This window comes from Silene latifolia, unplaced genomic scaffold (assembly GCF_048544455.1).
Source record: "Silene latifolia isolate original U9 population unplaced genomic scaffold, ASM4854445v1 scaffold_57, whole genome shotgun sequence".
NCBI classification, from domain to species: domain Eukaryota; kingdom Viridiplantae; phylum Streptophyta; class Magnoliopsida; order Caryophyllales; family Caryophyllaceae; genus Silene; species Silene latifolia.
Window position 1 is genome coordinate 6,546,621 of NW_027413480.1, and position 72,089 is coordinate 6,618,709.

Consider the following 72,089-nt stretch of genomic DNA (forward strand, 5'->3'; position numbering starts at 1 on the left):
CGGAGGACACATATTCCAACAATCTCCCACTTGTCCTCGACAAGTGTGCGTCACCAATTCTCTTGTCCTATTACTATCTCCCACTCAATGCAAGGTGTCTTTCAGGTCATACTTGTAAGTGATCATATCGAGAGTGGTTTCCTCGATCTGGAGAATAACTGATTGACCGGATTTATCTACCATAGATATCTTCCGAGCGTGGCCCATATTTCCAGTTCATTACTCCTCGAGTGGCCTTGAGATATTGTTATAACCCTGACTAGGGGTGGACATTTCCTATCGCACTCATTCCCTTCGACTAGCCACAGCCATCATAACCCAAAATATGCCCATTTGACCCCATTTACGAAAGTCGTAGTAACATAAAATCAAAGTTAATCTGAAACTGTGCCATCTTAGGCGAATAGTCTTTAGTCAAAATAATCGACTCATTAGAATACTATAGTAGCTCTCGCCACGACCAGGCTATATAAATTTGCCAGAACTCTATAAGCGGTGATAAGGCCCGACAAAGTGTTCCTAACAGTCTGCCTATGTGATCGACTAGTCATTCTCATATGACTCCATGGCACTTGAACTTGCCATCAATCGCATCACATTCTAGTCACTTCGAGACGTCACCTCATGTAAGTAAATGTGGGCTAATACAATGCTAATCCGTGTTCACTTTAACGGGGTTCAATTGTCTCTACAACCTGTTTGGATGTAACAAAGTATAAGGTGAGTTAATAATAACTCAAACAACAAATGTCAACATCACATTGGGTAGTCAATACCGTATTACAACCTTGTGATGCATATCGTAAGTGTGTAAACACTAGTCGATTGCAATAGAAGTTTAACATACCATGTGTCCATGTGTTCAAACTTCTTTTATCGCATTTTCCTTTACATTCATGTTATCTCTCATAGCATGAACCTCACCAAGTACACATATAGGTTCCCAACCTCGGTTTGGGTTCTTTATCTTGAAAGAACTTTCTGGTTGTTTATCATACAACCAACGAATTTGTGGTGGATGATATAACTTGCACTGGTCAAGTGTTCTACCAACTCGCAATGCACTAGGTATATGTTATGTAGAGTCTTGCAACCATTGTCAAGATGATTAGCCTATCACTTCTCACAAGTCCTAGCATATTAGAAAATATTAGTTTTGAGTAACTTCTTACTTCAACTAAGTATCTTTCCTAACTTCTTATTTCTCTTTTTAGCTTGAAAAACTTAGGATTTTCATAAATCCTTACGCGTGTTCGAACTTTAATATGTGCAACCTCTTGACACATAACAGAGTGTTCTGTCCAACACTGAAATTGCTCATCGGATTCTCCTCGAGAATTCATGACGATTCTTCTATGGCTTGTCAATGATTCATCATGCTCTTATGCATATGATTCATTATTGGACATGTGCATGATTATTCTAATGGCGGAAACATTAGTAACTAATAATCATGTGATCAACCATTCTTAGGTTCAATGAACGACATGATCATTTGCTAATGGCAATTCCATTTTCATTGACATGAATAACCTACGTTTCTCGTTGATTCGATGTGTATATCTCAATACCTATCCAACATCTCATGATGTGATTGGATTCATCATAGTCCATTTTCATCCAGAATTGAAAACTCAAATACTTCTTTGTGAAAGAAAGTATTAGCTCGTCATTCTCAATGAGTAATGAGTTATAAACTTTTACAAGATGATTCCTCCCACTAAATTCCATGTCTTCACATGATAATTTCCAACTCCCACTAAATTCCACATGTTTCGCAATTGACTACTCAATCGAAATATTTCAAGAATTGAAATATATTTTGCTTTGCTAAGTTATTAAGATAAAACCATATATGTTCCCATCATATCCTTTCAAAATACCTATTTTAAAGAGGTTTCATCTTAACCTTATGGAAAGAGATTTTAATCTTTAACTCATTCATTTTATAATGATGCGTAGCAATGTCATTAGATTAAATGTGAATTATTTCTAATACACGTCCTTCTCAAAATACCCTTTTCGGAAGGAGGTTTAACCATTTCATTTTCATAATGAGGTTAAGTAATGACATTAGCGTGGTTAACAATTAATTTAGCTTTTGTAGATATCGGCATACCATTCTTTGCAACTTTTAGTAATAAATCTCATTTATTTTCTAGGATGCAACTTTGATTCATTTAGGCTCTTAACTAAATATCAATATTTGAAACTATTTGTCAAATTTTATCATAAACTAGTCAAATCTCTTGTTAAGACATTACATTAGTCATTCTTCTTCCAAAACTTTCTTTTGGTCTCCTCGTGTAGTTATCTTGAGAACATATTCTTTTGATTACTTCACTTGGTCTCTTTTGTCATGTAGATTTCATCTATTCGAGACCATAGATCTCATCTATTCGTGTATACCATCTATATAGGTATACAAATCATTCTTTCTTGCGTAGATCTCATTTACACAAGTACACAAATTTTGCTTGGTGTTCTTTGTGTCTTCATTTTCTCCTACTCTATCTTTAGAATGAATACACTAGAGATTCAAAGATAGCATATGAGACACAAATAATGATTTTTGAAGTATAAGGAGGACTATCTCATAGGTTGACTAATTGTTTTAGATTTGATAAGTGTACTTGGTGATTGACATTCCCTTAAGAGAGTTCTTCAACTCAATATCACTTTATGAATGATCATACACAAGCCTTAAGCTTGTGGACATATAATGAATCTCATCATTATAGTTGTCCATTAGATCACTTTAAGTGAATGATCATATGTTTCTATGAGCAAGCATATAAAGACGAATTTTAGAACAAGGATAAAATACGATAAAACGGGTGACTTGGGTTGAAAACCAAGCCACCATTATCCAAAATACAACAATTGTTAAGAAAGGATAAAACATTTCCATGTCGAACACGGAAATCAAAAGGTTCTAAAATCCGAAACATAATTAAAATAAGACAATAAAAAGCCAAGCTTCATAGAAGCTACTCCTAGCTTCTTGATGGTTTCTCAAGCTTGCTTTTCTTTTCCCTTGTCCTTGCTTGGTGGAGGCCCTATTTACAATAAAAAGGGGGATACATTATCACAACTTTGTATCACAATACCTTAGTTGAATTAGAAACATAAAATAAAGGATAGTCATTTACCTACTGGAGTGATCTTTCCAGCTTTAATGTCACCAAGATATTTGGAACAATTTCTTTTCCAATGTCCAACACCATTACAATAATGGCATTTATCAAGAGGACCCTTCTTGATCTTGGAAGTGCTAGCTTCATAAGTCTTAGCTTTGGTGAAAGTGGGAGCTTGCTGCTTACCCTTCTTCCCATTCTTCTTGAACTTCCCCTTGCTTTTGGTGCTTATGTTAAGCACATCCTTAGGTGGGTTAACATTTAACCCCATGTCTCTTTCGGCTTGCACATGTAACTTGTGCAACTCTTCAAGAGACACGTCCTTGTCTTGCATGTTAAAATTCACCCGGAATTGAACATATGCCTTGACTTTGGATAAGGAGTGTAGAATCCTATCTACAATGAGTTATTTGGGGATTTCAACCTTTTGAATTTTCAAGGTCTCGACGAGCTCCATTAACTTGAGCACGTGAGGTCTAACCTTTTGGCCCTCTTTGAAGTCGAGATCAAAGAATGCCGCGGCCGCCTCATATTGGACGATCCGCGGAGTTTGTGAAAACATTGTCACAAGCTTGGAATAGATTTCATTAGCGGTGCCCATCTTAAAGGCTCTCCTTTGGAGATCCGCCTCCATCGCAAAGATCAACACATTTTTTATTGCGGCGGACTCTTTGTGGCAAGCCTCATATGCTTCCCTAGTAGCGGCACTCGACCTAGCATTAGGTTCGGGTGGAGAGGCCTCGGTGAGGTAACGAAGCTTGTCGTCACCTTGGGCGGCTAGTTTGAGTTGGGCATCCCAATCGGAGAAATTTGAGCCATTCTTTTCAAGTTTACATCGACCCATGAAGGATCGGAGCCATGAAGTATTAGTGAGAGGTGTGGCGTTGGTGTTTGGAGTGGCCATTTGTTATGAGAAATAGAAGCGGTCTACAAAACAAAATATAGAAGGAATAAAACATATGTCGTTTTCAAAATAATAATACTCGTAAAAATTTAATCTAAACAAGTTTTATTACATTTATCTAGTGACCTCTACCCAACTTAGATAAATGATTCCAAGACCCAAATTCATATTAACTTGGGCACGGTGTGGCCGATGAAACCCTTATCAATATAACTCCGTGGATTAACACTTTAATCGATTCTACTTTTAGAACTCTTGGTCGATAAAATTACATTAATATTTATCTTTAGCCCAAAACACATCCGACAAGGGCACGGTGTGGCTGATGAAACCCTTATCAAAAACTTTTGTTGAGTTCAATCCAAATTTCGAATAAATGTGTCCATGATCCAAACCCACATTAACTTGGGCACGGTGTGGCCGATGAAACCCTCATCAACATGAATTCGGTGGATAGACATTTATCACCCACTTCCCCTACGTAACAAGGTTTGTACCCCGGTGTGGCCGAGTGCACTCCCTCACGAAATAGGTTTTCATGGTTTCTACTTTTTGGTAAGGCTATGTCTCAATTGATTATTTTAGCGAGAGGTCATGTCAATTTATTATCTATCACGTTTTAAGTGAACTAAAGCGGTGAACTACGATAATTCTAATTGACACGGTCGATAAACTCGATTAAAATGACAATGCATGTTTTAGTTATGGCGATTTAGCGATGCATGCAACATATAAATAAAATGCAAAACATAAATTAAATCCTAGTATGGCCTTCCTAAAATAGAAAATCTAATTAACTATTACATATTCGGAAACCAACTCCATTGGTCCCTTGAACTTCGGTTTAGGCACGCATCTCGAGGTAACACCGTCTTTATGTATCGCCTTCTTGAGTGACACCGTCTTCAAGGAACTCCGAAATAAATAAATTACATAATTTCCTATTATACATTTGTAATTAAAATAAAATAAATCTATTAAATTACAAAACGGTGACACGAGATCACAATAAATTACAACCGAATCGATATTCCCATACATTTCGGGTAATACCAATTAAAAACTAAGGCCATACTAAGTAAAATTACATCATTCAAAAATTACTTAAAATAAAATTATGACAATCATAAATAAAATGCAGCATTATAATATGTATGAACATGCCCAATTTTATGCTAAATCGCCTTTAAGGAGCCAATATCGTATATTAAACGGTTTTTACGGATTTGCGTGATTCAACCTTTTAAAATCACAATAAATTACATAAAATCATATTTATGCATAAGTTAATTACCCTAACCAACTTAGGACTTAAAATTAGTCTCCACTAACATATTGACTATAATTAACTTATATTTCTTAAATTTGTTCATTAATGGACTCAAAATTACAATAAAATGCTATAAACTCCAAATAAATCATAAAAATTTCAAATAAATTCAAAATTTGAAATTTAAACTCATGACCATTCTGGAAAAATACCATGACACTCATAATATTCAAAAACTTAGGTTAAAATTTCGAAAATTTATCGGAAAAACAATGTTGCGGTTTATCGGATTTATCAAATATTATCATAAAAATATGAGAAAAATTATATTTATTAACTTTTCAATTTTCGATCTGAAATAGGTAATAAAATGCAATATGTGACGTTTTTCCAAAGTCATGAAGTATGTTTTAGCAATTATTCACTAATTAAAGTCACTATTTATGCTATTTTTCATCAAAAATTCATAAATCATGCATAAAGACTTTAATATAGCCTATTATTTTACACACATCTTGTAAAACTGCATGTAACAACATACTAAATTTTTATGACCAGATTCGAAATTTATCTCATATTAACCTATTTTTCATTTAAATTCGATTTTTATCATGAAAAATCCATATTTCGAGCATAAAAACTCCAAAAATTCTGAAACTTTACAGGTCATCTAAAACTAATATATGTGAAAACATATCCAAAAACCACCGGAAAATTCGAAGTTTAGCTAATTTTAGTCCGAAAATGACATTTTTATCATAAAATCACATTTTAATGCCATTATTATATAAAATGAACAATAAAAATCCATAAATTAACCAAAAAATCCTAAATACATTTTAGGACCAGAAACTTTAACATGCATAATTTATTTCGTGATATATCATAATAACACAAATTTATAAGTTCTATATGTTAATCGTATAACTCGGAAAACTTATAACCGATTTGCATGCAAACAACCTAAGGCTCTGATACCACTTGTAGGAAATCTATATCTCATTACATAACATATTCATATATGTGATGATTTAATTTAGTCATAAAATTAAATGTTGATCTTATGCATGCAAACAATAATAAGAATAAGGAAGAAATCATCAACCCTTACATTGATATTTCGGATTATTGGGCACAAGTGAGTTCTCCTACTCACTTGTTCTTGAGCTCTCCAAATATTGGATGAACAAGGATTCAAGTGTAGAATCCCTCCCAAGGATTAATACCCAAGGTAACCTCTAAATAAAATTAATATTATTGATACTAGAACAATATTAATTTGAATAAAATTGACCAAAATATTAATTTGTTCTCTTAATATTTCGGCTAAGAGAAGGGAGAAAGAGGAAGAATTTTTATCTCTCTAAAACTCTTATTTTAGGTGGATGAATAGAATGAATAATACACTCATCTTTTATGTAGTGTATAAGGTAAAATTTAGAGGAAAAACCATAGTCTTTTCCTTTCACAAAACCGGGTAGAGGGAGGGGTTCAAAGGGCCAATGCATGAGCAAGGTGCTCTTCACAAGAGGCATTAGGTTTGCATGGCTAGGTTTAGGCAAAAATGATTATGTTTACCACTTAGCTTAACATAATATTTTCCTAATACTCCCCACTAATTTCGGTCCATATTAAGATAAAATGGATTCCATTTTAACTTTGTCAATTTGTCAATTTGTCACATGGCACATGTCATGTAAAATTGTTATGTATTTTTAACATATTAAAAATCAACGCATTAATAAAAATACGTCATATACAAAATTGACTTAGTAATTCATAATTACTTGTATTAAAATATTTTACCAATTATAAATCACAACATCTTGTATTTATAATTATTTATTCATTCAAATGTAATTCTTTCCTTAAACAATAATTTCATCTAAGTAATAAAACAATTCGATCACTTAGACCGTATCTTATTTAATCAAATTATAATGAGATGCGCAAATATTACTTCCAAAATCGTCCGTCAATTTTAAGTAATTTAATTAACCCGTATCGTCATACGATCAATTAAATAATCAATTAAGAGTGTTACCCTTTAGGTATGACCTAAGGGGATCAACTGATCACCACCGTCGCACGACAGTAATGTCAAACTCTAGTCAGCCAATCATTACCGATATGTGTGGACCAGTTGACAGTAAAATATTACTTTCCAATTGTATTCTTAAAATGAGACTTAAACATGTGATCATTATGATCGACAGTTGTGATCGCATTATTGTCGGAGGACACATATTCCAACACATTATTTGCGCACATTTAGTCCCCTAATTGAGCCTATTTTGCATACTTTTATAACATTTCATGACCATTTTATCCGTCAAATGCTTTCTATTTTGCTTTCCTGGAGCATTTTACATGTTTTGTAGGAAAGGAGATAATAAGGCGGAAATTCCCGTCTTTCGTGCATATTTGGAAGCTTGTTGACGATATTTGATGGACTAAGTATGAAGAGGAGGCAAGAATGATGACCAAGGAAGTAGAAATAAAGAGTATATAGAGGCATCTTAGGCTAAAAAGCAAGGATGACGAGAAGGAAGACATTGCAAGAAGAAATTTCTCAAAAACAAAACCAAGGGTTGCTCCTTTGGCTCTGAAAGTATGCTAGATGAAACGGCGTCGAAAAATCAAGTGATCTAGGCTTTTGAATCACTCCAATAGGAGTCCGGATGAGGAAATGACGTCCGTTTTACAATCCGAGTTCAAGTAAGGCATGATACAGCTCAACCCGCTCCGGTCAATTTCAACCCGCTCGGGTTGAGGCCCAGGGCGCTCATATTTCGCTCGGGACGAGCATATTGTTGGACAGAAAGTCTTCCCTTGCTACGTGAACAATGATCCGCGCATATTTTTCAAAGACCGGCGAAAAGGAGACCGGAGTCTCTCTTGAGACCGGCGATTCCCTACCCAACAATTAGCATTGTTAAATTACTATTTTACCCTTGCTTAACCTAATGATGCTCTATTATATATACCCCATTTGTAATAATCAAACTATCAAGTTTTCATTAGGTTAAATCAATCCTTCCTTAGATTAGATTAGGAGTAGATTAGAATAGATTATCATTTAATCTTTCCACAAATTACACATTAATCTTTCCTTAATTATTCTTCAAGTTTATTATTGAGTAATTCAAGTTTATTATTGGGTAATTAGAAGATTAGTGGGTTTATTGGGAAATTGACAACCTTCCATCAATCATCAAGTTCTTCTATTATTCTTTGCATTATTATTTTGGAATCTCCATAGGTATAATTCTTTTAATCCTTGTTTTAATTATTGTTTATCTTTCTTACTTGTTCATCATGTTTGGCTTTGTTAGTGATACGTGCATAATATATAGTCTTTTTAGCCTATTTCAGCACGTATTTCTATACATTTTTATACTGTTTTATGGTATTTTGCCCCGAATTGACTACTTTGGTTCGTTTTGTCCGTTTTGTAGAAATGAACGCGGAAGTAGTGGAATCGTTCTCTTTTTCATCCTTTTTGCATGCATTTAGAGGAGACGGGATTTTCCAGAGTGAGATACTGCGTTGGGAAGCGTCAAGGCACGGTTTACGAGGCATTCGGACACGGACTTGAGCTGATTTGAAGACAAAGTACTCAATCGAGCAGTTTTACCATTCGATCGAGTGGTTTTTACGTCCCAAGATGGTCGATCGAGTATTTTTCTACTCGATCCTTAAGTTGCTGGAAGATGGGTTACTCGATCGAGTAACTATCTACTCGATCGAGTAGATGTTGCTGAGGTTTTACTCGATCGAGTGGTTTTATTCCACTCGATCGAGTGGTTTCGCTGTTATGGGCTTTAATTAGCCCGTGTTATGTTTTATTTCGCAAAGACTTACTTATTTTCTTATTTAAGCACGCTTTACTAGGTCATTAGGATCTATCTTGGAATTATCTAAGTTTCCTACTGTCAAAACTTTACTGCGCTGCTTTTCCCTTTCACTGTAACCTCGTTCTCGGATTTACTTTGCTCGGATTTTGTGTTCTTTACGCCGGATTCGCTTGATTGTAATTCCTTTCTCTTCTCTTATTTATAATTAATCTTTTGTTGCTTTAATTCTTCGTTTCGTTACATTTAATTTTTGCCCTAATTTCTCTTTTATGCATTTTGTTTGTTATTTCATAATGTTTATTGCTGGGAATTTATCTGTTGTTAGTTTAATTAGCGACATGAGTAGCTAAACCCCTTTCATGTTGGGATTAGGGGATCTGCGGTAGGAATGTGACGATGTAGTAAATGAAATAGACGAATTAATTATGAGACTCTGTCACCATAGCAATTTAATTGTATTTATCGACTTAGTTGAGTGCACGCTTCTGAGTTAACCTTTAATCTGGCTAAAATTAATCCTAGATCGAAAGATTGGACTAAATAGGTCTACTATGAACAGTAGACTACCCTGACGAGAATGAAAGTTAAGTTAGTGGTATTTTAGGATAGAAAGTGGACCGAAAGGACCTTTCAACATCCGTCTTACATTAATTCGTCTGAGTCATTTACAGCTGAGTCACTGGACTGCCGTAGTGAACCGAAATCTTGACATGTCCTTCTCTATCTGATAGTTTAAACTTATTTCTTGCTTTTACAGCTCTTGCTCTTTATTTCTCTTTCCCTTTTTCTTCGTAGTTTCGAAAATAATTCAAAAAACCCCCCATTTGTGACCAAATAGACGGACTTCTACAGATATCTTACCTCCCTGTGGAGATCGACTTGACTTTCCTAGCTATATAGTTAGTTTAGTTAGTTTATTTTTGACAGGTACACGACAGACGTGTCAAATTTTGGCGCCGTTGCCGGGGAGGCAATTGCCCTATTTGTTTTCGTTCCGTTTATTTTATCCGTCTCAGGGAATTTTTATTCCTTGAGGCAGTTCTTACTCATTTTCTTTCAGTGTTGTTTATGCCCGTGTCGACGGTGTGAGTTAGTTTGGTGATTTGAACGCAGAGAGACTACTCAGGCATAGACTCCGTCTGCAGAGAAAATCACGAAAGGAAGACTTGAGTACTTTCGAGCCAGAGCTAAATCACTCTCTTTTCGAACACAGTCCGATTTCTGCGGTAAAGATGCCGAAACTTTCTAGTCATTCAGTGCCTAAAGCATCCTCTATTCCGAAGGGTTTCAATCTCCAGACTAAGGATGGGAATACATTCGACATCCGTCCTTCTTATATCAATCTGGTGGAGAGAAACATCTATAGAGGTGTGGCTGGTGAAGACCCGAGGAAGCATATGGAGGTCTTTACTGGACTCATTGTTCTACTATCCCCGCCACTAAGGGGTAACTCAAGACAAGATTAAGGAGGTTTTATTTCCTTTCTCTTTAGCCGATTCACCAGGGAGTGGTCGATCGACTTGGACCGCACACAGTGCAGGGGGTTCTGATTGGGAGTCTCTTGCTCTTGCCTTTTAAAAGAGATATTTCCCTCCACAGCGCACCAATCTGCTGAGGGCCAAGATTACCAGTTTCAGACAGGCTCCCGATGAAAGTTTTTATGAAGCATGGTCACGGTTCAAGAAGTTGGTGAGGTCTATTCCTCACCATGGTTTTGACCCATGGTTTCTAGCTAATCAGTTCTACAATGGACTGTATGACGACCACAGAGCCATACTTGATGCAGCATCTAGTGGGAGATTCCAGGAGAATACTGATGATGATAAGGGATGGTCCCTTATTGAAGAGATAGCGAATCATAGTGCTGAGTATGGTAACCCGAGGGATGGGATAAGAACAGTTCATGCAGTTGACAAGCAGGTTGTGGCTCAGCTGGAAGCCATGAATGCTAGATTTGACAAGTTGGAATTACAAGCTGCTGGGGAGCCTCAGACGGTCTATGTTCTTACCAGAGGAGAGACCATTTCATGTGAGAGATGTGGAGGTAATGATGGCCACACTACTGTTGGCTGTCTTGTGGAGAAGGAACAAGTCCTTGCCTTTCAGCAATATAGGCAAGGAGGGGGTTCCTACTACAACAATCAAGGGGCAGTCCATCCCAATTTGAGGTGGACTAGTCAAAATGTGCTCAATCCTACACCTCCTCCGCACCAGCAGCAGCCGTATGTTCCTCCACATAAGAATCAACAAGGCTTTCAGAAGCCTCCTTCCTTTACTCCTCCTAACCACGGTGCATCATCTTCCGGTGGGGTGAGTGAAATTGGTGAGCTTAAGTCTATGTTGCAAGCTTTTACGAAGCAGTGGCAGCTGAGTGATCAACAGAAAGATGCGTCCATTAAGGCACTTGAAACTCAAGTTGCCCAACTAGCCACGAATCAATCTTCAAGGAAGCAGGGTCAATTACCGACTCAAAATGAGAAGAATCCACATGAGACGGTAAACTTGATAAATTTGAGAAGCGGTCGTTCATATGAGGGACCGGAAATGCAAAAATCAGACCCAAGGAAGGCTATAACTGATGGTGAACAATGTTCTGGCGAAGAAAATGAGCTCACAGCAAAGAAAGTGCTCGATCGACTGGTTTCTGGTGGTCGATCGAGCAGATTTGGTGAAGAAAGTGGTCGATCGAGTAGTTTTTCTACTCGATCGAGTGAACAGCAAAATGAAGTTGTTCGATCGAGTGAGATTTTCACTCGATCGAGTGATGTTGATGAAGATTCTACTCGATCAAATGGGTATTTTGGTCGATCGAGTAGTTTTGATGACGGGAAGCTTATTCGAGAGCCTGATAGTGCTCGATTAAGCGATAAATCACCGGAAAGACCTCGTTCGAGAGGTAAGAAGCGTCCAAAGGATACAGAACTTGCTCCGGGTGATACTTTGGAAGAGAGAAACAAGGGACTCGAGATACCTATCACGGTTCCCTTCCCGAGGCGTCTGCAGAATACTAAAGCCAATCAACAATTCGGCAAATTTGTCGAACTTCTGAAAAGCTTGGAAGTCACTGTGCCATTCACCGAGTTGCTGACAAAGGTACCCTCTTACCTTAAGTTTATGAAAGAAATTTTATCGCGTAAGAGGAATATTAGTGATAGTGAGACCGTAGCTTTGACTGAGGTAAGGTCAGCCCTATTTCAAAATAAGTTACCTCCTAAACAATCAGACCCGGGTAGTTTTTCAATTCCGTGTCATATCGGTACCCATTTGATTCATAACGCGCTATGCGATCTAGGCGCTAGCGTGAGTGTCTTACCGTTGTCTCTAGCTAAGAGACTTGGTTTGACAAAGCTGAGTTGCACCAACATGACAGTCCAGATGGCCGACCGTAGTGTATCACGGCCACTAGGTGTAGTAGAAGACGTACCTGTTCAAATCGGGAGGTTCTTTATTCCCGTCGATTTCGTTGTCTTAGACATCCCCGAAGATGCACACACCCCTATTATTTTAGGGAGACCATTTTTGTCTACTGCCCGTGCAGTTATAGACGTCCGGGGGAAGACTTTGACCTTTCAGGTAGGGGACGAGGAACTGATTTTTCATCAGTCTAAGTTCCGGAGGGCTCCCATGCAAGCTCAGCCTTGCAATGCTCTCTCTTCTATTGACCCTATTATTGACACTCCAGATGAAAATTTGGAGTATTGTGCTGCAATTGTTACCCCTCCGCCTCAGATTGAGAGCAAAAAGGAAGAAAGTTCGTCTGTTTTCCTTGCTGCAGGTACAGATGAAGGCAATGAAGGAGCTGTCAAGGGACATGGTGCAATTACTGTCAATCAAATTAGAGATGATGACGCTACAGTTGGTGATAGAGGAGCAAGGACAAGGAAAGTTCGCGCTTATATGGATGTGAACTACTCCCCTCCTACTGTTTTAAATGATTCAAATTCAAGCTCATGGAAGTTGAAGAGGACAATCAACGTTGCTGAGATGACGTCCTCCAGTCAGGAGCCCTCCAAGGGGCTACTGAATTGCCTTGGGAATTGAGCGGGGAAATGCCCCGTGTAACACCTTGTAAAAACAGTTTTTAAATTTTCCGTTGAACTTGTTTTAATGCTTTTAATTAGGACAATTAGTTTATAGACTATTTTTAGCGTAGATTTAAGACTATAGACTGTTCCTGTGCGTATTCGGTATTTTGGATATTTTTGCATGTGTTTTTATGCAGGTTTGGGGAAGTTTTACGCAAATATAGAGGAAGACAGACGAAATTCAAGAGCTTACGCGAGAAAAGAGCTCGATCGAGTACTTTTTGTACTCGATCGAGTGAAAAATGGTCGATCGAGCGCTTCTTTTCAGTCGATCGAGTAACGCATAAAATGGGACTTCTCGATCGAGTAGAATTCTACTCGATCGAGTAACTGGATCATCAAAAGTCCTCGATCGAGTAGTTTAAAACCACTCGATCGAGTGGATTCGCAAAAGACGCAGGGAGTTGTCCCTTAAACTCTATTCTTTTGTTTCTAATTTCATTTTATCCCTAATTTTCGTCTAACACCTCCCTAATTGCGACCAAAACTCCCCCAAATCCCCATTTTTCTTGCTCAAAAATCAAATCCGCCTCCTACAAATTGTTGCTTGCTACTTAATCCTTCAAAGCCCCCTAATTTACCCTTAATTTGTGCTCATTTTCACGGTTTTAAAGAGGGTCTAGGGTTTGCGGTTTTTCGATCGAAAAATCGTCTTTTCTTGCTTGTTCTTTGAAGATTATTTGCAACTTGTAGGTTATTCTCATCAAGTAAGTGATTTCTACTTCCTCATTGCATTTTAATTTCGATTATTTTGAATTTTATGAGGAAAAATTGGAATTAGGGTTCGAAATTTTGGTTTAGTCGAATTTTTCGACTTTAATTGTCTTTATTGGCCCTTACTTGTCTTGCTTGATGATCAATCCCCATTCCTCGCTGTTGTTGCATGTTTAAATTCGAATTCTACGCAAAATTTCGCGATTAGGGCTGTTTCAGTTGAATTTTTCGACTGTCAAACGGTTTATATGCTTTCATGACTTAATTAACCTCAGTTGTTGTTAATTACTGCTGTCAATACCTGCTATCCCGTCCCCTATCGTTGTTTCCACGCTGTTTTTCGAATTTTTGAGGATTGTTGGGACCTTTGTGCTGTAAGTCGAAATTTTCGACTGGTAGGGGATTCACATGCTGTCATATGCTGGTTTTTCGTGCTGTTTTAGCCACTATTAGCAGCTGTTACCTTATCATACCCCCTACCCTTGTTACAGGATGGAGTCTAGCTCGTTACCTTCCACCAGCTCCACTTCTAGCCCATCCTTAAGTGAGACTGTGTCCCCTGCTGTTGCCACCGTCTCCACGTCAGTCACTACTGCAGCCCCAGTGTTCCTAGTTTCATTTGCAGTGCGTTTTTGCTCCGGCTAGCTCTGCTTGCTAGCTCGATTCAGCCGCCACTTCCTCTACGGTCACCACCACTGCTAGCACTACTGCTAGTCTCTCTTCAGTGGTGGCCACAGCAGCCACTACTCCTACACCAGCCGCTACTTTTACGCCTGTGGTGGACTCGCCAGCAGCCGCAGCTGCCTTCAGAGCATCCCTGGTTCCTCACACCGTTACTGCACGGGCTTCTACTTTGAGTTCCAGAGGACGGGGCCGGTTTCGTGGACACACTAGAGCCACACCAGCTCCTGTTACCTCCACCTCTTCCGCTCCTAGCACTTCTACAGCTGCCGCTCCTTCTACTTCTGGCACGGTCACAGTTCGAGGGGACACTTCCCTCGACCCTCACCCAGACTACCCGCAGGTACATTTTGTTAACGCTTTACATCGTAAGAAGTTTTATAACCTGTTGCGCTGTGTGTTTGTACCTTCCCGATTTCTAGAGAAATCGGCACTTGTGAGACTCGGCATCTACGAGTCGGTTTGTGACTTACTACGGGGCACGGGGATGGCCGGACTCATCACTATGAGCGGTCGTACCTTTTTAGAGCTGAGCCTTGAGTTTTCAGCTCCTTTACCTTCTCCTCCGGGGCACACGCTGCTGACCCCGCTAGTTCTTCAGTTTCCTTCTGGTTGTTTAACCGGACCTTCCCGATGACTTTAGAGGAGTTCGGTAAGAGACTTGGCCTCTCTTCTATGAGGGAGATTACACCTCCTAGGAGGGTCTTCCGTCAGCTTTGGAGGACCCTGGCCCGGACCACTTTTGCGGAGCGAAAGCTCCAACAGGTCCACCTTCCCCCTGTCCGTTGTTTCCTTAGACTAATAGGGAGCACTATTTTCGGCCGAAATGAGCCGAACAACATCACAAACACCGAGCTCTCCATCCTGGGCGGTTACTTGAACGTTGATTGCGAGGGTCCTTTTACCTTCAACATAGCTTACTTGACCGCCCAGTACCTTCAGAGCCAGGGGCTGAAGGAGACGGGGACCATTGCCTGCGGTGGCATAGCCACCATTCTTGCCCGTTCCCTCATCGCCGTTTGGCCTCGTGACTTGCAGTACCTCGAGGGAGAGAGGCTACTGAGTCTGGATGCCATGCTTTCTCAGCATTGGCTGACCCCAGACTACCAGACTTGGAAGATAGACGGCTTCTTGTCTGTTGACTTACCTTGTGAGACTCTCCCCCGTCTAGAGCCCTTGCCCACTGTTGCTAGGGGTACCTGTCTGCCACCACTGCCTGACCTTCACCTTCCACTCCGACCTACTCCTGCTGCACCCGCCGCCAAGAAGCGGCGTCTTGAGACCGGAGAGGGGTCCACACCTTCAGGGAGTACCCAGCCTTCCACGGCTACTCCTATCCCGACCCCTACTCCTACTACTACTACCACTCCTACTCCCAATCCCACTGACCAGACACAGACTTAGCCGGTCCTACCGGCTACTTTCGTACCACCTCCTCCCTTTGTGGCGCCCGCGGTCATGGACCAAGGGGGCGCCGTTTACGGTTTGTTGCTTGAGATCACAGCGCGTCAGGCTCGTATGGAGAGGGATTTAGCTCTTGCTTTACACCCTTTGTACGAGTACCACTTGCGGCGACACCGTCCGATTCCAGAGGGTTGGCCACACCCTTCCTTCTACAGGTACCCACCTGAGGGGTACCCGGAGTCTGCTGACGAGGAGGAGGACGAGGACCCAGAGGTGGCAGTGAAGAGAGCTCGCGCTGAGGAGCGGAGGAGGAGAGAGACCCGGAGTACACGGTGGTGGACGACGACGACGACGACGACGCTGATGGGTAGCTACTGGTCTACTCACTTCCCCAGTTTTCTGGCTGGTTTGGGGAAGTTCGCGTTTTGTATGTATTTCTTACTCTTTTATTTTGTCTCCTTTTTACTTATTGTTTTTATTTATTATTGGTTTTATATTCCCGTTCCCCCGTATATATCTGCTGGTGTATGCTGGAGGACAACGAGGGCGTTGTCCGTTTTGGTTTGGGGAGGGTATTGCATCCTTTTGAGTCTGCATTTGAATTTGTTTTGCATTCACGTTTATTTTTCAGCTTGCATTGTTGTTTATTTTCATAAAAATCAAAAATCCAAAAAAAATTAGAAAATTTCAAAAAATCAAAAAAAATTCACGTTTATTTTTGCATATAGGTTGAGTCGGAACGGTAGATTTCCATGATGATAATGCACTGTAACTTGTCATTTTACTTGAGCCTTGCACTTTATTGATAGTTATTAGCTTTGTCATACGCATAGTCTACGAGTTTCTGTTCAAATATAGCTGACTGTTTAGACTTGACCTGATAAATTGGCAAACTACTTGATAAATTCTGAGTTTTAGAGCCATAACTGGTGACATTCATGACCAGTTCATGTAGGAATTGAGAGTAGTACTCCTTGCATAGCATGTTCATCTTTTTTGCACTTTTATGACATTCAATTTCTCGTCAAATGCACACATTCGGGTTTGTGGTTGGTGTCACATGCAGGGAGGTGCTTGCAAATTTTCCCCTTTTCCTTATATTTTTCACCCATTTAGCTCCACATAAGCCAAATCTTGTCTTTTTGACCCATTAGCTACATCCAAACCTAAGCCTACCTAGTCAAGCTAGTTAGTATGTCTTTTGTGGTATGAGTTTTTTGTCTGCAGTTTGGCCCGTATTTCTTTGTTTGGAGTTGGTGGAAATTATGGAAAGAGGGAAAGAGAAAAAAAAAGAATTGAAAAAGAAAAAAGAAAGAAAAAGAAAAAAAATGAAAAAAAAAATGAAAAAAAATGGAAAAAGAAAAAAAAATGGAAAAAGCTGGAACGTGAGAAAGAAAAAAAAAAAGAGAAAGTTTGAAAAAAAAAAGTTGTTTTGTTTCAGTTAGTTCATTCAGACGGTATGAAAAAAGGGAAAGTTTGTGACCGTCTGACTCCTCCATTCCTATTCTATATTTTTGAGGAGATTGTGTTTGAGTTTAGTGAGCTTTGTGCCAAATGAAAGGCACTTATACTTAGTTTTTCAGTCAGTTGAGATTCGGATGGTTTATTATGGTCCTGTTAGGAACTAGCTTGACGCTTTTACCTCCACATTTCCATAACTTGTTTTGCCTTTTCTCACCTGAACCTCACTATTCCCAAATTATTTGTAAGCCCTCGGCTGTGACGGACATTATTGGTTGAAGTGTGTGCATTAGTACTTGAATTGTCTTTCATCTTTGTTGCATGCATGTTATGTAGGTCGCAGATAGGTGAGTGACTGTCTTTTCTTCTCTCTTTTACATATAACATTCACCCTTTGCTTCATGAGAGAAGAGTGACCACGAGAGAGTCCGATTTTGTTGGTCTTGAAAGGTCGATAGGTTGGCTATATTTATGAACAACTTATAATTCGTTTGCGTATTGACTGCTTAGCTTTAACTGTTAGTTTTTGCTGCATTAAACTGGTTCAAGTAGACAAGTTAAGCTAGCTCTGAGTTATTATTTCCGTTCCATTAGTTGCATTTTAGTTTACTCGAGGACGAGTAAAGGTTCGGTTTGGGGAGATTTGGAACGTGCATAATATATAGTCTTTTTAGCCTATTTCAGCACGTATTTCTATGCATTTTTATACTGTTTTTATGGTATTTTGCCCCGAATTGGCTACTTTGGTTAGTTTTGTCCGTTTTGTAGAAATGAACGCGGAAGTAGTGGAATCGTTCTCTTTTTCGTCCTTTTTGCATGCATTTAGAGGAGACGGGATTTTCCAGAGTGAGATACTGTGTTGGGAAGCGTCAAGGCACGGTTTACAAGGCATTCGGGCACGGACTTGAGCTGATTTGAAGACAAAGTACTCAATCGAGCAGTTTTACCACTCGATCGAGTGGTTTTTACGTCCCAAGATGGTCGATCGAGTAGTTTTCTACTCGATCCTTAAGTTGCTGGAAGATGGGTTACTCGATCGAGTAACTATCTACTCGATCGAGTAGATGTTGCTGAGGTTTTACTCGATCGAGTGGTTTTATTCCACTCGATCGAGTGGTTTCGCTGTTATGGGCTTTAATTAGCCCGTGTTATGTTTTATTTCGCAAAGACTTACTTATTTTCTTATTTAAGCACGCTTTACTATGTCATTAAGATCTATCTTGGAATTATCTAAGTTTCCTACTGTCAAAACTTTACTACGCTGCTTTTCCCTTTCACTGTAACCTCGTTCTCGGATTTACTTTACTCGGATTTTGTGTTCTTTACGCCGGATTCGCTTGATTGTAATTCCTTTCTCTTCTCTTATTAATAATTAATCTTTTGTTGCTTTAATTCTTCGTTTCGTTACATTTAATTTCTGCCCTAATTTCTCTTTTATGCATTTTGTTTGTTATTTCATAATGTTTATTGCTGTGAATTTATCTGCTGTTAGTTTAATTAGCGACATGAGTAGCTAAACCCCTTTCATGTTGGGATTAGGGGATCTGCGGTAGGAATGTGACGATGTAGTAAATGAAATAGACGAATTAATTATGAGACTCTGTCACCATAGCAATTTAATTGTATTTATCGACTTAGTTGAGTGCACGCTTCTGAGTTAACCTTTAATCTGGCTAAAATTAATCCTAGATCAAAAGATTGGACTAAGGCCCTGTTCTTTCTGGCTTTTTAGAGCTGAACTGAACTGAATGGAGTTGAACTGAATCGAACTGAAAGTGAATCGAATCGAATGGAGTGAATCGAATCGAATCGAATCGAATGGAGCCGAATGGATGAATCGAATCGAATAGAGTGATTTGAATCGAATCGAATCGAATAAAGTCAATTGAAATAATCGAATCGAAATAATCATATTAATAATAATAATAATAATATTTAATATTATTGTTATTATCAACTATAATAATAATAATAATATTCATAGTATAATACTATTTATACTAAAATTAATATTTTTAAGAAAAAAATTATAATATTATACTCCCTCTCGTCCCGGTAATTTGTTGTCCTATTCCATTTTGGGGTGTCTCATTCAATTATTGTCCTTTCTATTTTAAGAATGAACTTGATGAACAATTTGATCATTCACACTCAATTTGGTCCGCTTGTCATTTTATAATTGGCCACTCCTCTTTCCTTGGTCTTTGTGCCAAAACCAAAGGACAATAATTGACCGGGATAGAGGGAGGAGGATATGAATAATCATAAATTATAATAATGAAAAAATAGTAATTTTTTACTAATAATATTCCTAATAACAATAATAAATAATAATGTCAATATTAATTACGATATTAGTAAAAATAATTGTTTCGAATAAAAACACTCAAGTAAGCGTTGCTCGAATCCGGGTCGGGTCAACGCGCTCTCTCTCGAACGATGGCACCTCGAACCTATGCTTGCTCTCTCCGGATGGATCTTTCACGCGTAACAAATAGGGCCTCGGAGGGTTCGCAATAGGTCCTTCTCTCGATGCCTTACAGATCTTGTTGGATAGTTGGGACCTTGCTTGAAGCTAAGGTTTCCGTGCCCTCTCATAGTAGTTCGAATAGTCTTACTTCTAGAGAGAGAAAGTTGTTGGTGAGAAGTATTTTACCATTGATAGGTGAATAATGAGGTATTTATAGATTTCTATGTGTACCTCAAATGATGGCTGGCAAGCATAGTTACCATATTCGCTATGAATACGCCTTATCGATTCGCGATTCGCTTATAGAAAATGTGTTATATGTATTTTCGATGAATCAGTTGATAGAATTCGCTTTTAACAATTCGTGATTCGTAGAGTATCAAGCGAATCCGTAACCATGTTGGCAAGCGTGTTGACTTGTATGACCCCGTATTGGCTACTGGGTCAAGTCGGTTGGGCGTGCCCCATCAATAATATTAATAATAAATGTTATTAATTTTAATAATAATAATACCAATAATTATAACAACAACAACAACAATACTACTACTAATAATAATAATAACAACAATAATAATAAATAATATTATTATTATTAACATTATTATTCATTTTAACAATAACAACAACAACAATATTATTCATTTTAATAATAATATTCATAATAATAATAATAATAATAAATAAATTATTAATAACATTATTATTAACACTATTATTAAATATAATAATAATAATAATAATAATAATAATAATAATAATAATAATAATAATAATAATAATAATAATAATAATAATAAAGAATAATATTAAAAAAAATAGTATTATTGATAACAAAATTAATAATAACTATTAAATTTAAGATGAGTAAGGCTGAAATGAGTGAACTTAAGGAACTGAATGAATGAATGGAATGAGCTGAGTGAAAGCTGAATGAATCGAATCGAATCGAATCGAATGAATGGAGTCAATCGAATCGAATCGAGTGAATCGAATCGAATCGAATGAATCGAATCAAGTAGGTGAAAATAAGCGGAGAAAGAACAGGGCCTAAATAGGCTGCTATGAACGAGAGACTACCCCGACGAGAATGAAAGTTAAGTTAGTGGTATTTTAGGATAGAAAGTGGATCGAAAGGACCTTTCAACATCCGTCTTACATTAATTGCCTCGAGTCATTTACAATTTGAGTCACTGGACTGCCATAGTGAACCGAAATCCTGACATGTCCTTCTCTATCTGATAGTTTAAACTTATTTCTTGCTTTTACTGATCTTGCTCTTTATTTCTCTTTCCCTTTTTCTTCGTAGTTTAGAAAATAATTTAAACAAACCCCCCCCCCTTTGTGACCAAATAGACGGACTTCTACAGATATCTTGCCTCCTTGTGGAGATCGACCTGACTTCCCTAGCTATATAGTTAGTTTAGTTAGTTTATTTTTGACAGGTACTTGACAGACGTGTCAGTTAGTATGATTGACAACCTTATTAACATGTTAAACTTGATCATGAGTGAGTAGTTACTTAGCTAGGATTAATGGGTAATTAGGGGAAATAAACATGGGGAATGATTCATGCTTAATCTAATATGCTTCCATAATTAATTTGCTTGCTTGTTATAATTTCAACTTATGCACATGTTATGTTTGATGAAATGCTAAGCCTATGAATCCTTGCATTTACAACCATCACATATCTTTTCAATGAGACTTGTAAGACATAAACCAACTCGAGTCTCATTAGACCATGCATATAGTTGGATAGGGAGGATTAAGTCGACTTGTAGGTGTTGTACAATCTAATCGATTCGGCTCCGGGGCCCAAACCTTCCTAGGATTGTAAGATATAAACCAACTCAATCCATCACAACAATAATTGCTTGCATCTAGTAGGAAACATGTTTGTATGATCAACTCCCATGAATCCCTTATGAACCCATGATTGAAAGAAAAAGGTTGATCTATATACTTGACATATTCATATATGTTATATTTTAATTTGTCATAAAATTAATGATGATCTTATGCATGCAAACTTATAAACAATATAAAGAATAAATCTTTATCTTACATTGGAATATTGGTTTATATGGGCACAAGAGAGATCTCCTTTCTCTCTTGTTCTTGTGCTATCCTTAATGGAAGAACAAAGATCCAAGTGTAGGATCTCTCCCAAAGCTTAATACCCAAGACACACTCTTAATAAAATTAATATTATGTATACTAGACAATATTAATTTTATAAGAAAAATTGACCCAAAATAATTTGGTTTGATCTCCTTAAAAACCGGTTTAAGAGAGGAGAAAGGAAGGTGAAATATTTTATCTCTCTAAAATATTTTGGTGAATTAATGAATAATTGATACAACAATTACATTATTGTGTATATTAGGTAAAATAAGAGGAAAAACCAAAGTGGTTTTTCCTCTCCAAAAACCGGGTGGAAGAGGGCATGGAAGGGAGCCAATGCATGCTCTAGTTGCTCTTCACAATGAACAATAGGTTTTGCATGGCTAGTCTTTAGGTAATCATCATGTTCTCCACTAATTTAATCAACACAATATTACCCTAATACTCCCTTAATTTCGGTCCACTTAGATAATATGGACTCCATATTATCCTTGTCAAAATGTCAATTTGTCTTATGTCACATGTCATATGTTACATAAATTTGTTATGTATTTTTAACATATTAAAAATCAACGTATTAATAAAAATACGTCATATACAAAATCGACTTAGTAATTCATAATTACTTGTACCAAAATATTTTTACCAACTATAAATCACAACAAATTGTATTTATAATAATTCATTCAAATTCAATTGTTTCCTTAAACAATAATTTCATCTGAGTAATGATACAATTCGATTACTCAGACCGTATCTCATTTTAATCAATTTCAATGAGACACGTAAATATTACTTTCAAAATCGTCCGTCAATTTTAAATAATTTAAATTGACTCGTAACGTTATACGATCAATTAAATGATCAATTAAGAGTGTTGCCATATAGGTATGACCTAGGGGATCAACTGATCACCACCGTCGCACGACAGTAATGTCAAACTCTAGTCAGCCAATCATTACAGATATGTGTGGACCAGTTGACAGTAAAATATTACTTCCCAATTATATCCTTTATAATGAGTTTAAACATGTGATCATCATGATCAACAGTCGTGATCGCATTATTTTCGGAGGACACATATTCCAACAATCTCCCACTTGTCCTCGACAAGTGTGCGTCACAAATTCTCTTGTCCTATTACTATCTCCCACTCAATGCAAGGTGTCTTTCAGGTCGTACTTTCAAGTGATCATATCGAGAATGGTTTCCTCGATCTGGAGAATAACTGATTGACCGGATTTATCCACCATGGATACAATCCGAGTGTGGCCACGCATTTCCAGTTCATTACTCCTCGAGTGGCCCTGAGATATTGTTATAACCATGACTAGGGGTGGACAATTCCTATCGCACTCATTCCCTTCAACTAGCCACAGCCATCATAACCCAAAATATGCTCATTTAACTCCATTTACGAAGGTCGTAGTAACACAAATCAAAGTTAATCTGAAACTGTGCCATCTTAGGCGAATAGTCTTTAGTCAAAAGAATCGGCTCATTTGAATACTATAGCAGCTCTCGCCACGACCAGGCTATATAAATTTGCCAGAACTCTATAAGCGGTCATAAGGCCCGACAAAATGTTCCTAACAGTCTGCCTATGTGATCGACTAGTCATCTCATATGACTCTATGGCACTTGAACTTGCCATCAATCGCATCACACTCTAGTCACTTCGAGACGTCACCTCATACAAGTGACTATGGGCAAATACAATGTTAATCCATGTTCACTTTAACGGGGTTCAATTGTCTCTACAACCCGTTTGGATATAACAATGTATAAGGTGAGTTAATAATAACTCAAACGACAAATGTCAGCATCACACTCGGGTAGTCAATACAATATTACAACCTTGTGATGCACATCGTAAGTGTGTAAACACTTATTGATTGCAATAGAAGTTTAACATGTTACGTGTCCATGTGATCAAACTTCTTAATAATCGCATTATCCTTTACACTCATGTTATCACTCATAGCATGAACCTTACCAAGTACACATCAAGGTTCCCGACCTTGGTTTCGGTTCTTTATCTTGAAAGAACTTCGTTATCGGTTATCACATAACGAACGAATTTGTGGTGAATGATATAACTTGTACCGATCAAGTACTTCATCCACACACAATGCACTAGGTAAATGTTTTGTAGAGTCTTGCAACAATTTGTCAAGATGATTAGCCTAGCACTTCTCACAAGTCCTAGTATATTAGGAAAGATTAGTTTTGAGCAACTTCTTATTCAACTGAGTATCTTTCCAAACTTCTTATTTCTCTTTTAAGCTTGAAAGGCTTAGGATTCTCATAAATCCTTACATGTGCTCGGATTTTCATTAATATGTGCAACCTCTTGTCACATAACAGAGCATTCTGTCAAACACCGAAATCGCTCATCGGATTCTACTCGAGAATTCATGACGTTTCTTGTATGGCTTGCCAATGAATCATCATGCTCTCATGTATATGATTCACCATTGGACATGTGCATGATTATTCTAATGGCGGAAACATTAGTTACTAATAATCATGAGATCAACCGTTCTCAGGTTCGATGAACGACCATGACTGCTAATGGCAATTCCATTTTCATTTACATGAATAACCTATGTGTATGTTGATACGATGTGTATTTCTTAATACTAATCCAATATCTCTTGATGTAATTGGATTCATCATAGTCCATATTCATCCAGAATTGAAAACTCAAATACTTCTTTGTGAAAGATGATATTAGCTCGTCATTCTTAATGAGTAATGAGTTGTAAATATTCAAAGGATTATAGCTCCCACTAAATTCCATGTCTTCACATGATAATTTCTAAAACTCCCACTTAATTCCACATGTTTCGAAATTGATTACTCAATCGAAAAATTTCAAAATTGGAATGTATGTTGCTTTGCAAAGTTATCAAGATGAAGCCATATATGTTCCCATCATATCCTTTCAAAATTCCTATTTCGAAGAGGTCTCATCTTATCCTTATGGAAAGAGATTTTAAATCTCTAACACATTCATGTCATAATGATGTGTGGCAATGTCATTTATCAAATATAAGTAATATCTAATACACGTCCTTCAAAATATCCCTTTTAGAAGAAGGTTTAACCAATTCATTTTCATAATGAGGTTAAGTAATGACTTTTGCGTGGTTTAACCTTTAGCAATTGAGGATATCGGTATATCAATCCTTGCAACCTCTAGTCAAAATATCGCTTATTACTAGGATGTTACTTGGATTCATTTAGGCTCTTAAGTAAATCTCAAGGTTGAAACTATTGGTCAAAATTTATCATAAACTAGTCAAAACTCTTGTTAAGACTTTACATTAGTCATTTTTCTTCCAAAACTTTCTTTTGGTCTCCTCGTGTAGTTATCTTGAGAAAATATTCCTTTGATTACTTCACTTTGGTCTCTTTAGTCATGTAGAACTATTTGAGACCATAGATCTCATCTATTGGGTATACTACATAAATAGATATACCTACATTCAAACCATTCTCTCTTGCGTAGATCTTATTTACATAAGTACACAAACTTATCTTGGTGTGAGTTGTGTCCTCATTTTTCTCCCACTCTATCTTTAGAATAAATACACTATAGATTCAAAGATAGCATATGAGACACAAATAATGATTTTGAAGTATAAGGAGAACTATCTCATAGGTTGACTAATAGTTTTAGATTTCGTAAGTGTACTTGGTGATTGACATTTCTTTAAAAGAGTTCATAGACTCAAAATCACTTTGTAAATGATCATACACAAGCCTCAAGCATGTGGACATATAATGAATCCCGTCATTATATTTGTCTATTAGATCACTTTAAGTGAATAATCATATGTTTCTAAGAGCAAGCATTTAAATACGGATTTTAGAACAAAGGATAAAATGATAAAACGGGTGACTTGGGTTGCAAACCAAGCCACCATTATCCAAAATACAACCAATTATCCAAAATACCTTTCCATGTCGAACACGGAAACTTAAAGGTTCTAAAAATCCAAAACATGATTAAAATAAGACAATAAAAAAGCAAAGCTCCATGAAAGCTATTCCTAGCTTCTTGATGGTTTCTCATGCTTGCTTTTCCTTTCCCTTGTCTTTGCTTGGTGGAGGCCCTATTTACAATAAAAAGGGAGATACATTATCACAACTTTGTGTCATAATACCATAGTTGAATTAGAAACATAAAAGAAAGGATAGTCATTTACCTACTGGAGTGATCTTTCCAGCTTTAATATCACCAAGGTATTTGGAACAATTTCTTTTCCAATGTCCCATACCATTACAATAATGGCATTTATCAAGAGGACCCTTCTTGATTTTTGAAGTGCTAGCATCATTAGCTTTAGCTTTGGTGAAAGTGGGAGCTTGTTTCTTACCCTTCCTCCCATTCTTCTTGAACTTCCCCTTACTCTTAGTGCTTATGTTAAGCACATCCTTTGGAGGGTTCACATTTAACCCCATGTCCCTCTCGGCTTGCACAAGTAACTTGTGCAATTCTTCAAGAGACACATCCTTGTCTTGCATGTTAAAATTCACCCGGAATTGAACATACGCTTTGACTTTGGACAAGGAGTGTAGAATCCTATCTACTATGAGTTCTTTGGGGATTTCAACCTTTTGAATCTTCAAGGTCTCGACAAGCTCCATAAGTTTGAGCACATGAGGGCTAACCTTTTGGCCCTCTTTGAAGTCGAGATCAAAAAATGCCGCGGCCGCCTCATATTGGACGATCCGCGGAGTTTGTGAAAACATTGTCACAAGCTTGGAGTAAATCTCATTAGCGGTGCCCATTTTAAAGACTCTCCTTTGGAGGTCCGCCTCCATTGCAAATATCAAGACGTTTTTCATTGCGGCGGACTCCTTATGGTAAGCCTCATATGCTTCCTTAGTGGCGGCGGTCGACCTAGTAGTAGGTTCGGGTGGAGAGGCCTCGGTAAGGTAACGAAGCTTGTCGTCACCTTGGGTGGCTAATTTGAGTTGGGCATCCCAATCGGAGAAATTTGACCCATTCTTTTCAAGTTTACATCGATCCATGAAGGATCGGAGCCATGATGAATTAGTGAGAGGCGTGGCGTTAGGGGTTGGTGTTGCCATTTGTTATGAGAAAAGAAGTGGTCTACAAAACAAAATAGAAGGAGTAAAACAAATGTCGTTTTAATAATACTCGTAAAAACAATTTTAAACAAGTTTTATGCATTTTTCTAGTGACCTCTACCCAACTAGATAAATGATTCCGAGACCCAAATTCATATCAACTTAGGCACGGGGTAGCCGATGAAACCCTTATTAATATAACTTGGTGGATTAACCTTTTAATCGATTCTACTTTTAGAACTCTTGGTCGATAAATTTACTCTAATATTTATCTATAGCCCAAAACACACCCGACAAGGGCACGGGGTAGCCGATGAAACCCTTATCAAAACTTTTGTTGAGTTCAATCCAAATTTCGGATAAATGTGTCCATTATCCAAACCCATATTAACTTGGGCACGAGGTAGCCGATGAAACCCTCATCAACATGAATTCGGTGGATAGACATTCATCACCCACTTCCCCTACGTAACAAGGTTTGTACCCCGGGGTGGCCGAGTGCACTCCCTCGCGAAATAGGTTTTCATGGTTTCTACTATTTGGTAAGGCTATGTCTCAATTGATTTGTTTTAGCGAGAGGTCATGTCAATTTGTTATCTATCACGTTTTAAGTGAACTAAAGCGGTGAACTACGATAATTGTAATTGAGATAAACTCGATGAAAAAAGATGCATGTTTTAGTTATGCCGATTTAGTGATGCATGTGACATATAAATAAAATGCAAAACATAAAATAAATCCTAGTATGGCCTTCCTAAAATAGAAAATCTAATTAACTATTACAAATTCGGAAACCAACTCTATTGGTCCCTTGAACTTCGGTTGTGGCACGCATCTCGAGGTAACACCGTCTTTATGTATCTCCATCTTGAAGAAATCCGTCTTTGGGAACTCCGAAATAAATAAAATTACATAATAAATTACATAATACATTACATAATTTCCTATTATACATTTGTAACTAAAATAAAATAAATCTATTAAATTACAAAACGGTGATACGAGATCACAATAAATTACAACCGAATCGATATTCCCATACATTTCGGGTAATACCAATTAAAAAACTAAGGCCATACTAAGTAAAAATTACATAAAATAAAATTACATAAAATAAAATTATGACAATCATAAAGAAAATGCAACATTATAATATGTATGAACATGCCCAATTTTATGCTAAATCGCCTTTAAATAGCCAATATCGTATATTACTCGGTTTTTACGGATTTGCGTGATTTCAACATTTTATAATCACAAAATACATAAATTCATATTTATGCATAAGTTAATTACCCTAACCTCTTAGGGCTCAAAATTTAGTCTTCACTAATTATTTGACCATAATTAACTCATATTTCTAATATTTGTTCATTAATGGACTTAAAATTATAATAAAAAGCTATAAACTTCAAATAAATCACAAAAATTTCAAATAAATTCAAAATTTGAAATTTAAACTCATGAACATTCTGGAAAAATACCATGACACTCATAATGTTCAAAAACTTAGGTTAAAAATTTCGAAATTTATTCGGAAAAACAATGTTGCGGTTTATCGGTTTTTAACAAAATAATCATAAAAACATGAGAAAAATTATATTCATCAACTTTTCAATTTTAGATCTGAAAAAGATAATAAAATGCAACATGTGACGTTTTTCCTTAGTCATGGAGTATGTTTAATTAATATTTCACTAATTAAGTCACTATTTATGCTATTTTTCTTCAAAGACTCATAAATCATGCATAAAGACTTCAATATAGCCTATTATTTTACACACATCTTGTAAAATTGCATGTGGAAACATACTAAATTTCTATGATCAGATTCGAAATTTATCTCATATTAACCCATTTTTCACTTAAATCCGATTTTAATAATGAAAAATCCATTTTTCGAGCATAAGAAGTCCAAAAATTATGAAAATTTACAGGTCATCTCAAAAATAATATATGTGACAACATATCCAAAAATCACTGGAAAATTCGAAGTTTAACTAATTTTAGTCCGAAAATGACATTTTATTCATAAAATCATATTTTTAATGTCATTATTATGTAATATGAACAATAAAAATCCATAAATTAACCAAAATATCCTAAAAACATTTTAGGACCAGAAATTTTAACATGCATAATGATTTTCGTGATATATCATAATAACACAAATTAAACAAGTTTTATATGTTAATCGTATAACTCGGAAAAACTTTTAACCGATTTGCATGCAAACAACCAAGGCTCTTGATACCGATTGAAGGAAAAAGGTTGATCTATATACTTGACATATTCATATATGTTATATTTTAATTTGTCATAAAATTAATGGTGATCTTATGCATGCAAACTTATAAACAATATAAAGAAGAAATCTTTATCTTACATTGGAATATTGGTTTATATGGGCACAAGAGAGAACTCCTTTCTCTCTTGTTCTTGTGCTATCCTTAATGGAAGAACAAAGATCCAAGTGTAGGATCTCTCCCAAAGCTTAATACCCAAGACACACTCTTAATAAAATTAATATTATGTATACTAGACAATATTAATTTTGTAAGAAAAATTGACCCAAAATAATTTGGTTTGATCTCCTTAAAAACCGGTTTAAGAGAGGAGAAAGGAAGGTGAAATATTTTATCTCTCTAAAATATTTTGGTGAATTAATGAATAATTGATACAACAATTACATTATTGTGTATATTAGGTAAAATAAGAGGAAAAACCAAAGTGGTTTTTCCTCTCCAAAAACCGGGTGGAAGAGGGCATGGGAGGGAGCCAATGCATGCTCTAGTTGCTCTTCACAATGAACAATAGGTTTTGCATGGCTAGTCTTTAGGTAATCATCATGTTCTCCACTAATTTAATCAACACAATATTACCCTAATACTCCCTTAATTTCGGTCCACTTAGATAATATGGACTCCATATTATCCTTGTCAAAATGTCAATTTGTCTTATGTCACATGTCATATGTTACATAAATTTGTTATGTATTTTTAACATATTAAAAATCAACGTATTAATAAAAATACGTCATATACAAAATCGACTTAGTAATTCATAATTACTTGTACCAAAATATTTTTACCAATTATAAATCACAACAAATTGTATTTATAATAATTCATTCAAATTCAATTGTTTCCTTAAACAATAATTTCATCTGAATAATGATACAATTCGATTACTCAGACCGTATCTCATTTTAATCAATTTCAATGAGACACGTAAATATTACTTCCAAAATCGTCCGTCAATTTTAAATAATTTAAATTGACTCGTAACGTTATACGATCAATTAAATGATCAATTAAGAGTGTTGCCCTATAGGTATGACCTAGGGGATCAACTGATCACCACCGTCGCACGACAGTAATGTCAAACTCTAGTCAGCCAATCATTACCGATATGTGTGGACCAGTTGACAGTAAAATATTACTTCCCAATTGTATCCTTTATAATGAGATTTAAACATGTGATCATCATGATCAACAGTCGTGATCGCATTATTGTCGGAGGACACATATTCCAACAATGATATCCTAGCATTTTTAATCATTTGTTTACATCTTTCCTTTTGTTGCTTGTTTATTGCTTTTATTAGATTAGAATCATCAACCCATTACAATTGTGACAACCCCAAGCACAACCACAATTAGATTGAATGATTTGAGTAACCACCGTCCCATGGATCGACCTCGACTTACCGCTAACTAGTTGTATGTTGAGTATTATAAATGTGTTTGATTAGATATGACCCGACGACATCACCCCATCACCGTGTCAATCCTAAGATGGTTTACATCTCACACCAGAGGGCTCGGCAGGGCCGGACTCCTTAGTATAAATCAACTTGCTTATCTGATAGCATAAAGGAGTGAACTGCAAGTGACCTGATAGCCCACAAGTCACGGCACCTCGCACACCCGGCCATAAAGATCGCGAATGTGCACACTAGCATAAAGCATAGTGCTGGTGATATCTAAAGGAAGTACTGAAGGAAATGTAGATTCATATACATTCTTAACATACTCATATATGTCTAAATAATTTGTCATAAAATTAAAACGGATTTTATGCATGCAAACAAATAATATAATAGAGGAGAAATCATGTCCTTACATTCAATATTTCGGTTTTATTGGGCACAAGAGAGATCACCTTTCTCTCTTGTTCTTGAGCTTTTCCCTTATGGATGAACAAGATCTAAGTATAAGATCTCTCCCCAAGCTTTATACCCAAGGCTTCTCTTAATTTGATTAATATTACAAATACTAGTATAATGTTAATCAAGGTAGAAAATTGAACCAAAAACTTTTATAAAACACTTATATGTTTCGGTTTTATGGAGGGAGAAATAGAGAGCTTTTTATCTCTCTAGAATACTAATTTTGGATGAATCAATTAGAATGAAAACAATACACTACACTTAGTATATTATTAGGTAAAATTATTGAAAAACAATGATAGCATTTGCCTTCTCAAAACCGTGTAAGAGGAGGGGCTTTAGGAGAGCCAATGCATGGAGAAATTGTTCTTCACAAGGAACAATAGGCTTGCATGGCTAGGTTTGCTTTTAATCATTGTGTTTTCCACTAATTACAAACAACTTATAATTAGCTTAAATCCTTCTAATTTTCGGCCCACTCTATAATATGGATTCCATATTATTTTTGTCAATTGTCTATATGTTACATGTCACATGTCACATATATTTGTTATGTATTTTTAACATATTAAAAATCAACGTATTAATAAAATACGTCACATACAATAATCGACTTAGTAATTTCATAATTACTTGTGCCAAAATATTTTACCATTTATAAATTTCAACTGATTGTATTTATAACAATTCATTCAATTTAATTGTTACATTAAACAATTATTTCATCCGAGTAATGATACAATTCAATTACTCAGACCGTATCTTATTTAATCACATTTCAATATGATACGTAAATTTTACTTCCAAAATCGTCCGTCAATTTTCAAGTAATTTAATTAACTCGCAACGTTATACGATTAATTAAATAATCAATTAAGAGTGTTGCCCTTTAGGTATGACCTAGGGGTCAATCGATCACCACCGTCACACGAAATAATGTCAAACTCTAGTCACCAATCATTACCGATATATGTTGACCGAGTTGACAAGAACAATATTACTTCCCAATTGTATTCATTTTGATGAGACTTAAACATGTGATCATCATGATCAACAGTCGTGATCGCATTATTGTCGGAGGACACATATTCCAACAATCTCCCACTTGTCCTCGACAAGTGTGCGTCACCAATTCTCTTGTCCTATTACTATCTCCACTCAATGCAAGGTGTCTTTCAGGTCGTACTTGCAAGTGATCATATCGAGAGTGGTTTCCTCGATCCGGAGAATAAGCGATTGACCGGATTTATCCACTCTGGATACCTTCCGAGCGTGGCCACGCATTTCCAGTTCATTACTCCTCGAGTGGCCCTGAGATATTGTTATAACCCTGACTAGGGGTGGACAATTCCTATCGCACTCATTCCCTTCGACTATCCACAGTCATCATAACCCAAAATATGCCCATTTGACCCCATTTACGAAGGTCGTAGTAACATAAATCAAAGTTAATCTGAAACTGTGCCATCTTAGGAGAATAGTCTTTAGTCAAAAGAATCGACTCATTTGAATACTATAGTAGCTCTCGCCACGACCAAGCTATATAAATTTGCCAGAACTCTATAAGCGGTCATTAGGCCCGACAAAAAGTTCCTAACAGTCTGCCTATGTGATCGACTAGTCATCTCACATGACTCTATGGCACTTGAACTTGCCATCAATCGCATCACACTCTAGTCACTTCGAGACGTCACCTCATATAAGTAACTATGGGCAAAAACAATGTTAATCCATGTTCACTTTAACGGGGTTCAATTGTCTCTACAACCCGTTTGGACATAACAGTGTACAAGGTGAGTTAATGATAACTCAAACGACAGATGTCGACATCATACTTGGGTAGTCAATATCATATTACAACCTTGTGATGTATATTATAAGTGTAACCACTTATTGATTGCAATAGAAGTTTAACATGCCATGTGTCCACGCGTTCAAACTTCTTACACTTGCAATTTCCTTCACATTCATGTTCTTTCTCATAGCATGAATCTTACCAAGTACACATCAAGGTTCCCAACCTTGGTTTCGGTTCTTTAACTTGAAAGAACTTTCTTATCGATCATCTCATAAAGAACGAATTTGCGATGAATAATACAACTTGTACCGATCAAGTATTCCATCCACACACAATGCACTAGGTATATGTTTTGTAGAATCTTGTAACAATTGACAAGATTATTTAGCTTAGCACTTCTCACAAGTCCTAGCTTTACTAGGAAAGATTGTTTTTGAATAACCTCTTATTCAACCAAGCATCTTTCCAAAACTTCTCATTTCTCTTTCTAGGCTTGAAAGATTTGGGATTCTCATAAATCCTCATATGTGCTCGGATTTTCTACAATATGTGCAACCTCTTGACACACAATAGAACATTCCGTCAATCACTGAAATCGCTCATCGGATTCTACTCGAGAATTCATGACGTTTCTATTATGGCTCACAAATCATTCATCATGCTCTTATGCATATGATTCATTATTGGACATGTACATGATTATTCTAATGGCGGAAACATTAGTTATTGATAATCATGAGATCAACTGTTCTTAGGTTCAATGATCTACCATGACTGCTAATGGTAATCCCATTTTCATTCATATGAATAACCTATGTGTATGTTGACACGATGTGTATCTCTTAATACTAATCCAACATCCCTCGATGTAGTTGGATTCATCATTGTCCATTTTCATCCAGAATTGAAAACTCAATTGCTTCTTTATGAAAGAAGGTATTAGCTCGTCATTCTTTAATGAGTGATGAGTCGTAAAAATTCAAAAGATGATAACTCCCACTAAATTCCATGTCTTCACATGAGAATTTCCTAACTCCCACTCAATTTTACATATTTCGAAACTGACTTCTCGATCGAAATTTATTCAAGAATTGAATATAAAATTGCATTGCCAAGTTATTAAGATAGAACCATATATGTTCCCATCGTATCCCTTCAAAATACCTATTTTGAAGTGGTCTCATCTTAACCTTACGAAAAAAAGATTTTAAATCTCCAACACACTCATGTCATAATGATGTGTAGCAATGTCATTATTCAAGTATAAACAATATCTAGAATACGTCCTTCGCAAATACCCTTTTGGAAGGAGGTTTAACCATTTCATAGGGAGGTTAAGCAAATGACATTTGCGTGGTTGAAACTTTGGCCATTGAAGATATCGGTATATCAATTTTGCAACTCGATCATAACTAGTATGTTACTTTGATTCATTTAGGCTCTTAAGTAAATCTCATGGTTGAAACTATTGGTCAAATGTTTCATATGTATAGTCTTAAAAACTTGTTTAAGACTATACATTAGTCATTTTATTCCAAAACTTCTTTTGGTCTCCTCGTGTAGTTATCTTGAGAATATACTCTTATGATTATTACACTTGGTCTCTTTAGTCATATAGAACTAACTTGAGACCATAGATCTCATCTATTTGGCATACTATGTAAATAGATATACCTTTATTCAAATCATTCTCTCTTGCGTAGATCTTCATATACACAAAAACACGTCTTGTGTGTTGTGTCCTCATTTTTCTCCCACTCTATCTTTAGAATAAATACACTAAACATTCAAAGATAGCATATGAGACACAAATTAATGATGTTGAATTATAAGGAGAACTACCTCATAGGTAGACTAATTGTTATTGAATTCATATGTGTACTTGGTGATTGATATTCCTTCAAGAGAGTTCATAGACTCAAAATCGCTTTATAAATGATCATACACAAGCCTTAAGCATGTGGACATATAATGAAACCCGTCATTATAATTGTCTATTAGATCATCTTAAGTGAATAATCTTATGTTTCAAAACGCAAGCATTTAAGGATGAAATTTTAGAACATAAAGGATAAATGATAAAAACGGGTGACTTGGGTTGCAAACCAAGTCACCATCATCCAAAATACAAACCATTATCCAAAATACCTTTCCATGTCGAACACGGAAACTTAAAGTTCTAAAAATTCAAAACATAACTTAAAATAAGACAATGAAAAACAAAGCTCCACAAAAGCTATCCTTAGCTTCTCCATGGTTTCTCATGCTTGTTTTTCTTTTCCCTTGTCTTTGCTTGGTGGAGGCCCTATTTACAATAAAAAGGGAGATACATTATCACAACTTTGCATCATAATACCATAGTTGAATTTAGAAACATAAAAGAAGGTTAGTCATTTACCTACTGGAGTGATCTTTCCAGCTTTGATATCACCAAGGTATTTGGAACAATTTCTTTTCCAATGACCCATGCCATTACAATAATGGCACTTATCAAGAGGACCCTTCTTGACTTTGGAGGTGCTAGCTTCACAAGACTTAGCTTTGGTGAATGTGGGAGCTTGCTTCTTGCCCTTTCTCCCATTCTTCTTGAACTTCCCCTTACTCTTTGTGCTTATGTTAAGCACATCCTTGGGAGGGTTCACATTTAACCCCATGTCCCTCTCGGCTTGCACAAGTAACTTGTGCAACTCCTCAAGAGACACGTCCTTGTCTTGCATGTTGAAATTCACCCTAATTGCACATATGCCTTGACTTTAGACAAGGAGTGTAGAATCCTATCTACGATGAGTTCTTTGGGGATTTCAACCTTTTGAATTTTCAAGGTCTCGACAAGCTCCATGAGTTTGAGCACATGAGGGCTAACCTTTTGGCCCTCTTTGAAGTCGAGATCAAAGAATGCCATGGCCGCCTCATATTGGACGATCCGCGGAGTTTGTGAAAACATGGTCACAAGTTTGGAGTAAATCTCATTAGCATTGCCCATTTTGAAGGCTCTCCTTTGGAGGTCCGCCTCCATCGCAAATATTAAGACATTTTTCATTGCGGCGGACTCCTTTTGGTAAGCCTCATAGGCTTGCCTAGTGGCCGCGGTGGACCTAGTGGAGGGTTCGGGTGGAGAGGCCTCGGTAAGGTAACGAAGCTTGTCGTCACCTTCGGCGGCTAATTTGAGTTGGGCATCCCATTCGTTGAAATTTGACCCATTCTTTTCAAGTTTACATCGATCCATAAAAGATCGGAGCCAAGATGAAGTAGCGAGTGGTGTAGCATTAGGAGTTGGTGTTGCCATTTGTTATGAAAAAGAAGTGGTCTACAAAACAAAATATAAGGAGTAAAACAATTGTCGTTTTAATAATACTCGTAAAAATGTATGATTTAAACAAGTTATTTGCATTTTTCTAGTGACCTCTACCCAACTAGATAAATGATTCCAAGACCCAAATTCATATCGACTTAGGCACGGTGGGGCCGATACATCCTTTATCAATATAACTCGGTGGATTAACGTTTAATCGATTCTACTTTTAGAACTCTTGGTCGATAATATTACATTAACAATTATCTATAGCCCAAAACACATCGACAAGGGCACGGTGGGGCCGATACATCCCTTATCAAATACTTTTGTTGAGTTCAATCCAAATTTCAAATAAATGTGTCCATGATCCAAACCCACATTAACTTGGGCACGGTGGGGCCGATACATCCCTCATCAACATGAATTCGGTGGATTAACATTCATCACCCACTTCCCCTACGTAACAAGGTTTGTACCCCGGTGTGGCCGAGTGCACTCCCTCACGAAATAAGTTTTCATGGTTTCTACTATTTGGTAAGGCTATGTCTCAATTGATAGTTTTAGCGAGAGGTCATGTCAATTCATTATCTATCACGTTTTAAGTGAACTAAAGCGGTGAACTACGATAATTCTAATTGACACGATCGATAAACTCGATAAAAGACAATGCATGTTTAGTTATGGCGATTTAGCGATGCATGTGACATAAAATAAAATGCAAGCATAAAGATAAATAAATCCTAGTATGGCCTTTCCTAAAATAGAAAAACTATTTAACTATTACATATTCGGAAACCAACTCCATTGGTCCCTTGAACTTCGGTTGTGGCACGCATCTCGAGGTAACACCGTCTTTATGTATCACCATTCTTGAAGAAATCCGTCTTTTGGAACTCCGGAATGAATAAAATTACATAATAAATTACATAATTTCCTATTATACATTTGTAACTAAAATAAAATAAATCTATTAAATTACAAAACGGTGATACGAGATCACAATAAAATTACAACCGAATCGATATTCCCATACATTTCGGGAAATACCAATTAAAATCTAAGGCCATACTAAGTAAAATTACATAATTCAAAAATTACATGAATTAAAATTATGACAATCATAAAGAAAATGCAGCATTATAATATGTATGAACATGCTCAATTTTATGCTAAATCGCCTTTAATTAGCCAATATCGTATATTACTCGGTTTTTACGGATTTGCGTGATTTCAACATTTTATAATCACAAAAATACATAAACTCATATTTATGTATAAGTTAATTACCCTAACCTCTTAGGACTCAAAATATAGTCTTCACTAATAATTTGACCATAATTAACCCATATTTTATAAAAATTGTTCATAAATGGACTAAAATACAAAAATAAGCCATTAAACTTCAAATAAATCACAAAATTTCAAATAAATTCAAAATTTGAAATTTAAATTCATGAACATTCTGGAAAAATTCCATGACACTCATAATGTTCAAAATCTTAGGTTAAAATTTCGAAATTTTCCCGGAAAAACAATGTTGCGGTTTATCGATTTTTAATAAAATAATCATAAAAACATGGAAAAATTATTTTCATTAACTTTTCAATTTTAGATCTGAAAAATATAATAAAATGCAACATTAGATGTTTTTCCTAAGTCATAGATTATGTTTTATTAATTTTCCACTAATAATGTCACTATTTATGCTATTTTTCTTCAAAAATCCATAAATCATGCAAAAAGACTTCTTTATAGCCAATTATTTTACACACATCTTGTAAAATTGCATGTGACAACATATTAATTTTCTATGACCAGATTCGAAATTTAACTCATATTAACCTATTTTTCACTTAAATCCGAATTTAATAATGAAAAATTCATTTTTCGAGCATAACAAGTCCAAAAATTATGAAAATTTGCAGGTTATCTCAAAATAATATGTGTGACAACATATCCGAAAACCAAGTTAAAATTCGAAGTATAGCTAATTTTAGACCAAAAATGACATTTTTACTCATAAAATCACATTTAAATGCCATTATAGTAAATTATGAACAATAAAAATCCGAAAAATTAACCAAAATATCCTAAAACATTTTAGGACCAGAAATATTAACATGCATGTAATAATTTCGTGATATATCATAATAACACAAATTTTACAAGTTTTATTTGTTATTCTCATAACTCGGAAAAACTTTTAACCAATTTGCATGCAAACAACCGTGGCTCTTGATACCGATTGAAGGAAATGTAGATTCATATACATTCTTAACATACTCATATATGTCTAAATAATTTGTCATAAAATTAAAACGGATTTTATGCATGCAAACAAATAATATAATAGAGGAGAAATCATGTCCTTACATTCAATATTTCGGTTTTATTGGGCACAAGAGAGATCACCTTTCTCTCTTGTTCTTGAGCTTTTCCCTTATGGATGAACAAGATCTAAGTATAAGATCTCTCCCCAAGCTTTATACCCAAGGCTTCTCTTAATTTGATTAATATTACAAATACTAGTATAATGTTAATCAAGGTAGAAAATTGAACCAAAAACTTTTATAAAACACTTATATGTTTCGGTTTTATGGAGGGAGAAATAGAGAGCTTTTTATCTCTCTAGAATACTAATTTTGGATGAATCAATTAGAATGAAAACAATACACTACACTTAGTATATTATTAGGTAAAATTATTGAAAAACAATGATAGCATTTGCCTTCTCAAAACCGTGTAAGAGGAGGGGCTTTAGGAGAGCCAATGCATGGAGAAATTGTTCTTCACAAGGAACAATAGGCTTGCATGGCTAGGTTTGCTTTTAATCATTGTGTTTTCCACTAATTACAAACAACTTATAATTAGCTTAAATCCTTCTAATTTTCGGCCCACTCTATAATATGGATTCCATATTATTTTTGTCAATTGTCTATATGTTACATGTCACATGTCACATATATTTGTTATGTATTTTTAACATATTAAAAATCAACGTATTAATAAAATACGTCACATACAATAATCGACTTAGTAATTTCATAATTACTTGTGCCAAAATATTTTACCATTTATAAATTTCAACTGATTGTATTTATAACAATTCATTCAATTTAATTGTTACATTAAACAATTATTTCATCCGAGTAATGATACAATTCAATTACTCAGACCGTATCTTATTTAATCACATTTCAATATGATACGTAAATTTTACTTCCAAAATCGTCCGTCAATTTTCAAGTAATTTAATTAACTCGCAACGTTATACGATTAATTAAATAATCAATTAAGAGTGTTGCCCTTTAGGTATGACCTAGGGGTCAATCGATCACCACCGTCACACGACAAGTAATGTCAAACTCTAGTCAGCCAATCATTACCGATATATGTTGACCAGTTGACAGTAACAATATTACTTCCCAATTGTATTCATTTTGATGAGACTTAAACATGTGATCATCATGATCAACAGTCGTGATCGCATTATTGTCGGAGGACACATATTCCAACAAGTACGAGACTGGTCAAATCCCTGTCTATGAATGGCCAAACACTCGCTACTCTCGGAACACCAGCGAGTGCTCCCAGCTAATCCGGAAAGACATATCTTGTGCCCTTCGTACGCCGATCGACACTTCTCATTAGACAACTCCATCAAGAAGTTGGTTGTTCTATACTCGAAGGCCCCATAAAGAACACCTCTCGAGCTATCCCGTATACTAAGACTCCTAAGTATCATTATAGCATAGTCGCCCATGTAACTACACATAACTAATCACATTTCATTTCTTACTTCGTGTGACGGTCTCACGATATGGATCATTAGAATAGACTACGTTGTATTAAAGCTCATTATTATCCATAAAGGATGTTTATTCAATCATTTCATAATTTATATTTATAATGGTAACATGTAATAGCAACATGAATAAGATGTTAAATATAATGACAACGTTAAATTAACAGTTAGATAAATCATCCATTGGCAAGTAACACATTTCATAATACAACCACATTATATTATTATTATTCTCTAGAATTAAAATTATGTATTTAAATTTTAAAGAATATAAAATGTGAATGAATGATAGTATAACTCATATTTTATGACGTATTATATGTAAATGATAAGTGGTGTTACAATGATTAAATTATTTAGCCATTTAATAATTATGATAATGATTACACAATTTCACATGATATAAATAAATTAAGTGGTCTAATGTATCTAATTCATTTTTAACAACCAACAAACTTATGGAACTCAAGTTTAAACAAAATTAATATAATTAACATAAACAAGTTTTGTAAGATTAAGGAGGTTAAGAGAAAGATTAGGTTACCGTCTTAAAATAAAAACTAGGTTTGGTGTCCGGCTTCGCCCGGGCTACCTTTATTTACCGTTAAATTTTATTTTAAATGAAATAAACTATGTTGGAGCTGTCTAACTCACGCGTTTACTATTTGTAATATATTTTTCTACGACATATCTTGTAATTATGATGAAATGTAAAATTTATTTTCAAATTATGAGACAGGTTCATTACCCCGCTATTAATATTATTACTTTCACGACATTTTTTCTTAATATCATTACGTTCACTACTCCGTGGTTACTATTGTTACTTTTACTAATTCCTCTATTTTTTTTGTTAAATTCATTATTCCCGTTAATTTTATCCGGCCTATATTTAAATAAATAAAATATTTTCTTGAGTCGATTGGTTATTTAATTGTTCATACTTTTTCTCATTGCTATTAGATAAATCATCCATTGGCAAGTAACACATTTCATAATACAACCACATTATATTATTATTATTCTCTAGAATTAAAATTATGTATTTAAATTTTAAAGAATATAAAATGTGAATGAATGATAGTATAACTCATATTTTATGACGTATTATATGTAAATGATAAGTGGTGTTACAATGATTAAATTATTTAGCCATTTAATAATTATGATAATGATTACACAATTTCACATGATATAAATAAATTAAGTGGTCTAATGTATCTAATTCATTTATAACAACAAACAAACTTATGGAACTCAAGTTTAAACAAAATTAATATAATTAACATAAACAAGTTTTGTAAGATTAAGAAGGTTAAGAGTAAGATTAGGTTACCGTCTTAAAATAAAAATAACTTGTCTAAGGTAACCGTCTCAACTATTAAGGTATGTTGTCGTAAATGCAAGTCTTATCACGAAACGTAAATAACTCAAACCGAGTATATGTTATTGATGGTCCGAGTGTATATAAAAAAATCCCGTCATCAATTGTCCCAGGTCACTTTGGAAATCACGTTTCCCTTTATAACCCACCAAATTGCTACTTTCCTTCTTTTTTTAAAAAAAAAAAAAAAAAAAAAAAAAAAAAAAAAAAAACAAAATCTCCCTTCTCAAATTAATCGACAAGGCCAAGCAAGCAGCCCCGACAACGGCGATACAGGCGGTTTCAGGCAACAGCGAGGACGGACCTGCGGTGGTCGATTAGAAGAACAAAAGTAGAAAAGAATCAGAATATAAATGGTAGAAGAAGAAGGAGAAGAAAAAGGGGGAAAGGGAGATGGCGGCTCACGGGTGGTGCAACGAGGACGCGGTGGTCGCGGCCTGTGCTGGACTCGACGGAAAACCAACGGAGCAGGGGTAGTCCAACGAAGGCGAGGTGGCGGAATGGGATGTTGGGGCTGGGGAAACAGTGTAGGGAAGGTCACGGCGGTTGACGGCGGTGTTTGGCGATCAATGGCGAGTTCCGGGTAATGGACGGCGACGAATAAAACAGTTTTAACGGTTTTGATTTTATGATCGATGGTAGTGATGAAGGTAGTTCGGGTTTTCGTGTTGTTAGTTATTGTTGTTAATGTCGATGGTGATGGTGATGGTAATTGAATTTGTGAATGGTGGTTACGGGAATGATGGTGGTTTGTTGTGTCACGAGGCTGACTCGGGTTTGTTTCCTATTGCGATATGGGAACAGCGGGACGGAGGCGAATGGTGGCGTGGTGTTTGTGTGGGTGATAAGGAGGTGGTGAATGGTGGTGGTAAATGGGGTCGTGAGTGGTAAACGGGAATGGTGGTGTTCGGTGTAATGTACGATTAAAGCGAGTCGTTTCGGGTTTATTTATTTTTACTGGGACAACATAAGTAAAGGGCATTTAGGTGACCATCTCAGTTTTAGTTTCATGTCGGACTCTTATGGTGGTTTAAAGGATGTGAAGATGGTGATGGGTGACGATGGTGATGGTCCTATTTATAGGGCGAGGAAATTAACAATGATGACGATTGAACAGTGACATGATAAATAACGTGTAAAGGAGTACAAGAGAATGTTCTTTGTAGTGAGTGAACAGAGAAGAGAGAAGAAGTTGGATAGTTGGAGAAGTAACCCGTCCACTTGCACATAATAACAAGCTACCACTTGCATTCTATGGGAGTTTGGGCGGTGAAACAGTACATATTAATATGCGTCTGTAATAAAAGGTTCGAAATCGTCTGTAAAGTGAAAATAGCGGTTAATATATTATCCTTGATTAAAATTCCAACAGTGTTAAAATGTCACATGCCGAGTTTGAAAAGCGTAAAGTATTTCATAGACGATGAATAAAATAAATTTGAAATCTAATCGGGTCAATTTGAAGTGGAAATAATTATAGATTATGAAATTAATAATTATAGATTATGACATTATGTCAAAAAGTAAAGTGTGGTAAATTTTTCTATACGAAATTAGAAAATTTGATTTTAATAATCGTCCAATTCTATTAGTTTGAAAATACATATAATTAATATTATTTTATAACTTTAGATTATGAATCGGACTTAAAGTTTTTTTTTTTTTTTAAATTAAAAAGAATAGTTCAAAATATTGGAAAACTAGATTTTGTGCCCGTGCGTTGCACGGGTTTTAAATTTGTTCTTCCTCTAATTGTTTAGACCTTTTAATATCATTTTGAATTATACGTAAAAGTTGTATTTCAATTACTCAAATAAGGTACTCCGTATAAATCTTCCTATCTTATTAATTTGAATCCCTTTCAATAAAGTTTCTTTCTTTTCAAAAAATTATCTTATTAATTTTATACTCCTATAAGATTAAGAATTTGAACGCCTTTCAATAAAGTTTCTTTCTTTTCAAAAAATTATCTTATTAATTTTATATAAGATTAAGAAGTACGTTTATGTAAGGATTCTAGGAATAGGAATTACAATTTGTTAGAATAAGAGGATAATTACAAATTATTTTAAAGTTTTATCCTTTAAGTTTTCACTTTTCAAATTTATTGATAAATTTTTTAATGGAATATCTATATCTATCTATATTAATAAAGGAAGCTTTTTTCGAGCGATTATAAAGAATCCATTATTTGCAAAAGACTTAAGAGCTATATTAGAGTCCAAATAGAAATACATTGTGCGTAAACCTTCTCCTACTGAATTACGTACGCATAGGAAGCAAGCGATTATGAACTTAATTTGTTTTGTTCTGCAAACAAGACCATTTAGGAATTTCGGTAAGCAACTAAGCTATATATTTAGGATATATTAAGATAAAAATTAGATTTTACTATAATGATATAACTCCAGCACTTCGCATTCAATGACTATTAAAACTCTACTGGGAAAAAACTTCTATGTCATCTATATATACTTCATAAGAAAATAAGAAGTTGTATTGGTCTTTCCTTTTTCGTTCATAATCAATATAATATATATCATACCTTTTTTGCTCCTAAGCTGTTGTTTCTTTTTAATAGTAGTTCATCCTGCTGCTTTGCACAAATAGGATCCTACAACCTGTTGTACAGTAGCATTGTACAACAGGCCCATATATTACCTATTAAACTATCTAAGCCCAAAAAAAAAAATCTACACATCTCTATTTTTCCCTAATTCTGATTCCTCTCCAGTCGACAAACTCTACCTCCTCTTTCTCTTCTCCAAATTTCTCTTAAACGACGACAAACCTCCTTTTTCCGTAATTCTGATTCTAATATGGTGAAAGAGAAGCAATTGGCATCATAATCAAGGAGGAAAAACGCATCTAACAATATTTTGGTGAACGAGAAGCAATTTACATCATCATCAAGAAGGAAAAATGGATCTAATAATACTTTGAGGTAAATTTCTACACCAATCATACGAACTATTATTAGAAGAATACGAGCTAAAAAATTCGAGCACATAAGAACACGAGTTATTAAGATAAGAATATGAGCTAATGTAAAAAGAATACGAGCTTAAAAGAATCACGAATTTAAAAATACGAGCACATAAGAATACGAGCTATTAAGATAATAATACGAGCTAATGTAAAAAGAATACGAGTTTAAAGGATCACGAGCTTAAAAATACGAGCACATAAGAATATGAGCTATTAAGATAAGAATACGAGTTAATGTAAAAAGAATACGAGCTTAAAAAGATCAAGAGTTTTAAAATACGAGCACATAAGAATACGAGCTATAAAGATAAGAATATGAGTTAATGTAAAAAGAATACGAGCTTCAACTATTTTCATGCATTAGAAATTTTAGATAAAAAAATTTATTCCTCACGAGTCACGTCATATAATTTGTTCCATATAGTCAATTAATTATAATAATTTAAAGGAGGATATAATTCATTAACTGGATGATGGATGGAGAGGAGTTACAAAAATATGGAAGCAGTCAGAGAGAGAAGAAGATTGGATTCAAAATTGGATTACGTTATTTTTTTTTTGTAAAAGTATTTGGAAAAAGACTAAAATAACGTTGGATGTACAATGCTCATTGTACATCCAGTTGTATAGTCTTGGAACTGGTTACTTTGTACCACATATTCATTTGTTGTTTGTTCTTAATAATGATATGTACATTGATTTTGCCTGTGTTAAAAGTTAGGGTTGATTAGCTAATATAATGTTGTTACTTTATTTACTTTTGCTTTAACTAATAGCTTGAGTTTCCATTTTGTAGGAAGTATTCCGTCCCGATTGAGACAAAACAATTAGCCCCGAGCAGCTTTTGAATGATAACATTGATGCGGTTGCCTATTTATTCATTATGAGAGGTAGCTATCTATTTATATTATTAAAGAAAGTTTTTTCAAGTGCTTATAGATTCTCCAATTTTCACGAGCTACCTGAGATGCATTAAATACTACAATCCTATGATGAACAGACTTATTGTTACATGTACATACCCTTTGAGAGTTTTAGCTAATGTTTTCGTCACTATTTAGTCTCTTTCCTCCTTTTTAGTACAGTAACAATTGTACTCCGTATCAGAGACTAACGAGGTCGCCAATGTGAAGGAGATGTAGTTTGCTACAATTAGTCTACTAATAACAGTCTAATACACAGACGAGAGTCATGAGATTACTAATTCTCTAATACTATATGTTATTATAGATAGATTTAATATTGCACTTTAAGATAATGTATTGCCGTATTGGTTTGTTGTAGATACTTAAAACACAAATCAAATGTAAGCCTATCATTACTCCAATTACTCCAATTGTATTAAACGATTAATATCCTAAACTCCTACCCATTATATATACATGCCAAATTTCTATACAACGAAATAGTAATTGTTATTTTACATTTTTTTTCTTAAACCTAATACCACTTTTATCTTTGTATATGGTTGATGTTTTTATTTTTGTTTATTATTAATATATGATATGAAGGCGTTTGTTGATAATAAATAAAAGTATGTTGGAGTATATTGTTGTCTTTTTACTGTATAATGTATCTTTTCTATATTGCAGTCCGTTTATAGTATGTTTTATTTTTCATATACTAAAATTGTGATTTGTTATATTGCAGTCATCACTCATCACGTCAATACGATGCATTCATTTAGCCGACAAATGAATGGGACAGATGGAGTATATCTCGCTCAAGTCGAGTAGAATACGGGTCGAGTATAATATAGGTTACGATCGGTTAGGTCAGTGGCGGAACCAGGATTTAAACTGAAGGGGCGAACGACTAATTTCATAAGATACACTTGAAAATTTTTCGAAAAATTTAACTAAAAACTTCGAAAATTTCATCCGACCGGGGGCAACCGCCCCTGCTAGCCCCCTAGCTCCACCACTGGGTTAGGTTAGAATACGATCGCTTCAAGTTTTTTTAACGATATTAGGGATTGATTTTCTCTTACTACTATAAATAAGTGTGTGCGCATCCTTTTCTGATATTTCTAAGTATGCACAAATGCCACTTTTCAATGTTTATATATTTCGCCTAAGTCGTTTGTAGTGTTGTATCAATGTTGTTGATTATATCTTGAAGTTTGTTCAATTATTTATTTTTATAGAGTTAAAACAGTTGTCGAACGATAGTTTATACGGAGTGATGCTTTTGTTGTATAGTTGTTGTGAGTTGTTACTATTTTTTTTAATTATGATTTTGCCACTGTGTACACTAATTATGATTGATATTGTGTTTATAGAGTAAAGTCCACAACAAGGACCCAAAATATCATCAAATATGGTTTTAAGGACCTCAATTATTGTTATGTGGTTTTAAGGACCTCACCACATATATTAGACCTAAATGCCCTTGTGTTTTATTACTCCCTCCCATTTTTTCTTCTCATTTTCTTTTTAAGGGTTAAATTAACAAACATTGACAATAAATATAAAAAATTAAACTTATTAATGAAAAACCTAAAATATTTATTACATTTATCAAGAAAATAATATTTCACGAAATTTTATAAAAAAGTTATACTCCGTATATATAAGTTCAATTTTACGGATAAAGTCTCGTCTTGGAGACCGCGTAAAATGAAATTGGAAGAAAAAATGGGAGGTAATATAACTAACAAATACTGTATTTTTAGTTATAGTCGGAACATCTCAATCTTTGTACTTGTATTTCGTAATGGTTAACTTAACCAACAAACACAAAATTTGAATTACAATGCGGTGACGTATATTAAGAGGTTATTTGGTTGCCCAACATAAAACACATGAATTGCAATTCATGTGATTTGAAAAATTGGTGGGTTGTTTGTTTACCCCAAATCACATGAATTAAAGTTTCGTAGGAACTCTAATTCCTCCATAATAGGGAAGTTGCTTACCTAGGTCCCCCTAAGTAGGTGGGAATTCCTATGGAATTCACTTCCCACATTCCAACCAAACACTTTTTTTTTCCATTTCACATGAATTGAAAAATCACGTGAATTGTAACTTTCTTGGAACTTCAATTCATTTAGCGAACCAAACAATCCCTAATAATAAATTTGATTTTGACGAAATTAATAAAAAATAATTTTTGTAAAGAAATGTGAATTTATAAAAAATAGTGAAGTACACATATAATTAAAAAAAATGTAAAGTTGATTAAAATATAAAAGTTCTATAAGAAATTATAGATAAAGATAACGACATTTTGGATCGATAACGTGAATTAATTCGGAAAATATATTACACCTACGCTTGAAACTTTTATTTGCGTCTTTTTTCATTTCTAAGAATATATTTATATAAGTTGCAAATAAATATAAAGGTATTTTGGTCCAAATCATATGATGAGGTCCTTAAAACTACCCAATAATAATTGGGGTCCTTAAAGCAATGTATAAGGATAATTGGGGTCCTTGTAGTGGTGTTTACTCTGTGTTTATACGTACCACTTGAATTGTCAAAAGCATTATAGGCACTCCTAATACAACACAAAATCTATTAATTATAAGCCTATAAGGCTGGCCATCATGCAAATGAGATATGAAACTTCGAAGGATTACTCACTCTTATACTCCATTGTACTTTCTATTTTGTTCCATTGTCACTACAAGATTACTAAGAGTTTGAAGGTGTGTTTTAAAAGTTTGAAGGTGAGTTAGTTTTAGTGTAGTAAGTTTGTAAAACAGTTTGTTACAATGTAGAGTTTATTTTTCTATTATTATATTCTTTTTATTATTGATATTGATTTTTGATGCAAGCGATTTATCTTTATCATGTTTGAATTTATTTTTTTTTTTAAGTTCAACTTTTATACTTGGATTTAATTTTTTAGAGTCCAACTTTTATAAACTATTATGAGTTAGATTATGGTTGACAATATTTAAAGGACTTATACTCATTTTTAGTTGAAACCATAAAAGTAACAATGATTGCTGATTAACAGTGAACTCCCACTTTTCTCAGAAAAAAGAATTTTGAGATCTAAGTTTGATTGTCAGGAAAGATGAAGAAGAATGAGGGTTGGGAGATCTGATTTTGTTGTTTACACAAAACGGATCTGGTACAAGTTGATGTTTAATGGGCATATGTTAGCCCGTTTTGTCTGGATGGGAAAATGAGCCCATGTCTTTCTTTTCGCTGTTTTGGCTCTTTCCTGTTGTATGGACCACTTTTCTCTTTTGATATAATACTTACATTTTATTAAAATAAATAAATAAATAAAAAACAGTGAACTCCGCGAGAATTTGACCCTTTTGCGGACTTATAATTTGAATCAAACTCCAAATTTACCGATTTACGGTTAATCATATCCACGTGTTTATCTCATACTATTAGAGTCAAGGCCATGAGATTGATTCATACAAAAGATAGTTTGTGTTAATATATCGAGTTGTCAATTATATACAAGCACATACCCTACAGAAAATACGTATAGGCCCGTGCATCGCACGGGCATTAAATCTAGTCTAGTATATATATAAAAGAAAGTTTTTTCGAGCGATCTGAGAGCGTCCACATCACCAAAAATAAATTTAGGAAAGTATAATTTTTGATGTAAAAAATAAAGTGAAAAATCTTTTAATTATTATAATATGTATATTTCCTAAATTATATTCAAGTGATATTTCCAATTTTATATCAAACTTTTACATTTCATTTGTCAAAAAAATATCGTTAAAAAAATTATGAAAATAATATAATTAGTTTTGTGGTAAAAAATGATATCATTAGAGTATAAATTTCATATTATTTGCACATATTAAAGATGATGTACTTCTTAATATGTAAAATTGTGTACTTTTTAATTAGTATGTTTTGTCCCACATTGGAAAATAAGTAAGTGTGGTGAACATACTACATATAAATAGTAGAATTGTCCCACATTGAAAGATTAGTATAAGGTGGGTGATTCTATAATTATAAATAGGAGGCATACTTGGAACTTATGCATCAACCCAAAATCTTTTGAGTCTCTTAAGTATTGTCTTGGAGAGCTCTTAAAAGTTTATATCATTATATTTTCTACCTATAGATTTTATATGTCTTACATTCAAAAATAATGTAGGTGTGGTAAATATACCACGTTTAAATAATATAATTAGAATTATGTTAAAAAAAAATAATGTAGGTGTGGTAAATATACTACGTTTAAATAATATAATTAAAGTTGTGTTGAAAAAAATTATATCATTAGAGTATAGGTTCATATCATTTGCACATACTTTAATTATGATAAAAAAAACGTATGAATATTAATAGATGTATTTGCTTATTATTAAATCGGGTTGGACGTCGAATTAGGTTCAAAAAATATGGTGTACTTTTAAATATGTTATTCATCTCACATTGAAAAATAATGTAGGTGTGATAAATATATACTACGTATAAAAAGTTGAATTGTCCCACACCATAAGATTATCATAGGTGGGTTTTTGTTGAGAAAGCTCTAAGCTTTTGGGCAGCCTGGAAACAGGCCCAATCATCTAAGGTTCCAAGTCGTCTGGTACAGAATGATAGGGTGGCATGGATACCTCCGAGAAATGGGCAATGGAAGTTGAACATTGATGCGGCTGTGTTCGGTGATGCGGGGTGTGGTTTGGGAATGGTTGTTCGAGATTATCAGGGGAAGGTGGAGCGTATGGGAGTTCAACAGGTGCGTGATAAATGGTGTCCTGAAGTTGCAGAAGCTATGGCCGCGGAGTTTGGGTTGTTGACGGCTAAACAGATGGGGTTGGATAATGTCGTCCTTGAGTCGGACTGTCTCACGTTGATTACCATGCTTAAGTCGAAGTCCTTTCCGAATAATTACTTTGGTCGGGCTGGGAAAAAGGTCTCGGATTTAGCTAGTTCCTTTAGTTGTATTTCCTTTAATTTCACTCGTCGAGATGGAAATGTTGTAGCGCACGAATTGGCCCACCTAGTACCGCTTGAATTCTCTACGCGATATTGGGTTGGTGCGATTCCGGAGCGTGTGGAACCGTTTGTGCTTGTGGACTCTTTGGCTATTTCTAATTAATAATATGCAATTTCCCTTCAAAAAAAGATTATCATAGGTGAGGTGATCCTATGATTATAAATAGGATTTATCCTTGGAACTTAGGTATCTCCCCAAATATATTAAATCTCTCAAAGTATACTTATTATATAAGAGACTTTAAACATAATCTTGAATTAAATGTTTAATTTTAAAGTTGCAATATTTTTTTTAGGTGGGAGGAAGATCGATAAAATGGTTAATATTATAACGGAAATTTTTCATGTTACCCTCGAATTTTGTTAGATTACACATAATACCCCTAATTTTAAGTTTGTACATATAAAAACCTTGTGTTTACTTTTTTTCATAATGCTGTTACTCCTATGAGTAACTAGATGCGTAATTGAGCATGCCATGTTATTTGTGTTTTGTTATTTAGGTATTAAATATTAGTTTATTAAATAAAATATGGATTTAAATATTAGATGATGAAGTGTTTGTGTAATAGACGATAACAAAAGAAAAAAGACGTCAAAAGTCATAGGAGTAATGACATTATGATGGAAGTTGTCAAGTGGTATTCTGGGAAAGAAAAAGGTGAACACGGGGAGTACCATTTGTAGAAACTTAAACTTGGGGGTACCATGTGTAATCTATCAAAGTTCAAGGTTACCATGAGAAATTTCCAATATTATAAATTTATAATGATATAGTTAATTAAATTTTCATTAAAAGAGAGAGATATCCGTACCAATAAAACAATAAAGGGGGTATTATTTTTTAATTATTATTTTATTACCACGCCATCAAACTTAACGTTTATTTAACAGCCTTTTATATTAGGGGGTACCATGGGCAAAAAAAATGGAACCTCAAGGGTACTATAGGCAGATTCTTAAAAGTAGGGGCAACATGGAAAATATGACAAAATTAAGGGGTACCACAGGAAATTTCCGTATCTCAATTATGATAAAAAAAAATGAAGAAAAACAACGACAAATATTAATGGAGAGTACTTGATCATATTATTAAATTTAAATATAACTATTAGATATAATGAATAACAATTAACCGTATTCGGTATTCGGGATCTGGTTGAATGTCGAATTAAGTGCAAAAAATATGGTGTAATTCTGAGTATGTTATTTGTCCCACATTAAAAAACAATGCATGTTTGATGATATACTACGTATAAATGGTAGAATTGTCCCACATCAGAAAAATAATCCAAGTTTGGTGAATATATTACTTATAAATAGTAAAATTGTCCCCCATCGAAAGATTAGTATAAGGTGGGGGTGATTATATGATTATAAATAAGAATTAAGTAATTAACCCACGTATATATTAATCTTTTATTTTTTTTAAAAGAGATATTTTAATAATATGTAAACAAATCATTAGACATAGAATGTAAACATAAAACCCTTATGGTTTTTTTTTTTGCATTATAAATAAGTTAATTACCCCGTTGCAACGCACGGGCATTCAAACTAGTAATTTAATAATTTGTAAATTAAGTTAGTTATCCATACGCAAAACACCATATAGTTATAGTAAATGGCCGTCTTCAATGAGACGGATTGAATATTGATATGGGTGATTATTCACATACTCATATGTTTGCATGTAGCCATTTTTCGCTGCAGGAGGTCAAAACCCTGAATCATTCCTATATGCATTCAGCACTGAGGTTCTTGAAGCAGCTTACAATGTAAGATTCCTTGTCCTGATTCCTGAACTTACAATGTCATCGTTACAACTGGGTTTCTAAAAAATCGATTTTTACAAAATAGAAGTATGTTCTTCGAGACGACTCTTCTCTTGAACCGGTAAATAATGTTGTTGTTGCATTATGTTGTTTAACCATAAGTGTCTATCTGTAAGACCGTCTCACCCAAGTTTTGATTCAAAAAGATGACATTAAGCTAATGTTGTGATTCTGCTGATAACAGGAATCAAATGAAACACTACAGAAGATCTTTTCGCAACAGGGAAAGGGAGTGATAGTGAAGGCATCCAAAGAGCAAATTAAAGCTCTGACAGCTGAAGAAGAAGTGACGGAAAGCAATTTTGCGCCATGCCAAATCCTTAGTTATCTTCGAGAATCGAATGAATGTGGTAGACTCTTCATGGTTGATTACTGTGAATATAAGAAACTCCAAGACTACAACATGTTCATCTCCTTTTGCAACCTTGAACCGGTATATAATTTTTTGTTCTGAACTTGCTTTCGATGTTTAACGATGGAATCTATGTGATTCGGACTTTAAAGGGCATGAATGCATATGATCTTACAGGGCTGCATGAATAGTCCATTTATTAGCTCAAGGGCAACAAAGATCATAATGGCGGTAAAGGGGCGAGGCCGAGTTAAGATGGCAGCCTCTCGCTCTGTCGAAAAAGGCTCAATAGGAATTCAATACGTGAAAATCAGCTCGGAATTGAAGCCGGGCGTGGTGTTTGTTATTCCTCCAGGGCACCCTATGGTCCTCATGGCTTCTCAGGATGAAGGTTTAGAAACTATTTGTTATGAAGTCAATGCTAAAGGAAATCAGAAGTTTTCGCTTGCAGGTATAACTTCTAAACGATTTTGAGTAGCATACCCGATTATTAGGACCCGAAAAGATTCTGAAATGTGTACTGCTGTAACATGTCGTCTGTTTTAGCTAAAACTCTTGAAAGCTACCATTAACAAGTTACAGGGATAAGTCGTCTCTTAAGTGCTATAACAGGACCTTCTCATAGTGTAAGACCGTTTTATTTTTATTCTAATAATCTATGTTCTATGTAGGATGCCATTGTTATGCATTTCATCGAAGAATTTCCTTATTATAATACCGTTTAAAGAAAAAGAAAATACTGAATGCTCAAACAGTAAAATTCCACAGGTTCAGTTTGAAAATTGCAACAATCACGGCAAAACTAATCGAAAATAATTAAAATTATTATTGTTATGGAAGAACATTAGCGAATCGACAACCGTAAGCATCAAGATTATATAAATGGTTGCTCAAGGCTGCACATCTCACACACATCTGATGTATTTGGATTAGCAAAGGTACAACCATCACAAATCCAATACTCAGACTTGTTCAAATCATCGAAAGCTTCATCAAACCTCGACAAGCCAGAACTAACTGTATTTTCACCTGACTCGTCTTCCATCATGTCAAACTCCGACAACCCTTTCTCAAGATCACGAACCAGTTTCTCGAAATGGGAGCCTGTCACTTTCGTCAACGTTGTCAATTTATATTGGAACTTTGTGAATTGTTTCAGTCTTTCCTCTTCTTTCTTCAGTATTTCCTCTTCCGTCTCCTCCTTTTTCTCAAGTTCTTCCGCAGAATTCAAAACCCAATAATCTCGACTTTTTTCTACAGGAAGGAAATCGGATAATTCCTTTTCAGCACATTGATGAAGCCCTTCAAGATTAGCCTCGGCTTCACCTTGAATGTACTCGAAAAGTGCCTTCTTTCGTTGTTGATCAGCTGGGATATAGAATTGTTGTTTCGATAGAATGCAGTAACAAGAAAAATAAGAACAGAAACAGAACCGATTTGCAGCGACGAGGTAGGAAGGCCTCTGCCTTGAAAACTATTTCGGCACGACCGTGGTGGCGATCAGCAGACGCCGGTAGTTCCCCAAGGTTTGACACTGCAGCACCCAGACTTGCCCACTCAAGACTGGAAGCTTTGGAACGATGATAAGAACAGTACCCAAAAACGATTTTAGAAGAGAGGAGACATCTGAGATTGAGAGAGTAGAGCCGAGCCCGAGCCGGCGCGCGCGTGTGTGGTTGGACCCAAACCCACTGGCCCAATACTCCCAACAAAAGCCTCCTTGGTTCACACAATTAACCAACCAAAGGAAGGGAAAAATATAAACCCCTCAAAGAAGAGTTTCCCCACCGATGTGGGATGGAAGCAAAACCAAAAATTGGTTTTTTCCTTGATTTCAAAGTCATCACTTCCAACAAGAATCCATACGCGTAAGTCCATTTCAACACTTGTCTACACTCGATAATTTGCGCCCAAGCTTTTAGGATAAATTCAAACTGAGTTTCGGGTTTGTCCAAAATTTTACTCAGCTTCTCGATTGTAACCGTTTTCAGCTCTTCTCGAATTGACAGGGTGGAGTACATGTCATATGCATACATCCAATGTTCTTTTCGATAGCCTAATGAAATCGCTAAAAAAGTTCCTCTATAAAATCAAAGATCCGGGATCCTTGAAATTGTGAATATATTTGATTATAAGGACGTAGAAGATTTCAAAGGTAAGATTTATTTTTGGTATTCATTAAGGGTCCGGTACGAACGCTATTGTTCCCGTCCCAAAGGTGTTGCTCTTTATAGAGCAACTGCTTGCTTGTGTTATTGGTATACAAAACATAGTTCATCCCCGACGGCATCATCGTGCTTAATTAACCTGTTCAACATAAGGTTATAGTATATATTATACATATGTATCAATCATTGGCGGATCCATGAAACTCTAGGGCTAATTAAGGAAAGTATAGAGCGGAAACGCAATAAATAATTAATACCTTAAAACTCTTACTCAAACGTGATTAACAGATAAAAATGGTTTGCAGGGATATGAGGTGCATGAAATTGCATGGGAAAGGCCGGTATTTATAGGGACGTAGGAAGGATGTTATTAATCAATATATATATGGAGTATATAATATTATCTGTTATCTTTTAAAGTTAAGATTTATATTATCTTTTATGTTATCTTTTAAAGTTAAGATTTATTTTTGGTATTTATTAATATGGTACTTATCTTTTTAGATTTAGATTAATATTTACAAATTCTGTTTTTTTTCTAAGACTAATATTATTATTTTAATTAAAGTGTTTTAAAAAACTTGGAGTCTCTAGAATTGCCTGGAAAACGCCTCTTTTATATATATACTAGATTTAATGCCCGGGCGATGCCCGGGCCAATTTGTAATATCCTATGATTATAAGGTAATAATACTCTAACTCTCTAAGGCCATGCTTATAGAAGCTTAATTTTTCTGAATTGAACATATAAAAGCTTAACTGAACTTATGAAGCTTAAATTTTCTAAACTGAACTTATAAGAGCTAAATTGGACTTACGGGAGCTTAGCTTATAGAAAACTGTGTATGAATTGAGCTTAACTTTTCTAAGCTAAACTTATATGAGTTGAACTAAACTTATAGGAACTTAACTTTTTGCGGCTGAATTTACAGGAGCTTAACTTTTCTCAACTGAAAATATAATGAGAGCTAAACTGAGCTGAAAGTGATTTTAAGTCCAAATGAACATGGCCTAGCAAGTTCAACTCTCATTATATGTTATTAAAGTAATTTTACCTTGGAAGTGCTCGGAGCAAATGGGAGATTTGTAGTCCAATATAATTACGCCCTCCGACGCAGACCAAAGGTAACATGGGCGAAAATATAGAATTTAAGAAAAGGTGAAAAAAGGAGGAGTCAAAAGGGAAAAAAAATTTGAACCATGTAATTGTGGTGGGTTGGTAGGTAAGCCATGTAATGATATTTTGTGTAAATATCAAATGTGTATAAGGATAACTTGGTAATGTTGTGGCCAAAAAGGAATGTTAGCTTTGGTTTGGGCCGTCCATTTATAGTAAGAGTTACCTTTGGTCTCGGTTGGCGGGCGTATTAAAATTCTTTCTGTCACACTTTTTACGTTTTTGTGTCAAATTCAATTGATAATTAATAATGAGGGGGACGGAGGGAGAATAAATGTGGTTGATTGTTTTGGAATAAAGTATAATGGATTGGCTCTATTCTACTATCACTAATTCTTCTATTAGTTAGCAATCTTTTAATCAGGTTAACCAGACATCTCATATAATATAGGTAGTTATTAATTTGATTTTATTTTCTTTTTAACTATTTAGGATGGTTTTCTTGATATACTTAGAAAAATATACTTTTGTATTTAATTAACTTAACTGATATTAACCCGATCCAGATAGTACCTGACTCGAAATTTAAAAAAATGATTAAAGATGCTAAAAATGAAGCCGGTCGTAATCGAGCGGAAACCAAAACTGAGATAAATCCAATTTCAATTGAACAAATTTAACCCATATCGAAACGGTTTATGTACTATAGACATAAAAAAATGTCATAGAGCAGTGGCAATCTAGATCCGTTGAAAAAAAAATTGTTAAATCTATATTTTATAAGCCGATTTCGTGTGTTATATAGCAAACCAAATTATGATTTTTTTTCTTTTGTATTAATTTCAGACTTGGAAAAACTGTGTGTATACTATTTGAATTAACAGGCCAAACAAAATAACATGATACTAAGGGAGTATTCTAGGCTTCTAGCTAAAAACGGTGGCCACAATCCTTTGAGTCCCATCTCATTTAATACTATAATACGGAGTAATAATTAATAAAAAAACTTACATGCATTACTGTAATAATAAGGAAAACAAAATCAGAAGTAGGTAACCAAAGTAGAAGGATTAAGGATAGGGGCGGAACCAAGATGAAAATCTACCTAGGGCTAGATTTATAGACAATTGAAATGTGTTGATTAAAGAAAAATTCAAGCCGTTAATAGACATGTATGCGTTTCCACGTTCTAGGACACCCGAAAAGCGATACTCCATTTTTTGCGTGTTTCTCCAATTTTAGGCTAAAAAAAAATTATACTTTTTACGCAAAAACCGCCTTAATATTTTGGTTTGAATCTCGGATATAAAATTTTATGGATTCGCTAACATAATTTCTATCGAGAGAGATAGTAACTATTTTAATTAATCTTACATGCCTAATACGATAAAAATCTAGCATATAATATTTAATAATTATAACAATATAACATACTCAATAATTAATTATTTTATTTAAATATATGTTACGATAAAGTATTCATAAGATATTGTCGTATAAATTGAAGTTTTGTATGAGAAATGAATAAAATTGGACTTTGTGAAAAATGAATATTAAAAAATAGGGAAGACTTTCATTGTGTTTTGGAAACTCCATTAAATGCTGGTATTATTTAACCAAAATAAAAAGTAGAAATCTTGAAGGCAGGGGGAGTCGAACCCCTATCACCCCGCATGATAAACCATTCAACAACCAGCTATGCCACTTTGAAGTTACGTATGTAGAATGCACTAAATTTCATCTGTTATTTCAACGCGGGCTACAGCCCAAGTAGCTACAGCCACAGGCTGGTTCCGCTTCTGATTAAGGATAGAATTATTCACTGCATCAATGCTATTTCCTTTCGTACATGTATCCAACATGCAACAACTTACATGAATATCTCATAATCATAAAAGAGTTTGAGTCAAACTCTTTATAATATTCTATTAGTGTGTCTCTATGTTCTATCTCATATTCCCATCATGTAATGAACATATTTCATTGTTGATCAACTAAAATTCATCAAGCTTATTATTGTTTATGGTATGTATGTATGTATGCATGTTCAAATAGAATCACGAGCTGTTTGTCCTCTGATCTGTGCATAAAGTACCTACAAATTAAAATTAAGTGTACAAAATTAGAGAACCAAATAAATAAGAAGAAAAAGAACTTCAAACATGCAAACAAATCAACATTGCAATAAACAAAACCACTTACCTTTTCCAATAGTATTATTTGAAGATTTTCTCCATAAATTAACAACCATGTTACACACTCAACTTAATATTGTACCTGAAATTTTAAACCAAATTACACTATTAGTATTGGCGAAGAAAATAAACGATAGAATATAGCATTAAATTAAATATAATATGCAAACACATTATTAGCATAACAATAATTAACACTAATATACTGTACATCATACAATATCATGAATAAAGAGTATCTAGCTAACATAGAGCAGAACAAAATAAGAAACGAAGCATAGGAATTGAACACCCCTATATACTTCTTTTTATAGTTGGCACCAACAATCCTTTTCAAACTCAAATACAACTAAGGATATATATGTACGCAAGATATATAGGTAGACTCAAATACATAATATCTTAAAAGTTTATCTTAAAGTTATTTAGCATTATTTATTAATTTAAGTGTTTTGCTAATGTTGGAGACTCTAGAATTGCTCAAAAAAAGCTTCCTTTAATAATATAGATAGATATACTAGTTTGAATGCCCGTGCGTTGCAACGGGTTAATTAACTTATTTATAATGAAAAAAAAATGTTATAAAAGTTTAATGTTAATATATACGTGGGTTAACTCTTATTTATAATCATATAATCACCCCACCTTATACTAATCTTTCGATGTGGGACAATTCTACTATTTATAAGTAATATATTCACCAAACTTGGATTATGTTTCTGATGTGGGACAATTCTACTATTTATACGTAGTATATATTCATCAAACCTCCATTGTTTTTCAATATGGGACAAATAACATACTCAGAATTAGACCATCTTTTTTGCACTTAGTTCGACATCCAACCAGATCCCGAATACCGAATACGGACAATTGCTACTCATTATATATAATAGTTATATTTACATTTAGTAATATGATCAAGTACTCTCCATTAATATTTGTACGTTGTTTTTCTTCATTTTTTTTATCATAATTGAGATACGGAACCCGTGGTATCCCTTAATTTTGTCAGATTTTCCATGTTACCCTACTTTTAAGAATCTGCCTATGGTACCCTTAAGGTTCTAGTTTTTTGCCTATGATACCCCCTAATGTAAAGGCTGTTAAATGGACGTTAAGTTTGATGTCATGTTAATAAAATAACAATTAAAGAATAATATCCCCTTTCTTGTTTTATTGGCACGGATATCTCTCTCTTTTAAATGAAAATTTAATTAACTATATCATTATAATATTGAAAATTTCTCATGGTAACTTTGAACTTTGATAGATTACACATGGTACCCTTAATTTTAAGTTTCTACAAATAATACCCATGTGTTCACCTTTTTCTTTCCCAGAATACCATTTGACAACTTTCGTCATTACTCCTATGACTTGTGACTCCTTTTTCTTTTGTTATCTATTACACAAACAGTTTATCATCTAATTCCTAATTCCATATTTTATTTAATAAACTAACATTTAATACCTAAATAATAAAACACAAATAGTATGACATGCTCAGTTACCCATAGGAGTAACGACATTATGAAAAAAATTAAACACAAAGGTATTATATGTAGAAACTTAAAATTAGGGGTATTATGTGTAATCTACCAAAATTCAAGGGTACAATGAAAAATTTTCGTTATAATATTTACCATTTTATCGCTCTTCCTCCCACCTAAAAAAATGTTACAACTTTAAAAATTTAACATTTAATTCAAGATTATGTTTAAAGTCTCTTATATAATAAGTATACTTTGAGAGATTCAATATATTTGGGGTGATACCTAAGTTCCAAGGATAAATCCTATTTATAAACATGGGATCACTTCACCTTATGATAATCTTCTGATGTGGGACAATTCAACTATTTATACGTAGTATATATTTATCACACTTACATTATTTTTCAATGTGAGACGAATAACATATTTAAAAGTACCCCATATTTTTTTACCCTAATTCGACTCCAACCCGATTTAATAATAAGCAAATACTATATTATCTATTAATATTCATACGTTTGTTTTCTATTTTTTTATCATAATTAAAATATATGCAAATGATATGAACCTATACTCTAATAATAGAATTTGTTTTAATACAATTCTAATTATATTATTTAAACGTAGTATATTTACCACACCTACATTATTTTTTAATGTGGGACATATAAAATCTATAGGTAAAAAATAATAATATAAACTTTAAGAGATCTCCAAGACAATACTTAACAGACTCAAAAAGATTTTGGGTTATGACTTCTATTTATAATCATAAGATCACTCTGCCTTATGGTAATCTTCCGATGTGGGACAATTCTAATATATATACATAGTATATTCACCACACTTACATTACTTTTCAATGTAGGACACATAACATACTAAGTACACGATTTTTTTTCGCACCTACTTTGACATCAACTCGATTTAATAATGAGAAAATATAATAGAATCTACACTCTAATGATAGCATTTTTTTGTCACCATCTAATTATATAATTTTCATACGATAATTTTTTGTCAAATGAAATATAAAGTTTTTATATCAAAATTATAAACATCACTTTAATATAATATAGAAAATGTATATATATGAGACAATTCTATTATTTATACATAATATATTCACCACACCTACATTATTTTTCAATGTGGAACATATAATATACTAAAAAGTACATATCTTTTAGGATGCCTCTTATTTAAATTTCACCCTACTAAAAAATACATATCTTTTATATACTATTCTTTCGATGTGAGATACATAATTTAATTATTTAGACGTACGTTCATCATGCCTACATTATTTTTCAATGTGAAACATATAACATATCAAGAAGTAAATGTCTCTTCTTAAAAAAATCATTATTGTATACGTATTATTTTTCTTTGAAGGTAAAACCACTTAGTCTCGATCGACGATTATTAGATAGGGATCTCTATATCGTACATATAACGACACATTAACACTCTATTAGTGCATTCAGAAGACAACCATTAGTAAAATCTTTAGTTTTGTACTGTCTTAGGAGACAACCATTAGTAAAACTCTTAGTTTCGTATTGTGCTTTAACTTTGTGTATGTTATAATATTGTTCATTATAGGTTGCCTATGTGACACCAACATTAAGTGATTTTTGCTTCTCTTGTTCATGTTCTTAACTCTTTCCCGAGTAGTTATCATGAATCTCCACTTTATTTTTTATACCATATCGTAGAGATAATAATAGAAAATCTTAAGAGAGCTCTTTAAAACAATATTTATGAGACTCAAAAAATTTTGGGTTGATACATAAGTTTCAAATATGCCTCCTATTTATAATCATAGGATCACATCACCTTATACGAATCTTTCGATGTGGGACAATTCTACTATTTATATGTAGTATATTCACCACACCTACTTATTTTCCAATGTGGGATAAAACATATTAAAAACTACACAATTTTACATATTAAGAAGTACACCATCTTTAATATGTGCAAATAATATGAAATCTATACTCTAATGATAGCATTTTTTACCACAAAGCTAATTATATTATTTTCATAATTTTTTTAACGATATTTTGTTGCCAAATGAAATGTAAAAGTTTGATATAAAAATTAGAAATATCACTTGAATATAATTTAGGAAATATACATATTATAATAATTAAAAGATTTTCCACTTTATTTTTTACATCAAAAATTATACTTTCCTAAATTGATTTTTGATGATGTGGACGCTCTAGAATCGCTCGAAAAAACTCTCTTTTATATATATATATATATAGACTAGATTTAATGCTCGTGCGATGCACGGGCCACTTGTAATATTCTGTCATGAAGTACCGTTGAACATCTAAGAATGCCAGCTCCCGTCTACTAAGAGGCTAGATGGGAACTCTAATTTCAAACTTACTAAGATTATTCATCCTAATACTTTTCTAATTCATTAAAAACACTCGAATAGTTAAAACTAATTCTATGCAATAATTATTATCTAAAATAATCAAATTCCACACCCCAGTACATTTCACTGACAACACTGTAATAATTTTACACATTAAGGCATCTTTTGATTGATAAAGGAATTGGATCAAAATGACTTGATAATGCAACACGAAAATGATATGTCTACTTTCAATATTTAAGATCGAAGACACTTATGACCGTTTGCCATGTCTAACTGTAAATGCCAAAGACTTAGATATGATATGATTGTACAATACTATTTATACAATTGCAGTATAATCGTCCTATTTAATTTGTGAACAATTTGTGTATCTGCACATTAAAAGTTACACCCTCCGTTCCAATCATTATCTATTTTCGTTATGGGGTGTATCACGAGTTAGGATCCTCTGTCTCACTTTTGTGTCCCATTGTGTGTGTCACTCCACTCATCTTTTGACACATCACTTGTTGCAAAATAAAATATTGCAATAATTATATTAATTTGTTGATTTGTTAGAAGGTGATTGGAGTGGCATATACATTGGGACACCTTAGTTGTTATCTATTTATATTTTTGGAAGGTTCTACGTAGGCAAGTAGCGATATGTGAATTGGGCAAGTTAAATTGAGATAACTTCTTAATTTTTATTTTTATTTTCTTGATTTTTATGTCAAAACGAATAAATAACAATTGACCGAGACGGAGCATTTAATACTATCACCAACGAACTAATGATAGTAATAGTGACCGAACTACTATCCAGATTGAGTATAATAAGGTTCATATAGATGGACCAACACATGCAACTAAAAAACAAAGAAGACATGCATGCATTATGAAACAAATAATAATATAAAAACGTACAACAAATACGTTTGGAAGAAAGTTTGATGTTGTGCAAAGAAAGCTTGACCGTTGGCAAAATTTTATACAATATCGAAGAAGGTTGATGTTGTACAAACTACACAAATGTATAGTTCAGGTAGTTTATATAAGTTGGGTCTCTGATATTGTTCGAAAGTCTCAAATAATGTTAAAATTTTATAGTCGTTCGAAAAAGGTAGTATGAATTTCAGATTTTAAAAATAAAACGCATGGAATTCATTTTGTTAAAACACTACAAAGTTCATGTTGTGAAAACCAAATACTACAAAGCTAGTTAAAACAATAACTTCGAGGACCTCTCGTTAGGAAATTACCGATCGAGCATAGTATTTTCGTGTAAATGTAGTGCAATGCACATATGAAGTATAAGTTGGCTTTCTTGCTCAATCTATCCTATGTAACCGCTATTTACTCTTATAAACTTTTGCGTTGCCATTAATTTGCATCTGTAAAAACATTGTGTTGTTATAATTGTCAAAACTCATTATCCTATGTAAGAGGTATTGAGTACTTTAAAATTAAAGAAACTTAAGATGATTAAACACAGAGTATATGTTGCTCTAAAATTGTATGGAAAGAAATTTTCCTAGCTACCAATGAAGAAGACACATATGAGTATATGACTAAGGTCTTATTTTTAAGACCTTGTGTACTGTGTAGTGTAATGCTGGATAATTTTTTGCGTATAGTTTAATAATCTGAACTTAAATTTGTAGAGTACCAACTGAAAAACCCGGCAACACAAAAGTAATTCAACAAAGAGTAAACTGTAAACAGATAGAAAATTGTAGATGGATAATTACATGTCTTTCATAATACTCGTACAAAAATACTTCTAAAAGACCTACATGTGTTATAATGGTAACACTTACCTAATACGGCCGTACCACACCAATGGTAACATTCCTTATTTGGCCCACAACATCACCAAATTATCCTTATACCCATTTGATATTTACATAAAATGTCACTACATACCCCACCTAACAACTCACAATTAAACCCACAATTACATACCCTACCTATTTTATTCCCTCTTTACCCCTTCTTTTACCATCTTTTCTTAAAAACCCCATTTTTTACCACGTTACCATTTGTATGGTACGGAGGGAGTATATAACTTTGAGGCTTTAACACTTAAAAGGGAGAAACAAATAAACAACGGAATGAGGGGTGATAAGGCTGAGGTAATATATAAACGCGGGAGGTCTTCTTTAAGACGGATATATATATGTATCTTAAGAATAAAATAGTTCAAATAACACCTAAAACTTGCGTAGATGGGACAAATCTTTTGTTAATCTCACTGCATTCTATTTTTGTCTTATGTGTTATACTTGACATGTCTTATGGACGGAAAATTATGTCCGTCTTAAATGAGACTTTGTGATATAGACAATGATATTATCTTCTACGGATTATATTTTTTGTTTGGTTGTTGCTCCTTCCATCAATCATTGGCTTGTCAATATTTTTTTGCATAGACATCACCCGATAAAATATGGAATTGCACTGCAAGGAGGGAAAAAAAGGAATTAGAATAAACATCTTCATTACCATGAACACAGGCAAACATAAAAACTAATACGCACGAAGTAAATATAAAAAACTGTGCAAATACGTACGAAGTAAATATAAAAAACTGTACAAATAATAGTAAGTTAACGTGAATATAATAAAAGAATTACTAAAAAAAAAGTAATATGATTAGCATATTATGGATTAATTGATTGCTTTTATAGTGCTTTTATACTACCATTGGTCCATTAGAATCAACTTAGGAGTCGTATTTGTTTGAATAATAATCTATCACAAACTGTATGCTTAGAAGACTTCCATCGTCGATCAACTTCATATATAATCTTCAATTTAATATACATTATTTTTTTTAAAAAAAATTGGGAAGTTCGAAACAATTGGGCTCTCTGTAGTCGCTCGAAAAAAGCTTCCTTTAATAATATAGATAGATATTGATTTTTATAATCAAATTTTATTAAAATAAAATAAATAGAAATCGTGATTATTTAACACGAGGTGTTACAAACATACCCCCATAAAAAAAGTTTCGTCCTCGAAACTTGTAGATAGGACTCAGATAAAAAGGTTTGACATGGTGGAATTCCTTAAGCTGCGAAAAAAACAGATCGGCTTAAGAAAAACGAGTTTCTTACATTCGTAAGGGAGAGGCTGAGCGAAATGGGCTCGAAGGTTTTCACTTGTTATGGCATTTCTGAGGTTTCCTATTTTCATAATTTCCATCATCGGATAGGCTTTTAATATGTATAGATTAGTTATCGTCTAGTTTCCTTTATTACTATTTCCAACGGACACCTATGCTACTCCAAACCATTTCCAACGGCTCTGCTACAGTAACTTTCCCCTTTTATAAAAACTCAATTTCCTAACATCATACTTACTACATCATTCCTATTTCTTCATAACCTCAAAATCTCAAATGAATTGGACTCCATCAACTTCCGACAGGGCTAACCCACCCGACGAGCTACACGAGTCCATTAAGAAGTCTCTCAACGAGTTGAAGAATTTGCTTAGTCTTCTAATGGTCGTGTTGGTTGTTATGTTTGCTTTCTTTGTAATGTTATTCGTCCATCTATGCTAAATAGTTGTAATAATCACCAATAAAAAAAATGATGGACCGTTATTGATATAGGGTACTAATCCTTTATACTCGTATTTTTATACCCTTTATTCGAATATTGGTAAGGGATCATATCACTCATATCCTTAAAGAATTTAGCAAATAAATTCGTAACTTAAATGTGTAGCACCTTATGTTGAAGTGAGTGTCCTCCACAATAGTGCATTTACATATTAAATCTCGTACAAGGAATATAAGGGATTTATTTCATATATTTGTCAGTTGATTAACGTTTATCGGTAACGCTCGGCTGACTAGAGTTTGACGTTACTGTCGTGTGACGGCGCTGATCAACTGATCCCTTTAGGTCACACCTATAGGATGACGCCCAAATTGGAAATATTAATTATTTGTATACGATACGATTTTTAATTCCTTGTATTAATTGACTTTTAATAAGTCGTGTGAATATATTATTTGATGATGGGTTACGAACTCGGGCCAAGAGGATTTATTATTTTATTATGTGATAATTAATTAATAAATATAAATTAGAATTAATTAATTAATTAATTGTTAATTAATTAGTTTTATACGATATGTGTGTATTTTTTAGGCGGAAGTAATTAGCTAATTAAACTTACAAGAGGTTGTAAAATTAGCTAATAGAATCTTATGGGGCACATTTTATATTGATAAAATGGTCTAATAATACTTAAAAGTTGGGTGAACATTATTTGTTAATTTATATTATTTAAGTGTTAAATAATCAAATTAATATTTAATTATATAAGATAATTAAATACTGGACTTATAAGCATTTGTGGGACAAATGTCGGAAATTAAAATGGACCCAAAATTTCTTACATGTGTCAATTAGATGGTATGTTGATAGTCAACAAGTGGTTAAGTGTAACCCACTAACAATTGTGTTCATTTTTTTACATTTCCTTGCCTATAAATACCACCTTATACACACATTTACAAGGATGATTTTTAGGCCAAAAAATCCTCAAAATTACTCCCTTGGTCGTGCCTATTAAAGAGAAAAAGAAAAACTTATTTTCTTCATATTTTCTCATCAAAAACTTGATCAAATTGTTGATCATCATCAAAAATAATTCACAAAATTATAATACATATAAACTAATATTATTAGTGTAATAATATTACATAGTATACAAGGTTATCCTACTAATTATCTAGTTAGTAATTATTAGGATTTTTGGGTTTAATCTTGGGTGCATCCAAAGTAGATCACCTAGGTTGGTGATTTGGGTATTAGAGGATCATCCACATAATATAAGCTCAAGAACAACATCAAGGAAGGAGTCCTTGAGTTGTGCCAAAATATTTCCAATAGCACTGTAAGGAAATTCTTCTTATATGGTTTTATACCATCTTTTATGTTGTATACTTTTGCATGCATGTAGATTTAGACCATCTTATGAAATTAGTTAGTAATTTTTATATCATTAGAAGTGTCTAATGAGGGTCTAAAGACTAAAAAGTGGTTTCAGAGCATTGTTACATACATGCATGTAGTCATAAGGTGATTTTATGAGTTTATGAGATAAATTAATAAAATTTGATATTTTGTTGTTAAAATTGATTTTATCACAACATATGGTCTTGCATGTAAATAATTTGGTCTTAAAATAAAATGGGTCGAAAATTTTATTTTTCTAATATTTAATCACTTAAAATTACTTTTTATGACTTAAAATGGCATAAAATTGAGTAAAAATGCACTAAAATTAATTAAGAGTTAATTAAGTTATGTTGCATGTTAATTTTATGTATATTTATTTATAGATGACCACATTCATGTTCTATTTATGATAAATAGAAATTTTAAATTAATGTGATTAATTTAGGTAGTTTATTGATTTTTATTTGATAAAAATTGGTAAATAATGGTTATTTTACAAATAAATATTTATTTAGTTTTTGGGCTCAAATTTTTAAAATTTTAGCTCCTTGAAATAGTTCCAAAATGTACAAAATTTTTTGAAGTTGTTTCAATTTTTATGATTTAATTTAGAATTAAGCCGTAAAAATTGTCGTTTACCGAGAAAATTGTAAAGTTGTTTTAAATAAATTTTAAAACCATAAATTTTCATATGCATGTTATTTTGGTGAAAGACTAGAATGTACAAAAATTTAAAATTTAATTTTCTATAAATATTTTAAATAAATGGAATTTTTCCATAATAATTATGAATTATTATTTCATTTTTGTTATAAAGTGTGTTGTAAACCCATATTACTTCAAGATAATTAGTGTGAATAATTATTTTGATTTTAGACCAGATTAGTATGATAAGTAAATTTTAAAAAATATTTAAGAATTGATTATGGATTTTTTTAATGGTAAAAATTCCGTCAAAGCAAGCTCAAATAATCATTGTTGGTAAGTTGGACGATTTGGCATGACATTTTACATAATACAATTTTATTATTCATATGGATGAATGGGTTTTTTTTTTGTATTTAAATTATGTAATTTTACCTAATATGGCCATAGGTAGAAGTTGGCATTGCCGCCCGTAATGTAAGGGAATATCGATTTGTTTTGTAATTAATTGCGATTTCGCATCGCCCAATTTGTAATTAATTAATAGTTTTCTTATTTTGCTACAAATTGTATAATAAGAAATTGCTATGTAATTTATTTATTAGTAGTTAAATGAAGCATCTAAAGATGGAGTTTTCATAAAGATGGTGAATTTCGGAAAGGCGTTCCAAAATCCTAAAGAAGGAAGCCATTTTATCAAAGACTCAAGGGACCAAGAAGTTGGTTTCCGAAGTGTATTTTTATTTAAGTTAATAGGATTAACTAGGTGGCCATATTAGGATTTTTAGTTTTACTTTGCTAGTTTTGATGCCAAATCGTCATTACATGTTTTTTATTTTCGTTGTTATCGATATAATTGTCTAGCATTCACCAATTTTGTTCACTTAAAAGTGATAGACAATTAAATTGATAAGATCTCTCACCTTGAAATATTGAGATTAGCTTTACCAAATATTAGCATCTATGAATCCCTTCTTCATTAGAGGTAGGTTCGGATCACTGAGGTACACTCTTTTTACGTTGGGTAAGTAGGGTAATAAAAGTTATTACGCGTGAAAATTGGTTGGACTCAACGGGATTAGTATGGGTTGAATCGGTCCACCGTGCCCATATTTAATTCTGAGGCTAAAAGATAGATTTTTAAGAAAATCCGTCGACCAAGAGTTCTAATCGTAGAATCAGTCAAAATTGTTGACTCACCAAATTTATATAAATATGGGTTGAATCGGTCCACCGTGCCCGTGTTTATATAAATATGGATCTTAGAATCATTTATATAATTCAGTGGGAGATCATTATATAAATGGGAACTTGTTAAAATAATTTTACAAGTAAAATGTTTAAACGATAAATGTTAATTTTTCTTTTATTTCCTTTTGTAGTAATCACAATGGCTTCTACTAGTCAAACCGCCACAATATCTAAAGATTCATGGCTTCGTTCTTTTATGGACAAATATGTTTTAAAAGCCGACAGTAGTAATTTTAAAGATTGGGAAGAACAACTTCGATTAGCTGCCGCAGGTGATGGCAAATTACGTTACCTAGTCGATCCCTCTCCCCCTTCACCTTGTTCTAGGGCCACTGCCGATGTAAGGGAAGCTTTTAATGAATATCAAAGAGAATCTGCTGCTGTAAAAAAATGTTTTGATTTTTGTAATGGATCCTGCCTTACAAAGGCAATGCGTCAAATTCCACAATGCTCATGAAGTATTCTCGAGGCTTTCTAAAATGTTTTCTCAAGCCCCGAGGATAATTCAATATGACACAGCAGTTCGTTTCTTTGAGGCTAACCTCAAAGATGGACAACCTGTAAGTTCACACGTACTTAAAATGATTGAGTACGTGGAAACTCTAGATGGGTTGGGATGTAAGATCTTTGATGAGCTTGTGGTGGACCGAGTGCTCCACTCTCTCTCAAATGTCAAAGGATTTACCCAATTTAGGGTAAATTATAATATGACAAACATGAAGAAAAGTCTTCATGAGCTCCATTCTTTGTTTGTGCAAGCAGAGAAGGACATGGGATTGAGTGGGAGTACGAGGAAGGACGTTCTTGCGATTAATGTGAAGGAGAAGAAGAAGTATAAGAGGAATGCTATTGCGAATAGCTCTACCAAGCCTAAACCTAAGAAGGGTAATCCTCTTAAATACACTTGTAATTATTATAATAACAAGGGACATTGGAGGCGTATTTGCTCCAAATATCTGGATGACATCAAAGCTGGCATTGTGAAGCCAATATGTAATTTCTCAACCGAATCTTTTATGATAGACATAAATTACGCATTAAGTACAACTTGGGTATTAGATATTGGTTGTGGTTCTCACTTGTGTAATCACTTGCAGGGCCTAAAAAGCGTAAGGAAGCTAAACAAGGGAGATGTTGATCTCCGAATGGGTAACGGATCTAAAGTAGCCGCCGTTTCAGTAGGAACCTATGTACTTAATTTAGCTTCGGGTTTGCAGTTGTTTCTAAATAATTGTTATTTTGTACCGACGTTGTCTAGAAATATAATATCAGCATCTGTGTTAGACGCATAAGGTTTTACTTTCGTAATCAAAGACAAGTGTTGTAATTTTTCCCTTAATGGGACTATATATAGCCAAGCTATTTCACTCAATGGTATTTAAATTCTAGACACTTGCAATGATGTTTATCATTTAGATAATAAAAGACTCAAAATAGGTGATCCCGATCTATCTTATTTATGGCATTGTCGATTAGGATATATCAACGAGAAACGCATTAAAAGACTATTGTCGACTGGTATAATTAAACCATTTGATTTCGAATCATTTGGCATATGCGAATCTTGTCTTCTTGGCAAGATGACTCGTGCACCTTTTCTAGGAAAGGGATCTCGAGCTAGTAAGTTATTGGGTTTAATACACACCGATATATGTGGTCCAATGACTATCACTGTTAGAGGAAATTATGACTATTTCATTACTTTCACCGATGACATGAGTATATATGGGTATGTCTACTTAATGAGGTATAAAAGTGAAGCTTTTGACAAGTTCAAGGAGTTTCAGAATGAAGTAGAAAACTAATTAAATAGGAAGATTAAAACATTACGATCAGATCGTGGTGGAGAATATTTAAGCAATGACCTTAGAGATCACCTTAAAGACTGTGGTATTGTATCTCAATTAACTCCTCCTGGCACACCACAGCTGAATGGTGTGGCTGAAAGGAGGAATCAAACTTTATTAGATATGGTCCGATCAATGATGAGTCAAACTGAGTTACCTAAATCATTTTGGGGGTTTGCCATTTTATCTGTTATACGCTCACTTAATCAAAGTCCCACTAAAGCATCTGACAAAATTCCATATAAGATATGGAAAGGGAAGGTACTGAATTTACGATACATAAAAGTATGGGGTTGTGATGCTTATGTCAAGGGCAAGTCTGATGATAAGCTTGCACCTCGTTCTGACAAATGTATTTTTGTAGGCTACCCTAAGGAAACTTATGGATATTACTTCTACAATAGTAACGAGAACAAAGTGTTTGTGGCTCGTGAAGCTGTCTTTCTAGAAAAAGAGTTTATTTCTAGAAGACAGAGTGGGAGAAAATTTGAACTCGATGAAGTTCAAAAGCCACAAACTGATGTGACGGTATAGGAAGATGTTCCTTCTACATTTGACTCGGTTATTGTTTCTAAACCTAGGAGGTCAGAGAGGGTTAGTCGCCAGCCTGATAGATAGCTTGGTGTTATCGAGGAAGATGGTGACTATGAGGTATTACTTTTAGAAAGTGATGAACCTAAAACCTACGAAGCGGCTATTACTAGTTCTCACTCTAAGTTATGGCTCGAGGCCATGCAATCCGAAATGGATTCCATGTATGATAATCAGGTATGGGACCTGGTTGACTTACCTAAAGATGTTCGACCTCTTCAGTGTAAGTGGATCTTTAAGATTAAAATCGGCATAGATGGACATAAAGATGTCTACAAAGCTAGATTGGTGGCAAAAGGTTTTATCCAGGTTCATGGTTTACACTATGACAAAACTTTTGCACCGGTAGCTATGCTTAGATCTGTTTGGATAATGTTAGCGATTGCTGCATTCCATGATTATGAGATATGGCAAATGGTTGTCAAGACCGCATTCCTGAACGGGTTTCTAGAAGAGGAAGTGTATATGACACAACCTGAAGGTTTTGTGGATCCTAAAAATCCTAATAAAGTATGAAAACTTAAGAGATCTATTTATGGTCTTAAGCAAGCGTCAAGGAGTTGGAAGCATCGTTTTGATCATGTTATTAAACAGAATGGTTTTTCTCCAAGTGTTGAGGAACCATGTTTATACATGAAGTTTAGTG

The 72,089-nt window shown here is 34.1% G+C and overlaps 1 protein-coding gene, 2 long non-coding RNA genes and 1 other non-coding gene across 4 annotated transcripts; 2 read left to right on the top strand and 2 right to left on the bottom strand.

Moving 5' to 3' along the window:
* Positions 1-10,776: 10,776 nt before the first annotated feature.
* Positions 10,777-10,883, bottom strand: LOC141639838 (small nucleolar RNA R71). The gene has a single exon (XR_012542701.1). It is a non-coding gene; the product is annotated as a small nucleolar RNA R71 (small nucleolar RNA).
* A 30,975-nt stretch (positions 10,884-41,858) lies between these two features.
* Positions 41,859-42,716, bottom strand: LOC141639719 (uncharacterized). Its single transcript, XR_012542636.1, has 2 exons — positions 42,072-42,716; positions 41,859-41,970 (listed from the first exon to the last, which is right to left on the bottom strand). It is a non-coding gene; the product is annotated as an uncharacterized LOC141639719 (long non-coding RNA).
* Positions 42,717-48,690: 5,974 nt separating this feature from the next.
* Positions 48,691-50,693, top strand: LOC141639748 (uncharacterized). Its single transcript, XM_074448796.1, has 2 exons — positions 48,691-48,764; positions 50,102-50,693. The coding sequence occupies exons 1-2, from the start codon at positions 48,691-48,693 to the stop codon at positions 50,691-50,693; spliced, it is 666 nt and encodes a 221-aa protein (XP_074304897.1).
* A 1,589-nt stretch (positions 50,694-52,282) lies between these two features.
* LOC141639774 (uncharacterized) lies at positions 52,283-53,223 on the top strand. Its single transcript, XR_012542667.1, has 3 exons — positions 52,283-52,368; positions 52,610-52,858; positions 52,955-53,223. It is a non-coding gene; the product is annotated as an uncharacterized LOC141639774 (long non-coding RNA).
* The last annotated feature ends 18,866 nt before the right edge of the window (positions 53,224-72,089 follow it).

Coding starts and splice junctions, on each gene's coding strand:
- LOC141639748 (XM_074448796.1), top strand. CDS start 48,691: ATGAGGGTTGGGAGATCTGATTTTGTTGTTTACACAAAACGGATCTGG. Junction 48,765..50,101: donor TTGATGTTTAATGGGCATAT/GTTAGCCCGTTT, acceptor AGATTATCATAG/GTGGGTTTTTGTTGAGAAAG.